Source organism: Vanellus vanellus (assembly GCF_965231255.1).
Source record: "Vanellus vanellus genome assembly, chromosome: 3".
Lineage (NCBI taxonomy): Eukaryota > Metazoa > Chordata > Aves > Charadriiformes > Charadriidae > Vanellus > Vanellus vanellus.
In genome coordinates this window covers 60,033,877-60,105,965 of record NC_138907.1, presented here as the reverse complement: position 1 = coordinate 60,105,965, position 72,089 = coordinate 60,033,877, and positions in this window count along the sequence as shown.

Genomic DNA, 72,089 nt, shown 5'->3' with positions numbered 1-72,089 from the left:
TTTCTGTGGGTGGCGATGAGTCTGTGCAGGTGAAGGAGTGAGCTGAGCTGCAGCGTGTGCATGAAGTGAGCCACGGAGGAGCAGGAGTGGGGGTCAGGAAGGATGGGGAAAAGATTTAACTTAGAGTGGAAAGAGAAGGGGTAGGGAATGAGCCAGGTCTCCAACGTTGCATCTTCTGCTTTTTTTCTTTCCGTCTCGGTTACTATTTTCCACTGCTCTCCCTGCCTGTCTTGGTCCTTTACCACCCCATGCCTTCTCACCTCCTGTTTCCAGCCCTTTTTTAGCTTCTCAGCCTTTCCCTCTGGATCAGGTGCTTTGAGCTGGGAAATCAAGTTGGTGTGCCATGGAGTAAACTGATTACTTATGCTTCCTCACTGTGAGCACACGTGCCATTGTGTGTCTTGAAGACCCAGTTGTATGTGATCAGCTCTAATTTTCATAGGGGTTTTGATTTTTTCAGTTTTAAGTCTTTGTGTTGAAAAAAGTGTTTATTTTTTGAATTACTCTGCTAGACAGGATTCACTGGCCTATCCTGCAGGGTGGACTGTATGAGAAACATAATTTCTCCTGACTTCAGAGTGGAGTGAAAGGGGCACTTGTTGGACGCAAATAATTTGTCCCATTTGCCATCAATGGCAGGAAGAGAGGAAGGATTTCCTTAAAGAAAACATTTCTCTGCATTATCTGTGAAGGAGCCCAGGGTGGCTGGCTTAGCTGCAAGCGTGGGCCGTGTGGGTGTCCACCTGTGCCCAGAGCAGCTCCACACTCTCTCTGCTTGGCCTGGCCAGTGGCAGTCAGACTAGCAACAGTGGGTCCAGAAATAAGCAGATTTAATAAAAAAAGCTTCATGGCATAGCGTTTGCGCCCGTGCTGTGTGACTAATTAACTTGCTAACCCTGTGGAAGCGCTTCCAAATATGAACTCCTGTCCTCCACTGCCGCGCTTCCCGCATGTGGCTTCCTGTGCTGCTCTGGCTTCTGTCCCCTTCCCCGGGAGGACAGCACGGCAACATCATGCATGCCCCGCTGTGCGTACAGGAGGGACATGTCACGACTTGTGCCTTTCCTGGCCTGTCACCGTGACCTTCTGTGACAGAGGATCATCAGCTCCCCCTCACTGAAATGGGTCAGCTCTTTGCTGTAAGGAGACTGCTCCTTTCTTTGGGCTTCCCTGTTACATACAGTAATCATCCACCAATAACTGCATGTGGGTGCTTGTTAGAGCTGTGCTTCCTTTTCTTCATGGCAAGCAGAGAGTTACCCACCTGCACATCAATGACCAAAGGCGTAGATGTCCTTCTCTTTTATGCTATGAGATTTATCAGCTATGTGTGCAAAACACGGATTTCCCTTTTTCCATTCTTTCTGTTTTTTCAATTCTCAGAAATATCTTGATTTTCATAGTGTGGCTTGAAACGCCTGGCTCTGGCTTTTTGTACCTGCTTTGTAACAACTCGACTTGAGAGGTGAAAAAGAAGGCTCTAAAGCCCAATTCCTAGATTACGACCTGCACATTATTTTAATTTAAACCCACCTCCTGTTACAACAGAGAATCAAGGTGTAAGTGTGTAAAGTGCTTTGGGAGCCCTGTGATAAAAGGCCCTATAAAAATATAAATGTAAGCAGATGGCAGTCCCAACCTGGCTGGTAGAAGCATCACACAAGCTCACAGAAAAGGGTGTAAACTCAACCCCTTCCTGGGGTTATCTCAGGCAACAATAAATGCAATCTTTGCCAGAGCTTGCTTGTTTCTAATGTAGACCCTTCTATTTCTCACCGAGTTGCCTCAGCCTCAGAAACAAGCTAAATCATCTGGGTTGCAGCTCCAAGCACGTTCAGACTTTGTGTGCCTGTTTGAAAAGAGGTCCATGACTGTGGCACGACACCACCAGCAAAGCCATGGCCATTGCTGTATCTCAACCACTTTGACGTTAATATCTTCAAGCCAGGAAAAGCACAAAATGGCAAGTCCTTGGATATATTATCAGCAGTTTGTAGTTAAGATCAGTCTGGGGCACAATGCACAGGAATGGAAAGAAGTGAAATCTAATGAGTAAGACATGCAGTGACATGTGTTTGCTGAGGAAAAGGGAGAGCTGATCTTTTTCTACTCTTGCCTGTTCTTCTAAACACCATTTTTTCCAAAGGCTGGATTTTCTCTTTATCTAACTTGGCTTTTTTCCCTGCTGTGAAATGTTTTGGGTCAGATGATATTTTGCTGGGCTTTAGAAAACTGCTAAGAATTAATTAATCTGTAATTAAATTGATGGGGAAAAGACGTACAGAACTGTTAATAGAATTACATCCTCAAAAGGAACAAAAATAAGACAGTTTCCTTTCATTTCTCTTTTTTACAGTTTGCAGTCTGACAGATTTCTGACCAAGTTCGAGTTTAGACAAAGTGCATGTGGCAAAAGTTGGAAGTGTTGTAATGCTGCCTACTGTGATTTGTATAAACATTTAGGATCCCCTGGAGAGGAATGTAATCCAGGGTTCCCTGCTTACACAGAAACGCTCAGAACAATATAATATTTGAAAGAAAAGAAACATTTTTAATTGGATTTGCGCTGACTATTTTTGAAATACAAAGAAGACACTTTATCCAGTAAGCTACAGATTTTGTTTGCAGTCACAGGGAATTGGCAGGCCTCAAATTAGCTGCAGAACAGGCCTTGCTGTTGTTCCGTGAGCCCAACAAAATGCGGAGGTTTGAAGGAAAAATACTAATGATAAGAAAAGGCTATAAAATTCAAGCCGCACGCTTTTCTAACTTTACGCGAGTTAGGCTACACAGATCATGTGATTTCCTCATGCATTCTTCAAAGGAGAAAAAACCGAAGGGGAAAATCATCAAGTTTCTTTTCCTTCTGGCTGGAGATTTGCTCCGGGATGGGGCAGTTACTGACATGTGCTCTGCATTGCTGACCTGGGGAGGTGCTGCCAGAGGCTGACCGTGGCTTGCTCCCCAAGATCTGCCCCCTCACTCTGAACCCCTCTGACCTTCCCTGCTCTTAGCACCCATCCCCCTGTAACTAGCGGGAGAGGGGCAGCTCGAGGCACCGTTTGCGTTTTCATGCCGGGCTGTGCCCCTTTCCTGTTTGTGTTGAAGGCCAAGAGAAGAGAGTGCTGTGGTTCGACTACTTTTAAGCAGAATCAGCAGCAACAAAGAGAAGAAAATTGCACTCCAGAGAGTATATCCAGATCTGCAACATCCCTTGGCTTTTGTAGAAATAGAAGGATGATATTACAGGCTTTTAGTAAAGGTATAAAGCCTGGCTTTATTTCCCTTCTCCTTCCCGTTGTTACAATTTTTCCTTCTTTGCATTCATGATTGGTGAGGTTCATCAGTAATGCCAACAGGCCTAATTTTGTCAGATGGTGCACTGCCCTTAACATCAATAGCAGCTGAGGAATCACCAAACTTAAGGTGAGAATAGGCTTCAGAGGAGATATATTGGCCTAAAGCAACTAAAAATTCTGTGCCTCTGTGGTTGTTTGTATTTATTATTTCTAAATATTAAAAAAATGCTAAGATGTGTTCCTGTAAAAGGAAAAAATAAAAGCTCGGGATCATCCTGCCTATCTTTTGGCACTTAATGGGTAACCCAAAATAACATTGCCACTCAGACCTCCTTTTATGTAGCTAGTGAGAGAAATGGGTATCTTCACAGGGCAATTAAAACTGTGCAAGACCTGAGAGGCCCTCTGAAGGGGACTGTTTCTTCATTGACTCGAGTGACTACACACCTAACATAGGTGTCTCAGCCAAGTGTTATTGGTTATGAGGGATGAGTCTAGCCCATATTCACCATCAAGAGCGAAACCTGGGACAGGTCAATTTGTACATGATAAGATCCTGTAACTGTTGTTTGAGGAAGGTACACACTTGGATGGGTCCAGTAACTGTTTGGCAGAGCTGTGAACTCATTTAGTCAGGATTAATGTGGCCAACTGGGTAGGGATGATTTTTTGGAGGGACTTGAATAAGGAGGGCTCTTAGAGAATGGGATTTAAGGTGGGACAAGAAAAAACAGGATGGCAAAGAGAACTAGGAGTAAGGGCTTGGAAGTAGGGACAAGAGAGTTAAGCTGAATAAATCTAAGTAACAGGTAAATGTTTATGCTCATAACACCCCTTCATTAAGGACCCCGAAGAAAAGTTCTTAAAAAGGAAGGCAATAGCCTCTCTTGTCTGTGGGTGTGGTCCTCTCGTTTCCAGGAGGCTGACAGTGAGAACAAGGAGAAGCTAAGATGGGGGGTAATGCAAGGGGAGACGATTCTACAGGACAGCTTTGGCGGGTGACCCTCAGCTCACTTAACATTAGACATCTACAGATGTAGATGTCGTGGCTGAGCTAGTTGTCCTGGGCTTCCTTTTTAGCCAAAGGAGAGCAACTGTTGCTTTTAGGGTGCAGTCCAGCTGAGTTATTTTAGATGTCTGCTTAAAAGTGCCATGGATCCTACCTTGCCTTTTTCTTTCTATTGATGAAAAAAGAGTTGAGGGAAGTTAACTCAGATGGGGAGCCTACAGTTTATCAGATATTATCAAGTTATCTGTAAAGTCGCATTCACCTCCAAAAAGCTAACAAAACTGTCAAATATTTGCCCTTTCAGGACAAATCTTACTGTTGCGTAATTCGAGTAGGACTTTTAGGTGGTGGAGGAGACTTACAAGGCTGATATATTTAAGAAAAGGCTAAATGAGATATTTTTGGTAAATTGCATTTCCTTATTAGTCATCGCTTCCCTATTCATTCTGAGAAACTGCCCTCTTCAGACGTGTTCTTTTTATTTGGCAGAAGTGCAGATAACTCCAGATGTTGCTGATTCTTTTTTAGTTCATTGCCTTAGGAAATTGCAGTTGCACCTGAGAGAAAATAGAAGCCAACCTGGAAGAAAAAGAAAAGAGATATATAATAGCCTTGCTAGAGGGAAAGGAAAATCAGATTAATTTGTATGCTATGGATGATCTCTAATTGTTTCCTTAAAGATGAATTAAAAGCCTTTTTATTCACAAGGAGCTGAGTTCAGGGCCTTGTACATCTCCTATTAAAGTTGAAAACATCACTGATGATAGAGTTGCATTTTCTAGCTTCTAGCTTAAGGGTCTACTATTGCAATGGAAAACAGAGCACTAAATGTAGCAATTGGCAGGTAAGTAGAAGTGATAATAAGCTTTGATACTGAGGAGCAATATCCTTGGCTGTTATAAGTAGGTGTCATCTGACTTTAGCAGAGCTGTGCCTTTTTACCCCAGCTGAAGACGTGGCACCTCAATTCTTAGCTATGGACTGCTGTCATTTTAAATCTGGAAATATAATGTGTTACGTACCATGGATTTCACACTTTTGAAGCTTGGTGGAGAATATTCTTGCTGTTCTAATCTACTAAGGATAAAGCCTGAGAAAATGCTGAGCATTGAGTTTTTTCGTTCTCAGATACGTTTCTTTGCTTACATTCTCTGTTGTGTCAACAGAAGGTGAGGAGGTTGATGACATACAGAGCTTTTCCCCTCCAGAGCAGCAGTTCATGTCTAGTTCATGCTGCTAGCTACTGAAAGTCATTTCCCCTAATAAAAAAAAAAAAAAAGATCTCATCCAGTTCATGGCAAATAAGAATTCAGAAACCTACGACCACTGAGGTGGAGCTTTCCCCCTCATTAAGTGGAGTGAGCAGGCATGGAGGCTGACTAACGTGCCAAAGCCCTCCCCCATGACACTTCTGCAAAGCTCGGCAGACTTTTCTGTCCAGGGCTGGAAGACACCAAGATTTCCAGGCTATTACCTTTCACCAAAATAACATTCAGTCAAGATAACCCAAAGATAACTTGCACCTTCTGGTGAAAGTACTTCCAAATAAATAAGTGAAGGAGTGGTGTTCGTTGGAAACCAGTCCATATCACTTCTGACAGATAACAGTGATTGTGATGAACAGTAAACACTTCAGTCACAGGGTGATGCAGAGCACACTGATGCACACTGGAAGCAAAACCACAGAACCGCAGCTGAAGGCTGAATCACTGCTGTATCTAATTAGGCACATCAGTTAAGATATGCAAACCTCCAACTGTCTGAGAAGGGCTGAGATTGCTAATACCAATCTGTTATTGTCCTCACTGCTCAGAAGAGGTGATGGTTGATAAGATTAAAGAAATAGCATTTTGTGTTAGAGGGGTTAGTAGTTTTCTGTTTGCTTGTGGAGGGGAAGGTGGGGCAGGCAGTTAAGTGATGTTACATCATTTTCTGATTTGGCCCTCTGAATAATGTCAAGGTAAAGAAATAAATTGCTCCTATTTAAAGTGTTGGTGAATAACAGCAGCCCCTTGGTTTTCTAATGTGGTGTCATTTGAATTGTATATGTTATTGAATCAGACAAAATATGTATTTATGCATTAGGTTTCTTCAAAATTCCTAGTACGTTTTTTAACAAGATGCAGGAAAAATAAACTGAAATGCCGATCTTTTATTCCTAGGTTGTTTGTGACAGAGAGTCAGCAATGCCCTGTGCTGAACATGATTCATGTAAGGCACAGACAGCGGATACTGAGTTTGAAAGGGGCCTAATCAACAATCTTACGAATAAAGAAGTATCTTAACTCAAAAATGTTGATGCACAAATGAATGTAATTCTCTGTGTGCTGAGTTACTGTTTAGGGGACACTTGTACTGTAGCAACCACATTGAATTGGTTCAGTGCCATTCACAAGCAAATTAAGTTGTAAAATCTCACTGTATGTGTATGTGTGTGTCTAAATATCTCTAGATTATTTATTTATTTATTTTCTACGTTGCTTAATTTTTTCCTCTTTCAGTGTACTCGGCTCATCCCTGGAGTCACACCCTTGAAGTTAACAGTGGGGTGTCAAGGAGGTATTTTGCTCTTTTTACTAAATTTTCAGGATAAAACTTTCTGGGACAAGACCACACACAGCTGACAGGAGAGCCCTCTGATCCAGGCAGGGTTCATGGAGGGTGAAGGAAGGTCGTCTTCTCTGGCCTGGGGGACAGCACAAATCCAAGCTGGGTGGTGTGTGATAGAGCAAGACAGCAATACAGAAATGCTAAAGAAAGTGCATGTCCTGGTCCCTAGACTTTTAGGGATGACCTGAAGGAGGATGGTGGGAGATGCCCAGGGATGGTATTCCTTGTAAAAGTGATGAAGAGCAGTGGGAAGACAGGAATGGTGCAGGGGAGGTCTGAGCTCGTCTCATTGATGGCCAATTCGACAAGGAGACTTTGTGCACCACCTCTCAGGCATTTTGTGCTTGAAGATGAGAAATAAGGGAACACTGAAGAAAAAGGCCAATGAAATTAGGGCAACTAAGATGATTAAGGGATTGGAGCATCTCCCTTATGAGGAAAGGCTGAGAGAGCTGGGACTCTTTAGCCTGGAGAAGAGAAGGCTGAGGGGAGACCTTATTATGGCGTACAAGTATCTAAAGGGTGGGTTGAAGGAGGATGGAGCCAGGCTCTTTTCATTGGTTCCAAGTAACAGGACGAGGGGCAATGGGCACAAGTTAGAACACAGGAAGTTCCGTTCAAATACACGGAAAAACTTCTTTACAGTGAGGGTGACAGAGCACTGGCACAGGCTGCCCAGGGAGGTTGTGGAGTCCCCTTCTCTGGAGATTTTCAAGACCCGCCTGGATGCAGTCCTGAGTGATGTGCTCTGGGCAATCCTGCTTTAGCAGGAGAGTTGGACTAGATGATCTCTAGAGGTCCCTTCCAACTCTGAAAATTCTGTGATTCTGTGATTCTGTGAAATTACTCTCACTGTGAAGGCAGCACTGTGGCTGTTGTAATCTAGGCACTGTTGAGTATTGCAGGTTGCCTCTTTGTTGTGTAAATGAACACAAAAATGCGGTGTCCTCTTGAGAATTAGGGTGCGGCTCCATGTTACTAATCCTTCATCTCAGTGGATCCAAAATACCCTCTCCCACCCCTCTCTACCCCCACACGAGGGGCTGCTGCTGTGCCTGTTCCACTGCTGGTGTCTCCAGGACTGGTGAAAACTAGATGGCTAAGAAAAAAAAAATAATAGCAAGAAGTCCATAGAAAAATAGATGGATAATAGGAAAAAAAATGCTTCTTTAGAACCAGATCATCTTTTAGCTCTGTATTAGCTGCGTTGGTGCAAAGGAGAGGGGTAACAAACCCTTCTTGGGGAGCAGAGGTGGCAGGGATGAGTGGGGATGGTTGGGGCAGGGGTGAAAACTTCTTATCCGACGCTGCTGCCAAAGGATTGGAAACATCATAATCCACTCAAATGATAGGGATGGGATTCATTGAACATTGCTAAAAAACAGGTGTGCATATGGACAGTGGTCATGTCTGGAGAGCGAGAGCCCTATCCCCTCCAGTAAATCAGCTCTTTACTGCTGAGCTGCTCTTTCTGTCCTCTGTGAGGGAGTTGAGATGCCCAGCCAAGCCAAGTGCCTAACTCTTAGATGGCTAACGTGAGCTCAGATGAGTGCTACCCTTACCTTTTAAATAGTTCATGTATTGTCCAAGTTTACAAGGAAATCCATTAACTAGCTTGATTATAAACAGATTCTGTAAGCACCTAACCTTGGACCTATTTTAATGACGGAAAAAACCTCTTGTCTGTAGGTTACATTGTTAAAGAAATATGATCATCTTCCATTTTGTGTCATTATTTGCCAAATATAGTTTCTTGCCAACACTGAAAAATCATGTTCTGCTGGAGGAAATTCCTTAAAGACTTGCCATCTCTCAACATCACTTCCCTCCTCTATTGTTTCTAGAAGGAATAAAACTGCAGAGTGCTTTAAGCAAAAACGACCACTGCTTTTCTTTGTCATTTGAACATGGCTTAACCTCTTCTCTAAGGACAGCTTGCCTTCACTCTCCAGTGGGGGATAAACTGAAGACACGATACCGGAAAGCTGGAAGACCTTGCCCAAAGAGTCATTTTATCTAATCTGGCACCATAATTGCTACTGTGACTTTGTCATAATTTTATGTTTACTGGCTATAATAACTACATGCAATGAATGTACTACATGTTATACTGCATACAGTAAAACCAAGGCAGAATTAAGGTTATTTAGGTACCCATTTGAATGTCATTTGAAACAATTTCTTGGGTTTAGAATACTTGGTTTGGAGATAATTAAACAACCATGTAAAAGACACTGTAAAAGATAAATATGTATTTAGTCATAAGGCTATGTTGCTAGAGTTTTTGTCTGGCAATTGTTACAGCACTGTAATACTGTAACTCAGCATTATGGTATGTAATATATTATTATTACCTGGCCATTGATCAGATGAACTGTTGGCTGCTTCTCCAAGCCAGCTGAAGCTGGTCTTGGTTTCCAAGCGAAATCAATGCAGTAAGTCCCCAACTGACCAGAATAGCTGTTTGATTTATTATAATTACAATAAGGTTGTCTTTTTATAACTAGGGGATTGCTTCTACTTTTCTTTATATCCTGTTTATAAACTAGGTTCATTTCATCACCGTTTTCTTACCTGGAACAACTACAGATGCCTTTATTGAACACTTAGTTGTTGCCTAACTCTTTTAATAACCCAGCTGCAGAGTTTGTGATCTCCTGCAGGTGGGGAACAGAGGTATGTATTTAAAATAAGTCTGTATCATTTGTGTGCCACCATGTGAGACATTTTGGAAGGACTTGGTGTCTGGAAAATGCAGATCACCTGCCTTTTGATGAGCAGGCTTGTCAAAGTGTCCCAAGGTGAATGTTTACCTCTCGTATGTTACCTTTGAAAAGACGAATCAATCTTTTTCCTTACATTGTACAGAATAAAAGGAGAATCTAACCAGTTTCCATGTGCCCTTTTTGTAGCTCGAAACTTCTGGGTTTTGTTCCTTTCCCACCCTAGCATCAGCATAAGCTGCAGTATGCAGGTTTCCCCCCTCTTTCTTTCCCATTAGTCGCTCTATTAAATATGTTAATTGTAGTGTCCCAGATTACTGGGAGCTCCTTAAATCAAAGCCATGAGACTTGGTAGCAAGGCGCTTAGCTATGAGCTTTGCCGATGATAACTGCATCATATGAGTATTCATACAGAACTGATTGTGCCCCTGAGGCCGGATGCTAGAGCTGTTTTTTGCTGCTCTGGCACCATAAAGCAAACTTGAACAGAGTTTACAGGTCTGCTTGAAGCCTATTTCCAAGTGAGGAAATCCTGCCATAGTGGCTTTGATATTAGTCTATCTTTTGCGAAACCCAACCCTCACTGGAAGGAGAGAAACCAAGCTGAAAGATGTAGCCCAAATGATCTGGCCAGGAGGGTCAATCCCACTCATCGTGCACTGAGCTGAGGGGAGTTTGGATGGTTTCAGGTGTCACTATTGTTTTTAAAGTTAAAGACTTGGAGAGGCCTATGAGGTGCTTTCATAATATAACAACAACAACAATAATTAAAAAAATACAAATAATCATAATAAATAATTATATTAATAATGGCGACAACAACAACAACAATAATAATATTTACAAAGTCAGAATCAACATTTCATGGTGCTTAGTACTGTATAAACATATTACGTCTGAAGAAACTTGCACTGACAGCTTTAAAACTTCCCTCTCTCTGCATCTCTGATCCTGTTTTCAGCTTTTCCCAGGGTCTATTTGCTGAGCTGGGATGGTACGTGCTATGTCTTAAAGCAGGTACAAAAGAGCTTTATTTGTACTGTCTGTCATTTCAAGCTGGAAGAATTCAGTATCTATCTCACTGCCTTTGCTGTATGTAGTTGGGTTTTCTCCTTCCCCTCTGTAATTCTTCTGGGGATGCTGCATAATAAAAGTCTCAACTTAATCAAGAAAAATTCAACATGTGGCACGGCAAGAGAGAGCATCGGGATATGAAAGCAGAAAGCAAACAAACAAGCAGACCCTTGTGATGCCCGACTAATAACACATTTGCTGCTCTGCTCTCCGGCTTTCTGGTGTGTATACTGTTTCTCCTGTACAACATTGTTCTGGGCTTTGTTTCCTTCGGCTGCTCAGCCCGAGAGGGTTCGCTACTGCCAGGGGGGCTACTGGGACACCAGGAGGTGTCTGAATAATTGGAATCAAAATTCTTTTAGAAAGAAGCAGTTCATGGAAAAGAAAACCCTGTTCTTAGATTAGAAAAGTAAAAAAAAAAATAAAAAAAAATTCCAGAACCATTAGCAATATCAAATCTTCTTCTTTCTTACTTAGAGACAAAATTAAGATACACATGAAGGAGCAATTGTTCCAGATTGGAGCAGGCTCAGCATAACACATGATGTGGAGAGCCCCGTCCTGTGAGCCTATGGGAAGCAGAAGCTGTTCGTGGTGTAGGGACCAATAGTCGACTCCTGGGCTGGCACCACAAAACAACACTGTGATTTGTCACACCTGGCAGCACTGCCACGTGGAAAGCCAGTGTGGGTCTGGTGGCCATCTCTGCCCCCATTCCAGGCACAGTCGTAACATTTTTTAAACCCCCATTTCCCACACCCTTTCAAGAGCAAAGATTGACTGCTACAGCAGAAACTGGCTGCTTAGGCACAGATGGATATGGGTGTCTTCTGCTGCTTGGGCACCCAGTAGCGCCAAGTAGTCCAAAAGGACGTTGGTGCTGGGGGCCAACGTAGCCACTGGGGCGAGATGCCCTGGCTGGTGGGGATCCCTCTCTCCCTGCAGAGGCGGCCAGCATCTCCGACACCTTCTCCCTTTGGTCCAGGCTGCCTCACTTTGCTGCAACTGCTGTGCTTGGCTTTGCTGCTGGGATACGTCTGGCCAAGCAGATGGAGAGGAACTCTTTCCACTTGGCATAAAATGGATGTGGAGCTGGATGTGGGGTGGTGGATGTGGGGGGTGTCTGTGCCCCAGGTTGTCTCGCCTGCTTCCTTGAAGGCTTTGGGAAGGGCCAGAAGAGAGGGCTGAGCTCGCAGATGTGGATGTGGGCTGTAACAGCTGAGAAGCGGCTGCTTGTAGGCACTTTTGGTGCTGGGCCTGGAGGAAAGACCTGGGTCATTTTAAGGCACCCCTGTGAATTAGGTAGCAGGTCAGGCAGGAGTGTGGAGCTGTCTGGTGGGACACCCACTGCTGGAAATGGATGCTTATGCATCAGCCCTGAGAAAGAGCAGCCTGTCCCCTGCAGCAGCAAGCAGGGTAGAAGTGTGGTGAGAGGGCACAAACCTGGTCTGGGAGGTGTCTTGGAACTGGTGGTGGGAGTGGGCTATAGTGTTAGCACCTCAGGTACCTCGCAGAGGAATAAGGACTGCACCCAACATGTATGCTAGGTTCCTTGGGTGCTGGCTCTCTCCAATTTAACCCCAGGGACAAATTCATTCTCTCTTGAATGTGATTTCTCCTTCAAGGCCATCTCAGGGTTCTGCACAGTGTGTAAAATACCAAGAGTCTCACCCCCATAAAAAGCATGGTAGCAGGATAAGCAATGGTTAAAATAAAATCCCCGTGGAAGGATAGCAAGAGGGCTGGATCCTTGCATTTGCTACGGGATGGGGAGAAAAGGGCTTAGTTGCTGAATGTGTAAGACCCCCATAGGTTCTCAGATCATTTTGGCATTCAGCATGTTTATGAATAATGAAATAAACTGGTGTGACATGAGGGAATAAGCTGTAAAGTGTCACAAAGCACCAGAAACAAAATCCGTCCAAAATGCTTCTTTTCTTCTTGAGGAAAACCTAAAACAACTTTTCTGATTACCTGACAGTCCATTTAATCCCCAGGAAACATTCCTTTGTTACAGTTTCAAGGAGAATTACTTGAAATAATCCTTTGTACAATGCACTTCGTTCTATTTTAGTTTTAAATCATGTCCCTTTTCTTTTTTGATTTTTTTTTTTAAAGGGGAAAGAAAAAAGAAACCTAATCAATGCCTATGGAAGAGCTGAGGGCAAATCTGAGGCTTCCGGTACAGGGATTACCTTTGTGAGGAGAACCTTGCTAAAGAGACCAAAACTGCAGGGGCTGAACAAGAAATAATAATAAAAAAAACCCTGAAGCCCAAATTGTTGTAAATATGCAGTGCAGACTCGGCCGTTGCTGTGTCCCTGGGATGAGGAATGGTCCTTGGTGGGTCTGTGTCACACGCGGGTGCCTTCAGCAGGGCTTTGTGCGGCCAGTGACCCAGATTCAGGAGGAGACCTGGGGTCTCCAGCACAGAGATCTTCAAGGCTTTTGAGTGACACATGGTCAAGGAGGAGAACTGGGCTTGTCTGTGGCTGCTGCCATCTGCCTGCCCTCCAGCAAAGGTCACTTTCCAGGAAAGAGCTACCTCGTCCCTTGGAAAAATGTAGTGGTCTGGTAAAGGGAGAAAAGTAAAAAGGCAAAAAATCTCACAAATAGCACTCATTTTGTTCTTTGCATTCTGGGTGCCATGAGTTAGTAATTTTAACAACAGGAAAATTATATAATCTGGAGGATATTGGGGTCTGTGAGTTTGGCATTTGAATGCTCTCTCATCTTGTATTTCCCATTGACTTCTGGGATTCATTTTCTCTTCTGTGATATTGACATAAATTTTATTCACCTCATTCATAGAAATTTGTCAAAAATTACTATATACCTATTCCCAGACATCTGAGGGCATTTTACATATACAGCCTAAAGGATGCTTTCAGGTAGGGTGTCTTGGTGAAGGCCAAGGAATATGGTTTGGGGAAGAGGGATAAGACCCTTCCTCCAGGGTGGGCTCAGAAGGTGGTGGCGTTTTTCCCTCACCAGATCTCTTGCCTGAGTGGTCACACTGTTGGACATGGAGAGAAACTGTGGTCTGTTTTTCCTCATGTCATCCGTGACTCTGTGCTTGGTTGAGCCATGAAACTCACTGCCACAAGGTAGTGCAGAAAGCAAGTGTTTAGTAATACTTCAGGAAAAGGCAGGCCTGCTTCCTGGATGAGAGCTTTCAGAATCACATTGTATAGGACAAAAAAAAAATATATATATATCCCCCAAATTGATGAACGCCTTCATCCTCTAAGGAAGGGGATCAGCACCAGCTGAGCTGGATCGGGAACTTGAGCTTAGCCTGAAGTGTTTGTGCAGTGATCTCCTGCGGGGTTTCTCGCACCTGGCTCTGCAGTACCAGGTCCCAGGCACATCTGAGAGAAGGTACTGGAGTGCCTGTTAGAGGTTGGGGAAGGCTGCTGAAAAAAAAATTCACTCCCACTCTGGTTCAGCGCAGATCGCATTGGAGGGAATAATTAATAACTACTGCCTAGGCCACAGGTTATTCCCTCTTTTTTTATTCTCATTTTTTTTCACCTTTGCTTTCAGAAAATTCATTGCTTTTTTTTTCCTCCTGGAGAAAGAAGCTCCTTTTGATCTATAAATAGCTCCACAAGTCAAAGCGATGGGGCAACCTTAAAAATATATTACGGAGATGTCAGTAGTGACTCTGTTGCTAAGGTTGTGTGGAGGTTTTAACTTAAAGCAGGACTAATGTTCCTTCTTTCACACTCCAGAGATTAGATACAGTGGCCAGATTTGGCACAGGAAGTCTTCAGACTTTGCTGTGTTTTACTTTAGGGAAACCTTGAACCTGCACCCTTCTTCTGCGATCTGCTTACGTACCGCCATGTATGTGTTGGGTACTGTTTGCTCGCTTTCAGACACACAGCGTGGCCTGTATGAGAGATTTGCCTTCCACGTAATGACAACCGAGGAACCTCTCGGCCATGTCGGCTGCTTCCCCCCACCAACACTACAGGGCATTCCCCATCACCAGCTGTGCTGGCCGGGACTGGGGCCCAGCAGAGGAGAGAGGGAGGGTGGCAGCAGGTTGAGGCAGGACAAGGGGATGGCGGGGGCTGCAGGGTGGAGTGGGGGACTCAGGGCACGTCTCTGGAGCAGAACGTCCAAAGAAAGAGGGGGGGAGAAGGAGAAAGCAGGAAACTTTGTGGGGAGCTGGTAAGACACACTTCCCTCCCAGTGCGGGGAGATGGAGGAAGCGTGGGTATAGGATGATGTAGGGGATGCAGGACTCGGCAAAAATCCAGAGTGATCTCGTGAGCCTCAAACTTTCTGGGAGAGGGAAGAGCAGTAAGTACAATGTTATTCTTTAAACAAATATCTTTAAAAATAATATCATATTTGGTTCAAACAGAGCAGGAAAAGAACAACTGAAAAAGCAGTTAACGTGGAATGCACTAAATGCTTGTGTGAAGTTGCTGGCACATTATCCTTGTATCTTTAACCAGGGAGGACTTCACTTGCAGAAATGGCTCTTGACAAAGTTAAGTGGCCCTATATATTGTTTGGGAAATTGCCCTTATTTTGTGCGCTTCTTGTTCCAGTAATGGAACCCATGAGCAGAGGATAATTGCAGCAGTCTCATCTGTCAAATAATATTAGAAGTCAACAGCTATAATCTCAGCCACTTGCTTTACACAGCTTTTCTCTGTATTTTCTGTTCAAATTGTCAGTTGTTACATGTAAGTGTCCCCATTCCCTGTGGCTGATAAAAGTAAAAAGATTTAAGTAAATCAGGAGGAGTGCAGAGACAGGGCTTGGGCAATGGCTCTCAGTGCTAGCACAGTAAATCATATGACAACAGCACACTGGATATGAAAAATTACAGTCTGAGTTACTTGTTACTATTATTGGCTGAGCAGTGCAGCACTGAATGGTTTGGCTTTGCAGGGATTCGGGGAAGCTACTGATTGGTTTTAGCTTGTGTGGGTTTGTGCTTTATGAGCTTGGATTTTAGTTTTGGGAGATGAATGGGTCCCTGAAAACAGAACTCAGCTGAAACCACCTTCTCATCTGCGGGTCAAATCAAAACCATTAGAAAATGAATTTGTTGGGGTGGTCATTCAGCTGTGACGCTGCAACTCAGGGAACAGTTTTCCCAAAGCTGTCTTCACCCCGTCATCCTTATTCTCCTTTTCTTTCCCCAGTGCTAGGGAAAGAAATATAGTTATGGCTACGATGATACAGACTCCCCACACCACCACCTCCTGGCGAGGCTAAACCTTTACTCCTGCCTCATAGGAAGGAGGAGGAACGTGTCTCCCTCTCGGCGTCTCTGCTGCTCACAAAAGGGTGTTTTTGTGAGCATTTTACAGCTCTGTTAGGAGCTGGATTGAGACTGCCAATGTATTTTTTATGGCCGTTGAATAATTATCAATTGGTTGAAGCTGGATCGTGAAGAGACGGAGACGAATTCATCCTCCTGGCTGGAGGGAAGGGGCTCTGTTTGTCATTACCAGCCCTCTGCACAGCAAACAGGGCGACTGCTTCCCCAAAGAGCCCGAGCTGTGTTTGGCAGCCTCTCTTGCGTGCCGAAGGCAACTCCTCCCGGTTTTACTTAGTGGCATAGGTTACACACTCTGCTACTGAAATACTGTAAGAAATATTTTCAAAGGTAGATTTGAGGGCTACTACGATAGAGATGTTAAATTCCAGCTCTTCATATAGAAACATCTTCCACCCTCAGACTGCCTTCTGTGAGTTTACTTTACTCCGTGTGCATCTATCTGCTTCCAAAACCGCCAGAGCCATTGTACTCTGAATTCACACCCTCCCGTGTTTCACAATAGCTTCCCTGTGTTGACAAGCCCTTAGTGGTCAGAGCTTTCTCTTATGTTGCTTTCTTATTGATTGCATCCCGAGGCTATCAGAAATCCTTGATGTAAAGCCATATGATAAGTCCCATGTAAAGCTCTGGGTACAAAGCTGAGGTGTATTGTTGCCTGCACTGTGGGACTGAGTCATTGTTGCTCAGGTGCTCCGACAGTGTCAGCTCCCTCCTGCTGAATTTTATCCCTCAGAGCTAGTGATAGGGTGATCCCATCACCCGCCTCAGATCTTCCTCCGGTGCTTATTTCAGTGTGTCTGTAGCAGGCTTTTTGGCTTTCTTCGGTGCAATATTTGTATGTACGTGGCAACACAGGTCATGATTAATGGGCTCCCCAGTCTCCTTTTTTTAATGTCAGAATAATAAAATATCTGGCTCGTCGGATTGTTTGCCCTGATTGTTCAGCTAAATGCATTTAGCACCAGAGGTAGAGCTAGCGTATACGTATATGAATACCGTTCTGGCAATTATTGTCAGAAGTGACAGGTGATTGCAGGTATTGGAATGATGCAACTTGTTCAAACTTAATGTTATCTATTATGAACTCTACTTCATGATGATAATAGCTGGAAGGCATTGATTTTGTCTTCTGTTACTTATCTCAAGCCCATACATTTTGCTTGCATTATTGACTTTTCTGATCATTTCATGCATCATCTCTTCAGAAGATGTGTAAATCAATGTTGACTGTGCAATGTATGTTGTTTATTAAGCTGCCGCATAGGTTTACACCTCGAAGAGAATCATCAAATGCGGTCCACATCACATGTCTTGAATAATTGTTGAGCGGGCCTGGCAAGAGAGGGCAGCCTTGGAGCATGCTGGCGCTGGTGTGGAAGAGTTCAGTTAATTATTTATCTGGGCCACAGTATTTGCATGCCTATATGAATTTTTTATGAAGTTAATTAGCTTTTCAAGATGTTGAATCGGTTCAGCGCTGCAATGATTGCAGCCCGACACACCGGGTGAGTGGCTCGGAGAGAGACGCTTGAGTCACAGACAGGAAAACAGGCGGCGGGGGCTGCAAATGGATGGGGCGCCTTTGAACGCTTTCAACAGGTGGCCCTTAACACCGCGAAACCTATTGTGTTTGCGGTCAGCAATTTGAACACGTAATACAGGAAGGGGCTCAGATTGCACCTATGTCTCAGGCAACAGATTTAGACATTTAGCCTGAAATAAAACTCCACCCACATAAGACCCAAGAGGGTGGAATGAAGAGGGAGTGGGGAAATTAAAACCCATCCCGTGAGATGGCCCAGGCTGTACAGCTGCTGCACAGGCTGTTCACTCAGAGCTGCTCATTCAGACCGTGGATGGAAAAAACCAGTCATCGCCTCTCTGCACCAGCTGGGGCCACTGCAAAGTCCTAAAAACAGGCTGTGTGTGTCAGGACTCAGGGCTGGGAATTCAGCTCTACAGCTGCACTGGGAAGTCAATCCCAGTCAGACATCAGGAGACAAACCCAGGGCCACGAACCAGCAAAGACCGAGACTGCAGAGGCTGGTGGTATTGTGCGGCATCTGATGGCTGTTTCTTTTACTGCTCAGAGCAAGGATGGGTGGGCTGGTGGGAACTAGGGCCTTCCCTGGGTTTGTTAGAGCTGCAGGTCTTTTGCTGCTTCTTTTGGGGCCAGAGGCCACATCGAGGTAGAGTATAATCCTTACTCTGTGGATCTTCTTGTCTGCTACCATTGCAAGTCTTTGTGCCAGACTTTAATCAGGAATGCGGGCACCTAAAGCAGCCTGTTCCTCCATGTACCTCGCAAACGGGGCCTGGCTGATAAGGAGCTTCCTATGCAGCACCTCTTCCAAGAGGTAAGCTCCCTCCCAAAGACTTCGATCTGCTCACTCTTCTCCACTATTCCCATTCCTGAGTGTTTGGTGGTGGATGTACAAAATTTGGAAATCTTTGCCTTCTTTTCCTAGAGGTCTCTTTGCTTTGAAACATTGCAGTGTCATCCATAGCAATGAAATGAACACTGTGACAAAAAAATAATAATATAACGCAAGACTGATAGCAGTGTAAACGAACAGTTACTATATAAAAGATGTACCCATGTCTGATCTTTGCACACATATGGTGATTTATTCAGAGAACAAATATTTTAGCATTTGGAAAGAGCCTCAGCTTTGAATAATATCTCAAATCCAACTAAAGAGAAAAGAATGTCAAATAGGCCATATAAATTCCATTGAACTAATGTTTTCATAATCTATATTGAAAAAATCTGAAAATAGAAGGGTTTTTTTAAAGTGGCTGAGGGTTAGTTATTGAGCTCATTTGGAGAAATGAAATTTTCACAGGTCTAGAAATGACAAGATATAATTGATATCCATGAAGATTAAATGAGATTTGGAGCCAAGTATTGTTCATATTTAAAAGTTAAATAATAATTTAGCCTCTACATCATTAACAATAAGTTTCATCTCCATCTGATTTTATTGTTGGCTACATAGGTCATTCTCTATTGAACAAAATGGGGAAGAAAGAGCCTCATTGGAAACTGGGGGAATAGACCAGAAGGAGACAGGCAGATTAACAAGAGAGATTGTGTTGTTTTGGATGTATTCGTGAGCATAATTTCTCCCTGAAATCCTCATGGAAGTGATTTTGGGCCAAGAACTCAATCAGGAGTACTGGGTCCATCTAAGCTGCCCAACCCCCTCTACTTGCTCACATTCAGTACTTCATCTGTGCTTTTGAAAATACAGGTGTTCTTTGTGTACTCTATTTTGAGCATCATTGTTCCCCATTTTTCCCTTTGAATGAACTCCTTGGAAATCTTAATGAAAACTGAACAAAAGCCCCCACCAGGTGCCTCATGGAGTAGCTCCACTCCTGCCAACTGATGAGGGCCTCCACGCAGTATCTGCTTCTAACACATAGTTTCCTGCCTCTCACACTTCCAAATCTAGAGATAAAGCTTTATTTAGACACAGGGGTTCTTAGATAGAGAAAAATCTTTGATGGAAAGTTTTCCTTACTGGTTGTCCATTCTTTCTCGTGCGGTAGACTTAGGCGCATGCTGGACTCCGGTCAGATGCTGGAATTGCTGCTTAACAAAACATCCTGCTCAAAATACTTGCTGGACTGAGTATTATTTAAACCAGTATGTAAATATATATATATGCATACACAGAATAATTTGGCAGTTCTTGGGAGGTGCTGGACACCCAAGACCCTTGGTCTCATGTAACCTCCTCTCCCCTGCAGAGTTTCCAGGGGATCAGTAGGTGGTGATGGTAAGGTTTGATCCTTTGACTGCAATTTCTGTCCGTAGGTGCTCAGGATCCTTGCTGAAGGACTCAGGAAAAATTATGTAAATGACCTTTAATTTTACTCTTAAAGGGAAAAAGGATCACAGAAATGACTACTAGTCAACTAAATGAGGGAACTCCTCAAGCATGCTGTGTTCATTTAAAGCTCTTTTGGTGAAATTCTGACCAGGAGTCAGTAAGAGTTGTTACTGAAGTCGGTACAGACAGGATCTAACCTCTAATATTGTCCTTATTTCCCAGTCTCATAGGTTGTGTGTCATATCTGCCAGGTCTGTGTGGCTGTCTCAGATGGATGTCTGAGCAGCATATAAATCCTAGTGAAGGTCTGTATCTCTTTTCTGTCCTGCAACAATGTAAAAATCGCTAGGCAAAAGTAATTATTAATTATAGCTGATTACTAGAGATGAAGGACAATGTCCTTAATATCTTTAAAATAAGTAGGACGTAAGTTAAACTAGTTATTTTTCTGTAAGTTCATATATTCGTGTTCTCTCAGTTAAATAGATATATTTTAAGAAATGGCAACCTGCTTACAAAATCCTATCTCCCAAAAGGTAGAAGACCTCAAACTTTCTCCCACCTTCTCTATTTCTTCCTTGAATGCAATCCCAAATGGGAAAGAGGACTCTTAGCTTACCTGTTCTCATATCTGGCTGATATTTTTGCCAAACACACACCTTAAAGCAAAGGGGCTTTCATTCTTCATTATTCCTACTGTGAATGTTTTAATGTTGCTCTCACCAAATGTACAGTAGGCAGCAGGATAATGCTAAGGCGCTCAGACAGGCAGGTGTGTTAGGGACTCAGGCTGAGAGGTAACTACTCTCCTTACAGTCTGGAGTTCGAAGTGGCCTGAGATCCTCTGGATACCTGAGACCTCCACAGAGAGCTGCCGCCATATCACCTATAGGAGATCTTTGCTCTTCTGGACTCCCAGCTGGAGCCATCATGCTGCCAGGCATCCCAAATGGCACCCAGTGCCTATCCTTGATTAACCCAGTTGAGCACATAGCATGCGTGTAGCACCATTCATGTAAACACTGAAATGTAGGTGCCTTACTCGTGAGCTATCAGATAAAAAGGCAACTAAAGAATGACATCCAGGTATCTATGTGGTTGCAGACACCGTGTTCCTCCCCACACTCACACTCGTGATCCATGACCTGGGTTTCCTGTTATTTTAATTCCTCCCCTGTTTTCCAGGCAGCTAGTGAGCACGGTCCTCAGGTGGTGTGAATTGGATTAGCTCCAATATTTTAAGCCACCATTAATTTGCAAATGAATATTTAACTGGCTACTGACCGCTCAGTGGGACATGGGAAGCTTCGTATGGATGGTATGTAGGGCTAACTCCTTGAAGGCAGAGGCTAGGACAGCACACTGGGACCTGCCCGACCTGTGAGCTGAGCTATCAGGTTATTTGCCAGTATTCATTTATTTATATTTATGTTTATTTGCATTTTAGAACCTTGTTATCAGTAAGGCAAGTTGAAGAAACTTTGCATTTTACTAGCTTGGATGAAGTCTGCTCTGAAAGCTACAAAAATACTGAGCTACCCATATCCATGTCAAAATTGGACTGGGTAGTTGTGAATCACCATGTTTCTATTTCCACGTGGGAGCAAATCTTCTGGTCTGGGAGGCAAAGTCGTATTATACACAGATCATTGCAAAGTAATAGAGATTTTAACATCGCTCCCTATCGGGATGCATGCTCAGTACTTATCAGAAAACAGCAGGTATTTGATATTTGGCAGGTCAGAAAAATGTGTGACAATCCACGAGGAAAATAATTTCCCTTGATTACGTCTTTTCTGACTGCTGAGTCTGTGAGATTATTCTGTTTATCTATATCCAGGTATAGATTTGAGGAATTCTGTATTTTCCTACACATTTTTTTTTCTGTCATGTGATCTATACTGATATTGCATAGTGTAGCTCTGGCTCATTTGTTAGATGACCTGTCATGAATAGGCAATGCTTTTACACTTAGAAGCAGCAAAACATTTCGACCTTCTGTACACCCTTAGTGACATACATGCGTATGTGACTGATGTCGTGGGGACGTGAAGGGCATCGGGCGAGCATGCGCATCAGAGCAATCTCACTCGCTCCAGAGGAGAAGACGTCCTGGACTCTTCCTGCCCTGGGAGAAGGAGACAGACCAAGCCAAAGCAGCTAGGACCGAGAACTGGAGGGAAATAAATCAGGCAAAGAAGCAGCCCAGGGAAGAAGGGATTTTCATTTCCTAGTGTTTACTTTCTGGCTGGTACTAAACCTATTTTGACTTCCTGTCATAGCATCTTCTGATCTGCAGCTAGATCTTTTTTTGAGGGAAAGAATGCTGACATTTCTACTGGGTGATCACATTCATTTGAAGTGGAAGTAGGCAGGACACTGGCGGCGTTGTTTTACCAGGCAGTGCATGTGGGTGGGGGCGGGGGGAATTATGTTCCAGTCTACTTGCCATCTGCCAGGCACAGCTTTCTGCCATGCAGCTCCACACAGGGATGTTTATTCCACAGGATGCAATACGTACGAAATCTTCTGGTGCACGTGTGCCATCGTTATAGACTCTTTTTAACACATTTAATCTCCAGTTCACAAACACATCAGCATGTGCATGGGTCTGCTCATATAAATTGCATTACTACAGAAGAAAGTGTTTTTTTTTCTGACTCTAAACATGTTTGTTAAAAATAGTTTATCTAACTATTACTTTTATCAAAAATGAAAATCTAGAGAGATTGTGTTAGATAACTGACTGGTTATTTTTTTCCCCAAGCATTTGGATTTGTATATTTTAATGGTTATTTATTATTCCAAGATATCTTTTCAAAGTTATTACCACTTAAAAATGTGATGAGAGAGACCCAGCTGCAAAATATTTAAACCATTTCTCTGCTAATAGCTGAAGGATGAGTGCAAGCATTATATATACTTCTCGGCACTCCGAGAGACAGTGTTCCTGTTGTTATCTCATTTTCTGTTGCTGGAGAAGCTCCTTTGCGGAGCATCGCTCGCTCATTAGTGTGACTCCATGGGTGATGCCAGTCACGGTTTGAGGTTACATGGCAGCGCCCTGGGAGCTGCGTGTTGCGCTGCTGACAGCACTCTCCCTCCATGTGCAGCCCAGCCAGCGCCATATCATCGCATGGCTTATTTCTCAGGACATGGGGCTTGCTGCATCTAGCCCTGACCATCAGCGTCAGAGGTGTTCTGGTAATGCGAATGGCCCAGTGTGCTGGGGACATGGCGGTGGCTGCGTCCTGCTACACTACCCGATTATAGCAGACACGGGTGCTGTGGGAAACTCAGGGGTCACAATCACTTCTCTGCATAATGAAGCTCAGATTTTACTTTGGGATTTGCTGTGTATCAGAGTGGCGATGTCAAATTGTGCCTATTATAGGAAGCAGTCACTGGCATGTAGAAAGGCCCATCAAAATATTTTTATGGAGCTATCAAAATCATATTGGTTTTTTTGAAACATCCAAAGGAGGGTTTTAATTTTTTAATGAAATATGGAAAAATGCCTATCAGTCATCTTGATACCCCCTTCCCCTGAGGCCATCCTGATGAAGGCACACTTGCCATCCGCTGTGCAGCCCATCCCAGTGTCTTCCCATGCATACAACAAGCTCAATAACCACATGTGCTTCTGCTGAAGTTACCAGCAATGGTATACCTAACAGCGAAGACATAAATTACTATTGATGGGTTTATTTACTTAAATAGCTCACATTTCCATTATGAGGATTTTCTATGGACTTAGATCTCACAACACTGGCCACGCTACATCCACAGTCTGAAGTCCTGAGAGATTTTTCTCCTCAAAGATGTCCCAGATTTGGATTCGCAAAGTGGATAATAGTCTTTTCACCTGCTTCATGTTTTCAGGTTGGTGTTTTTAACTGGAAAGGATAAATTCCTAAAAGCAAAATTACTTCCCAAGGAAGTGCAAAAGCTTGTTTCCACATGTAGTCTTGCAGGAGATTTTGGTCATCTACACATTTCCTAGCAAATTATTCTGATCAGCAGCAAAAGTTGACCAGAGAATTTACCCCTTGTTAGGAGCTATTGGCCGGGAAAATGACCTTTCTTTCCTGCAATCTATAAATTACCTTTTAATGTCATTTGCAATAACCATTAAAGACCAGAAGCAGTTACGGGAGAGATGTATAGGAAGGAAGGTAGCTTGGAAGACGAGCCATCAGTGGACACAGTGCATTCTAAATCCTTTTTGTGTCAGTGGGAAATGAAATCTTTCGGCATAGGAAATAAAAGGAAAGGTAAGTTATGATTAAAAAATTAAAGATCTGTTTAATTAGCTTTACTCATCTTTAGTGATCACCGGAAATGGAAAGGTGGTGAGAGCAGGGGAGATGAAAACTGCTAATTCTTCAAATGCAAGCGAGGAGCTGTGATAAAACCCAACTTTGTGGTAAGCATCTAAAAGGCCCTTTAATTAGTTTTTCTGGAAAGTTCACTGATGATATGCTGGAATAATGATCCCATATGTTCGAAAATGTCTAGTCATTAGCCAGCATGGTGGCTGAACATACTAATGCATTTGCCTTTTAGACATTTCAAGAGCGGCTGGTGCTGCTGCTGCCACTGCTGGGGAGGTCAGCCCTTTGTTTCACTAAATCACATGGCGGCTTTCAGGACTGAATCATTTTCTTAGTCACACTGTGAACATCAATTCCCAGCAAAGAGAGGAACACGATCGCATTCAGAGTGGAAAGGGCAAAGGGTTCAAGAGGGATGGGTTTTGTTTTGTTCTTTTTTGTTTTCTGTCCTGGCCCTGGTCCACCAAAACGTGCAAGGATCTGGAGCAAATTAGCAGAACAAGCGTGAGACTGGCAGCCAACTGTCAATAAATTATCAATAGCATGAAAAATGTTTTTATTAACACTCAGGCACTAAAGCACCTTAGATTTTCAGACCGCTTCTCAGATGTATTCTAAAAGACATGCCCTCAACCCATCTTTTTGTAATGGTGATAAACCAGTATCCTGTCTAACAAAGATGGAGACTGGGACCTTGAGACTATGACTTGCTGAGGACAAGAAATCTCTTGGCTGAAGTCTCAGCTGTGAAGTTACAGACTTTCAGTCATTAAGTACATGTGCTAGAAGACTTGAATAATATTCCTTGAAGGTTTTGTTGTGAATTTATCTATCATCTGGTCCAGCTCAGGTCAAAATAAATACTTATCATTGGCTTCATTAGGATTGTATTAAGCTCAAGTTAAAAATAAGAAACAGGGGGAGACCTAAGCTAAGAAAAATTGACAGGTGAGGCATTTCTGCAGACGGGATTTCAGAGAGGTAGGTTTGAAGGCAGAGAAACATATGAAGGCTGACCCAGTTGATGTGACTAGGAAAAAGACCTTGTGTCAGCAGTGATGAGACCACATTAAAATAAGAATAACTGAGTTTTGCACCAATAGAAGACAAGGAGGGAGGAATAGCACAATTTCCCCATTTTCAAAACAACTTAGAGATCTTCAGCAGACCTGATTTTCAGGAGGCAAGAAAAAAATTGAAAAGAAGATATATTAAAAAGACTCTCAAGTTTAATATCCCAGAAATAAGCATCTCAAATCAGATTTAAGTTATGTCCACTGGGGTGTTGTGTTTTTTTCTTCTTACAATTTCCCTTTTAAAGTCTAGAGGACAGAAAAAATACAGAATCAATAAACATACAACGGTGTCTTTTTATTGGTGTCCGTTGCAGTGTTTGATGGCAGTACAGGAAAAAAGGAAAAGTGTTTCTTAGGATAAAGTCTAACACATTCTTCTTTTTAATCATATTTCCAAGATAAGGCAGTGTGATTAGCTATTTCCTTTGTCCCATGGCTCCCTGGAATGAAGAGGGACTTCCAAGGGACGTTTTCCTCCACTTATGGTAGAAGAACCCACACCAAGTTTGTTTTTATGATTACCATAGTCATGTGTGGATTGTGACAGTGTGGGAGCTGGAGTTAATTTTAACTGAATTGTGGCCTAGAAAATATAGTTTCTTAATAAGCCTGAAGTATACATCAGATCAGAATTTCCATTTCCAAAATTTGGAATGAGTTACTCATCTGTGAAGCTGACAACAGCTTCCATGTTTAAGTGCTAAACAGCTTTTATTGAGCCAACTTTTAGAAGGTGCTAATATCTAGATCCACATGTCTTCTATGTTTGCAATGGCGGATACTCAAAAAGAAGCATAATTTGGCTCAAAATGAGTTGATATAACAAAAAAGTTCACATTCTTCCTATGTCGCTGCTGCCTGAAACAGATATAGAGGCAATTTATTCAGAATAAATTATTGCCAGCCTTAGCTAAAATAACTTGCTCTGTGAAGCTTCCTCATATACGTAACCAAAGGGAGCTGTCTGGTTACATCTGTTTTTGCACATCTTTCAGATATATCACACACAAAATCCAGCATTTGGGGATATTGTGTCATCAGTGACACTCTCTAGGGAGCTCTGGGTTCATAAACTGATGAACAGATTACATCCATCCATATATGTAGTTTTTTCGTTGGTGACAGATGCAATATTGATAATATTCTTCATTGTAATATTTAATGACAATCTTCATTTAATAATTGATGGCAGTATAATTTAATGCAAAAAGTTACTTATACACGGGAGGTTGGAAAATGTTCTTCATTTTGCTTAACTGTTTAAGCACACCTTGAGAAGGAAGAAACAAGTGAAGCTGCCTGTGAAAAAAATGAAGAAGATGGATTGGTCAGTTGAATTGTAATGTGGCCTTAAGCATATCTGGACATGTGAGGTAGGGGCAGACGCAGGAAATCTGACGTATAGAGTCATAGAATCATAGAATGGTTTAGGTTGGAAAGGACCTTGAAGATCATTGAGTTCCAACCCCCCTGCCATAGTCAGGGACACCTCCCACTAGACCAGGTTGCCAAGGCCACGTATCTGGATAGAACTTCCTTTGCTTTTAGCTCATTTATCAGGCCACCTAACCCATCAAGTCTTTGCTCTCTTGGAAACGCCAGGCTTTTCAGATGTGGCCTTCTGCTGAGCCCACATATGTTAGAGTCAGGGAATGCAACCGAGGTGTTCCTAGTGCATGCTGATGCAAATACCTGGTGAATGGGATCTGGGGATTTTCAAGGCTTATTTGCGGGACAGACCGCAGTGGAGCAGTTTCCAGCAGGCAAGGTGTAGACTTTCAGAGTCTTAGGTCGCAGAGTCCAAAAATGACACCTTGTGTTTCTGTACTGTGCTTTGCTAAATGAAAGTTGATCTCAGATTCATCCTCAGCAGATGTACGCTGTGCCAGTGCTGGCTTTTGTAAGGAGGTTGTTACTCAATGAATTTCCTACGTTTCATCAGAGCAGAGCTGTGGGAAAAATCACATGAAAGTAATACAGCATATAAAAGATATTAAAAAGGTGAAAAATATACCTGTGGGAGTTGTCTCATAATTTTATTATCCAAACCTCAAGAATTTGCCAAACTGGGCTGGAATTCTCAGAAGACTGGCTAGCTCACAAAATTTCCACTGCTTTGCAAAGGAGAAAATAGGGCAAGCGCACATTTTAATTCTGAGCACTTTGTTGCTTCTGTTTCTAGTCTGTAACTGAGCAAAGGAAGTTCAGAGGTATATGAAAATGAAACCGCAGAAGAAAAAGATCTGCTTTTCTAACTGTCTTGGCACTTGGCCAGGTCTTTTAGGTGATATAAATTGGGAAAGCTGTGTGGCAGGCTAAGGAGCTGCTTTAGTTTACACCACGTAAGAATCTGGCACGTAGCATTTGACAGGTTTTTGAAATTTAGATTTTCAGGAGAGACAATGTAAGGCTTCCATTTAAGTACTCGGGTGCAAATACAACCTCAGCTCTTCTTAGTTGTCTGAAACTATCTAGCTCGTTACAAGCAGGCTCAGAGAATTAATGCACAAACTAGCCGGAGGCCCTCCCGTATCAACATTATAGCATCACTTTTGCGTAGTCACGCCTATCGTAGTTGTTTGATAACTGCCCCCATAGCCCCCTTTTTAAGCTAAATTCAGCTATAACTGACTAATTAAGCAACTTTGAGATGTATTTCAGAACCTATTGACTAAAAAGTTATATTCTTTCAAAGCTGAAAGTGTTGCCTTAGGGGAATTAAGCCAGCCCTTTAAATTTTTTAGTAGCATAGCTTTCTGCTCAATAGGTTTTGAAATACATCTCAAACGCACTTAATTAGTTATAGTGTATTTTAACACTGGGAAGTGGTTGGTTTTCTCCAGGCATGGACGCTAACTAGTAAGGCTTGCTGCAGGCATGCCACTTGCACACCAAGCTGAGTATGCCAGTGCTGCCTCAGGTGCGGTGAGGCAGAGGATGGTGGGGTGCAGGAAGTTAATGGGGAGTGGGTGTAGGTGTGGGAGACTGAGCTGCTGGTTGAGGCACCTTGTGCAAGGGTTTACGTGCGTGCTAGGTGTCTCAGGTCCCCTCCCTAGCTCTCTTGGAGGTCTTGACTAGCTTGCCACCAGCAATAACGGAAGTCAAGGCAGTGCTGATGAGATCCCGCTGCTGCAAGTGGGTGTTTAAGGTAATTTTAGGCTTTGTGGGATATTCTGCGTCAGAAATACACAGGACCTCTGCAGGTCCTGTACCGTCTGTGACAACCCTGTAGAGATGTCTCAAATACTCTAGGACAGCTCACATACAAAGACACCTACGTTTAGGCAACTTAATTTTTTGTCTGGCGTGTCTGTACATGCCTAAATTTAGTTTGTTTTAATCTGGAGCTGAATCTTACGTGGGAAGGCTGCACCGTGGTGTGCCTAAGCACGCTGAGCTCCTTGAGCCCTACTGCTTCTGGGGTTGTAAATCTGCCCTCCTTCCAAGCAGAAGCAAAGGTGTTCTGCTGGACTCCTGGTCTCTTCTCTCTGTGCTCGCTGGCCTAAACCCACAGTGGTGTTCTCCTTCGTCTTCGAGGAGGAGAGCATTTGGACTAGTATTAATGAGCTGCGTGCTTAATTACCTGTAGATGCTACTTGAAATTTACTGTTTTTACACTAGAAAGGTGAATTCATATAATTCAGCAGCATACTCTGCCACAGAAAATAGTCAGAACAAGTGTCCATAGATATCCCATTGCCCTTCGAAATCAGGTATCACTCCCTCTGCTTTTATCAGTGCAGATAATTTGTTAATACATTAGGCAGTTCTCTCACTGGGGACTATTATTAGTCAATAACATACTCATTTTCTACTATAGTAAATACAAACTTAACCTGACGACTAGATTTGTGGGTACTATTTTTTTCTGAGTCTTGCCTACTGCCTTTTTTTTCTTCAGAGCTGTTTTTTCTTTTGAAAAACCATGCAGAGACATATTTTGAGAGAGACTTTGACTAACACCTGTTTGACCTGCAGGTTGGAAATCTTTTCTACTGGTTCTACGCTGCCAGACTGAAGCAGTACAAAAATACACATGGACTTGGATTACTTCTGAGTATTGATGTTAAGGTTTTTTGAGCAGAATTTTAAATTCACCTTCTGAACCTAGGGCTAAAGCAGGGACATAATTGATCTGAGAACTTGCCAGAAATTATTGTCTTTTCTGTCACTGTTTCTGTTCTTTATTTTTTTCCTCAAAGTTCTTTATTATGTTTTTGAGTGCTTTTGAAGCAAATCCGTGTTTGAGATCGTCCAGGTCCTGTGCAACTACTGTGATACAAGGAATAATTCAAGTAAAACAAAAATTATTTAAAATTTCTAAAATTATTAAATTCTTCAAATTTAAACAAAGCCTTCTGTAAATAATTGCAGATAATTTCAATACTCAGTCATTATTGAGCTCTTTAAAATTTGTCCAAAGTCATAGCAAGAGAGGAAGGCAACTCCTCCTTCCCCCATTAATAAAATGACCTTAAAGAAAGATAAATTTCACAAAGTTATTGCAGTTACCCAAAACTAAACAAATACCAGTCTAATAGGTATAAATGGAACAAAGCCAACATTAACAAAAATGATATAATACTCTAAGACCCTTAGTCAATATTGAAAGCCGTAATTGGTCATGAGGATTGTTGTGGTTTAGGCCAAAATCCACTACTGGGGACCTGAGGGACCCCAGATGGGACTGACAGATGCTCCCCTCTACCCCTCTTCAAAGAGAGAGGCAGAGGAGGAAAAAGAGACTTATGAGTTTAGAAGGAACTAAACTACTTTAATGAAATATTAATAATAAAATAAAAAGAAATAACGAAATATATACAAAACCATATCAAGCTCCCGAGATGACAATCACGTCACCGGCTGGCACTGGGGCAATCCCAGGCTGGACTCAGTGACGGATGGGAACTGGATTCCAGATCTGGATTCAGGATCGGGATCACAGGCAGACGAACACAGTTCTCCTCAGATGTTGGCCATTGAAGGAAGAGAGAGTGACCCTTTGATCCCTCAGCTTTTATACTGAGCATGAGCAGATGGGATGGAATACCCTGTTGGTCAGTTTTGGGTCACCTGTCCTGTCTGCTCCTCCCCGCAGGTGGGACCCCACTATGATTTTTGACTTCCGACCCTCCAACGTGGCAAATAACGAAGTCGGTTGGCCTTGGCTGTTATAGCAATAAGTGTAAGCAGGAGCCTCTCTGCATGCCATGCCTGGGCATCAGCTATAAACATTGGTCTTATCCCTCTGAGAGAGTGAACACTGTCTGCACAATATGCAGTTAATTTCAGTAGTTAGAGAGGCCCAGCTAAGAAGCGAAGTTACTGAACAAAATTGGTTCTGTTTTACCTCAAACCAGGACAAGGATGAAGTCAGAAAAACCCTCCCATTCCTTCTTTTATGAAGACTTGATAAAGGAGTAGATAGGAAGTTACTGATGAGCAAGGCAGTGACTGTGCACGACCCAATGACACTGAGTGGACCGGTGTGCCTGTGGTAGGTAGGACGTATTTAAATCCGAGCATGCCTGGAGTGTGCAAAGGCGTAGGCAGCCTCTGATTGCCATGAGTGCTAACTGGGATACCTACATGTGCTACAACATTGTTCTCAACAAATCTGACCCCTGAGCTGAGCTGCCTGAATTACATGCCAGGACTGGTTTTGTTTGATGAACTTAATTATTTTTTTTTGCTTACAGCTTATCCACAAATGGCTTAGAGGTTTTTTTAGATTTGTTAATATTTTTGTGGGCATAAATAAACTGTTAATTAAATAATTAGTTGTTATCATGAGTAGATGGCATATATTTATGTCACAGGAATAGTCTCTGAACTCTGAACAGTGATACTGTTCCTGCTCCATAACTGGGCATTCTGCCATTTATAGGCAGTGATCTCTGCCCTGTTCAGGACATCTGGAAATGTTTCTGACCCTCAAGGCAGAATGGTGGGCACTTGTTTCAGAGCAAAGGCTGCAGCTCCAGCTGGGAGGTCTGCACCATCCACCCAAGCCATGGATGATGCCTCTACCCAGAAGGAGGTGCTGAAGGGAGAGGCTGCAGTGCAGACCTCAAGCTACAGGAGGGTGCCTAGACCTTTCTCCTGGGGCTGGGACAGGTGGCAGACCTGCCTGCAAAAGATGTGCCCAGGTGAAGAACCTCCTGCAGCAGGTGAGTGAGCTGCAGGAGGCCGTGAGGAGCCTGTGTAGCATCAAGGAAGCTGAGGAGGATTTAGCTGGTCCCAACTGCAGTCTGCAGTGGACTCACAGCCCACGGCCAAACAACTGAAACCTCCCCCACTGGCACACACAGAAGGGAGGGGGGACAATAATGCAGAAGAATGGAAGTTTGCAACGGTAAGGACCAGCAGGAGGAAGAGACGTCCTCTGAAGCCTGAGGTGCCCTTGCAGAACTGCTTCACCTCTCTGCAGACTGAAGAGGAAAGACCAGTGCCATCAGGACAGATGCTGGAACTGGGTAACCCAGTCCAATCTGCTCCCTGTAACACAACGAGCGCAATCAAGAAAAAGTGACGGGTGATAGCAGTAGGCGATTCTCTCCTGAAAGATAAGGAGACACCCATTTGCTGTTCTGATGCACTCTCTAGGGTGGTGTGCTGCTTACCAGGGGCTCATATCAGGGATGTCACTGACAGACTGCCAAGTCTCGTACAGTCCACTGACTATTATCCTTTACTGTTTTTTCATGTGGGCACCAGTGATACTATCAGGAGCAGCCTGAGGAGTACCAAGAAAGATTACAAAGCCCTGGGAGCGCTGGTAAAGGACTCTGGACTGCAGGTAGTTTTTTCATTAATCCTCCCAGTCAAATGGAAGGTGTTTGAAAGGGCCAGTTGAATCTGGAGAATCAATAAATGGTTACAGGACTGGTGCCACAGCCAGGGGTTTGACTGCTTAGACCAAGGGACCTGCTTTGAGAAACCAGCTCTGCTGGAGGCTGATGGGGTCCATCTGTCAGAGAAGAGGAAGAGCATCTTCAGTCATAGGTTTGCCATGCTCGTGAAGAGGGCTTTAAACTAAAGTTGCGAGGAGAGGGGAACGTCAATCCATCTCACTCCTACCAGTTTGATTCCAGTGCCAGCACTAGAAGCCCAGAGCTTGGAGAAGGATCACAGGTCAGCAGGAGAGCACCTGGAGAGTGGCACAAAGGAATTCAGCCACTCCAGCCAGTAAGTCATCTTCATTGGGGGCCCAACTTAAATGCCTCTTTGCAAACACACTTATCATTGGCAATAAACAAGAAGAGTTAGAGAAGTGTGCACGCCTGCAGGACTATGATCTTATTGGTATCACAGAGACGTGGTGGGGTGGCTCCTATGAGTGGAGCATTGAAATGGAAAGATACAAGCTCTGTAGGAAGACCAGGCAGGGAAGACGTGGAGGGAATGTCATTCTCTATGTCAATGACCAGCTGGAGTGCACGGAGTTCCACCTGGGGATGGGTGAGGAGCTGACCGAGAATTTATGGATTGGGATTAAAGGGAGAGCAGGGACAGATGACATTACAGTGGGCATCTGCTACAGGCCATCAGACCAGGAAGACCAAGCAGATGAGGCCCTCTATAGACAGACAGAAGCAACCTCACATTCACAAGCCCCGGTCCTTATGGGGGACTTCAAGCACCCCAATATCTGTTGGAGGGACAACACAGCAGGGCATAAGCAATCCAGGAAATTCCTGGAATGCACTGATCATAAAACTTCCTTCTCCAAGTGATAGAGGAGCCAAAAAGGGAAGGTGCTATACTGGACCTTGTTCTTACCAACAAGGAGGGGCTGGTGGGGAATGTGATAACAGCATTGGCGGATAAGGGAAGAGCAACTAGCATCATCTGCCTGGACCTGTGTGAAGCACTTGACACTGTCCCACATGACATCCTTGTCTCTAAATTAGGGAGAGATGGGTTTGACGGATGGATCACTCAGTGGATAAGGAATTGGTTGGATGGTCACACTCAAAGAGTTGTGGTCAATGGATCAATGTCCAAGTAGAGACTAGTTATGTTCATCAGAGGTCAGTACTGGGAGAGGTGCTGTTTAACATCTTTGTCAGCAACGTGGATGTTGGGATTAAATGCACCCTCAGCAACTTTGCCAACAACACCAAGCTGTGTGCTGGAGGGAAGGGATGCCATCTACAGGGACCTGGACAGACTTGAGAGGTGGACCCGTGCAAACCTCACGAAGTTCAACGAGGCCAAGTGCAAGGTCCTGTACGTGGGTCAGGGCAATCCCAAGCACAAATATAGGCTGGGCAGAGAATGGATTCAAAGCAGCCCCGAGGAGAAGGACTTGGGGGTGTTGGTTGATGAGACGCTCAACATGACCTGGCAATGTGTGCTTGCAGCCCAGAAATCCAACTGTACCCTGGGCTGCATCAAAAGAAGCGTGGCCAGCGGGTTGAGGGAGGTGATTCTGCCCCTCTACTCTGCTCTGGTGAGACCCCACCTGGAGTACTGCATCCAGCTCTGGGGCCTGCAACATAAGAAGGACATGGACCTGTTGGAGTGAGTCCAGAGGAGGGCCGTGAAGACGATCAGAGGGCTGGAGCACCTCTTCTCTGAAGACAGGCTGAGAGAGTTGCAGTTGTTCAGTCTGGAGAAGAGAAGGCTCCAGGGAGACCTTATAGCAACATCCCAATACTTAAAGGGGGCCTACAAGAGAGATGGGAAGGGACTCTTTATCAGGGAGTGTAGTGATAGGACAAGGGGTAATGGTTTTAAACTGAAAGAGGGTAGATTTAAATATTAGGAAGAAATTCTTTATTGTCAGGGTGCTGAGACACTGGAACAGGTTGCCCAGAGCCGTTGTGGAGGCCTCACCCCTGGAGGCATTCAAGGCCAGGTTAGATGGAGCTTTGAGTAACCCAGTCTAGTGGAAGGTGTCCCTTGGAACTAGGTGATCTGTAAGGTCCCTTACAACCCAAACCATTCTATGATATGAGTCTGTGAGTCTATTATTTGTTATTGCTTGGGAACGAAGTAATTATTTACAGTGCTAATACTGTTACAGATGTTTGTTCTAACCAATATTTATTTTTTTGCATTTCCATTTTGCTTTCCATTACTGATTCCACAGCTCTTGAAGTTGCGCCAGACTGCGGGGACACCAGTGAAACAAGCCACTGGGCTTTATTTGGAAAAAAAGATTACATTTTTAAAAGTTGCTTGTGATTTCTCTACTTCATGTGAGATCAGACCAAACTGCTTATGAGAAGATACTAGTCACCAAAGAAACACCAACAGTAAAGATAGGGTTGGGTGTTCCCTATAGCTCTAGGAAGAAGTAGTATTTATGGGTTGAAACCTTTACTATTTTAAAACATCTGTAATGTGCACAGGCCTAGTAGGTTTTTGTCGTCTTTGGCCAGAGGCTGGCAGTCACAGACTATTATGAAGCACTGAATGAACTATTCCAAGTTAAAATGTAGTGAACATTGACCTTTTGCTATTTTTTTCCCCCAGAAAGCCTGTTTTCATCAGGAAAGGAGTCTCTTTTTTTTTTTTTTATTTTCAGAAAACACAGATTGATAATATTTCATTTTACCAGATCCCCTCCTCCCCCCCTTTTCTTTCAGGTTTGCTTAGGAAAAAATATTTCCGTAAATTTTTAATTCATTTCGTAATTTTCCCTGAGCAAACAACGATACCCTTTTCTTACTTATGCTGATAAGTGGAACTCAGGTGTAATGAGGAAAAACAATATTTGTGTTGCAGCAGAGCACAATTTTAATCTTTTAAAATGATCTAGAAAGTCCACTAAAATCAAATGGGCTTCCCTTTATTAATGAGTGCTTTCACATGAGCAGATCAGTTACCACGTGCAAATAGTTCTGTTGGGCTGTTTTGACTTATGATTTCTTCTTCACGGTCTATGCAGTATATTAACATATTTCTTTATCTTTTGGTTGCTGGAATAATGTTCAAGAAGATGAGCTGGATTTTGTAAACAAGACTGGGAGGCTTTTTTAAATTTTATCAAATAGTGTTCTGGGCACAAAAATGTGTTCAGACTGGCTAGATCTTGCCTCACTTCCTTGGAAGCAGCACAGCGGTAAGCCAGGCTATCATTGCAATCTTTCCCCTCTACCTCTTTCTTTCCAGGAACGGTAGTGAGTGGGATTACAACTACCCCACCACAAACAAACCGCTTGCCCTGAGTCAAGGCATATGCACCCAGTATCCGGCTTCAACATAACTCAAGGGTATCTCTTGCTCTTGCTTTATCTTGTTGAGATATTGTGGATTTTTGGGGGCAAGTCATTTAGTTATCTAAACCACCGTGGCAAAATACAAACTTGGGAAACCTTATGTCACCTTGTTGTGGGATCTCCAGTCTGTTCTTTCCAGTTCACCAAATACTCCTGCACTCTGCCCCTTTTGCACTCATCGAGCAGCCCACCCGCTCATCCAGCACTCCCGGGAGGAGCGGCACCAGGTTGTTCACAGCTTCCAGCAGGTGGAAAATCACTTCACTCCGTCTGCAGCACTGGCTGAGCCCTGCTGAGGGGGTGGCTGGTAGGGGCTTCATGGCTCTGGCAGGGCGGCTCCAGGGAGAAAGGCCTCTGCTGCAGGTGGCCCCGGGGAGGTTGGCCATCACGGTTTGCCCCTTGTGGTTGCTGGGGAGCCACCAGTGCTGGGGCAGGGCTGCCCCCAGCCCTGGGACTCTGCCAGGGCACCAGGCGCACCCCTGGTCTCAGAGTTTTTCCCCACCACATCTCCAGGTCTAGATCATAAACAGTGTGAGAGTTCAACTAATTATGCTCTTAATGACGTTGTTTTTAACCTACCTCAAGTCCTATATAAATAAACTTAATTAGTTGTCTTTTACCTTTGTACGTCTGAATTATGTGTCAGGTTTTCCTTTTGCTTTTCTTTTCCAGAAAAAGGGAAAAGTGCATACAAATTTTGTGAGTTAGTACTACATGGCTAAAGTAGATGTAATTAGGAGCTGGGAACCTTTCTGGACTAATTATAAGACACAGTATTTCAATTCCTTCTAACCTGTTCAAATCCAGCCCGGATCAGTAGTAACAAAGAGCTTGGGATGGCGACCTGCCAATGCTACGCAGTGTAAAATTAGCAGGCTCTGCCTTGTTCCTATTCCTCCTAATTGACAGATGTTCATACAAACACTGTCACCATCCTCACAGGCACCTGCTGGCACCCTTGGCCAAGGCACCACCAGCCAGGAGGGATGGTGACTCCCCTGGTCTCCCCTTTCCCTCCCAGGCTGATCTCTCCCCTGTAGCCCTGTGGCCAAGTTGCAGGTTAGGAGAAGCTTTTCCCACGTGGGCTGCAGCCCCAGAAGTGACTTTGCAGAGAGTCAAAATGTGCCACACTAGGATGTTAAATGCACTGAATAAAGTCCCCAGTCAGCACAATGCCTAAGGGTATGCCTGGTTTTAAATAAAGCTGTCCAGCAAACATCAAGTTAAGATCGCTCTTTGGTACTGTGCTGCTTTCAGGCTGGAAGAAGCAGTTTTAAGGGGTAGACGTCTCAGTTATGTGGAGGTTTTTGTTTTGTTTTGTTTTGTTTTTTTTTTTATTGTTCTTGTGTGGGTTGTTTTCCCCTTTTGTAAAAGGACTAAGTAAATATCCTATTTGTTTGGGAAGATAATACTCTGGTTAGGTAATCCGTTGTTTTGAAGGATCTTGCTTTTATTAGGGAAAACAGTATCTGTATCTATCCAGCTTAGCTATTTGCAGGACACTTATCTCTGCAGTGTCTGAGAGCCAAGCATGATCATTAAGACTTGTGTGGAATGCTAACATTTTTAAATCCTAAATGAGAAACGCATTATGGGGTAAGTTCAATTTCATGTCATAGTGGGAAAACTAGAGCCTTGCTGAAGATGAGCTGAGTATAGAATCAAAGCCCTATTAACTTCGTGTGCTGGGATATTTTTTTTCCCCCTTTTAACGTTCTGTTTATTAGAGACTTTAGACCTTGATAGGTTATAAAGCTTGAGGAGGGGGAAAAATGATATAATGAAACCAAGCGGCATCAATAGAGTGGAGAGCAAGAACCACCTGCCACTCCATGAGCTGCAGCTGATGAAGGGTACAAAAAGAAATGATTGACACCGGCATACAAACACACGCCCTGACTAGACACAGCGATATAGCTCAATAGCAAAGTTATAGCCTGTGACGAGATGAAAGAATACAGGCTTTAAAAGTAAAACACTTTGTGAACATAAACTCCCTATATATTGCAGCGAGTCCCCGAGGAGCAACAGTGCGCTCCCTGCCCCTCCTTCGCTCCCGCTCTCTACAGATCCCACTCTGCAGGCGGCAGGCAGGTTCAAACAAGGTCAGAGTGTCTGGCTTCTTGGCAGGAGCTATCCTTTCTGCAAACTTAATAAATTGAATCCAGGTGCAGAAGATATTCTTTGCAAATACGTCCTCCATCGTGCCTGCAATGTTTTCCGTTGCCTGGGCTGTAGCTCCCAGGTTGTGTTAGTCCCCTGCTGATCAGACAGGGGTTTGACAATGACCAGTTGCCAAGACAAGGAACTTAATCAAATTAGAATGCATAAAAATTAACACATTTCCCCCAAACATACCGAGAATCTAGAACTGCACGCAGCTGCCTAGAGCAGAGGTCTTGAACACCGTGCCCATAGGCTGGAGTTTTACTTCTCTGTGGGCCATATGGCACACGAAGCTTGAAAACATGCTTATTTTAGAAAAAAAAAAATGCTGTTCACCCACCTGGCTACAAAGCTAACCTTTAAAAGCAAGATAAGCATAAAGAATTCTCTTCCTTATGTGAAATGAGAGCTCTGGGAAAAATGGATTCCTCCCCACTTTTTCCTCCTTTGCATTGCACTGCACTGCACTGGGGTGTTCACACTGAAGCCTAATGATGATACGACTCTCTGTCAAAATGACTAGTTTTTGTCAAATGAACTAGGGAAGAAGAAAGAAATATAAGACTGGAAAAGATCTTCTAAATCAACAAATGCAGTTCTCAACTGTTACTGGTAATAACCTTACGATAATATGACTGGTCAAGACTAGTTTGATAATCAGTTGAGAAAGATATGAAGCTGCTGAAGGAAAAAGTGTGATTTGCTGTTGGGAAGGAAATTCAGAAGCGAGAAAGTTAGGGCTGGAAGAAAATAAGCAAGGGAAAAGTAAAGAGGAAGGAAAAAAGTAAAAAAAATAGAGAACCAGGGAGAAAAAGTAAGAAAATACCAAAAAATGGGGAAAAATGGCCAAAATACTTGAGGCATACTTTCTTGCTGGTGGTAATCAATATGACTTAAATGACTGGTGATGACAGCTATGAGCCTTGTTATTGCGTATGAGACATATGCCAGTTCTGGTTGTAGTATAACTTCCTCCCTAACGTCACTGCTGTTGTATAACAGATACCACTTCTATCATATACTTAAGGTAGCACAGGGTCATAAATTTCTGCTTCAGAGTTGAATTAATCTCTCTATCAATACAAGTATTCATCATCATATTACATAGGAATTTTCATTTGATGATGTTTGCTTCCTGGGAACACGTGAGTTTTACTTGGGGAATTACAAAGAAGTGGTGTTTTATCTTGAGTTTTACTGAAAGCATTTTTTAACTGTACGTTCGGAGACACAAACAGTGTCTTTGCACAATTAGTCACACGCAGGTTATGTCTAGTTATGGACCACGAGTCCGTACGTGGCGTTATTTCTATTCCTGACTGTATGAATCATGCAGCTACTCAACGTGGGTCAAATTCTGAATTGTAACCACACTGTGTTACTTCATCTCTGTGTTGTCCAGTCAAAGACCCAAAGACCCACCATGGGATTTAGATGACTAGTCCATTCTATATTCAATTGAGAGATTTGCAAGATACAATTTAATTGGATTTTCATACCATTTGCAGGTTAAAGTCAAACTTTATTATTGGCTCACTCAAATGGCAAATACATGGAAAGTTGTGAGCAATTTTGGATGAGATAAAGGAACCCAATAAATTAGTTGTTCAGCTGTGTTATCGAAAGAGTTTTTTCCTGGAATGTTTGCTTTCAACTTGCCAAGCAATGCTCCAACTTTCTATGGTTATGGGGCAATTTTGAGCAGAGTCTGGCAACAATACCTGACTCACTGGTGGCTTTGTCCTGTGCAGAGTGGCTGGGAGGCTGGTCCCAGCAAGCTGACTTTCCTTTGCAAATTGCTCAGGACTTGAAACTGTCTCCTGTCACTGCCCCTCATTTCACATTAACCTTAACTGATGCCCAGAAGGACCTAGCTGCAGGGCACTGGAAACAAATGTACCAGAAATCCATCCTTCCACAGTTTTACCACCAGGCATTAGATATATCAGAGATCATTCTATTTAATTTATGAGGTGTGAGAATCAAATAACCTATATAAAAATTTATGTTGTGTCTCAAGATGTCCAATCGAGATTGAAATATGTCTGGTTAACTTCCAAATAAATTGACTCCTCCAGAGTTTTCTCTGAATTTTTCTCCCAGGCTAGAGTATGATTGAGTTTTATAGGTTTAACATTGTGAAGTAGCACCTTAGAGAGAGCAGAGTTGAGACATTTGCTCATACCATAGGCGTATGCTATTGTTTCAGTACCAGTGAGGGGGACTCACTTTAGAGGGGCTTTATGACTCTGCTTTGTGTGTAATTACTGATTAAAGTGGTACCATAGCAATATTTAAAGACAATCAAGCCTGGTCTACCGAGGGATAGAGCCAGCGTTGCGGGAAGTATTTGTGGATGAACCCATGCTTTTCAGCCAGCAGAAATTCAGCCGTCATCTTCAGGTTAACTGGGATGGGAGAAAAGGAGACGTAATTACACTTTTGAGTCACGTGCTCCCAGAGAGGAGAATGTTGTGAATCTATCCAGCCAGAGACCCCTCTCCTCAAAAACATAAGCAAAACGTCTATGAAGGCAAACTGAGGCACTGAGCACCCTCCTCCAGTGTGCCCCTTGCAAAGGGAGCCCTGCAAGCTGCTGGGCCATGGGCCAAGGAAATGGTGGCTTGGTGGGATCCATGGGTCTTTCCTTGTGGCTGGGGCCAGTGCATCAGGCTGCCCTGGGGTTTCATTCCTCTCGCCCGCAGCACTAGTGGCAGAGCTGAACACGGGACAACTTTGTCCAGCCTGGAAACGCAGGTGTACAAAGTGGAAACCAACAGTCCTTGCAGGCATGGGTGTACCTTCCCCCTTTGGTGCTTCTTTTTTTTGTTGCTGATATATCACAATTCCTTGAAGTGTATATGGTAGCTCTATTTATGAGTAGAAAGCTGGATTTTTGCCTTGATGTGTGTATAGTGTAGTTGAGATGAGGACAATATGGAGGAAAGCAGATCCAACACGAGTGATGCCATGGTAGTGATGGGGGAGGAGCTGTGCCAGTAAGGGGACAGCTTCAGCAAAGGAATTGTTTGTGCACACCCTGGTCAGGAGACATTAAGCAGAAGTCCATTGCAAATTTTTCAGTAACGCTGAGCCTAAACCCGGTGTTTTTAACACTCTTCATCCACCTCTAGCAAACACTTGGGGCAAGCTTATTCGTACCTTATTAGCTGGCAAAGGAATTTGTGCGAAGACTGCACCATCTTCTCCATTGCTTTTTCTTCTGGAAATGGCAAAAGCAAGACTGGAGAATTGGCAGAACAACTGTGGTCTCATAACCCATTATTTTTTACCCCGAAATCTTTCCTTTACTCTTTGGTAAATCTGTGGCAGAAGTTGTGTTTTACACTTCTGGAAAGGGGAGCAGGGGAGCAGCTTTGCCTTACCTTTCACGTTGTGTACCATTTCAGGCTTTAGCTCAATCATTTTAATGAATTTTGTAGAGTGTGCAAAACAGCAAACCAGAAGCGTCTAAATCTCTGTTCTTCTTGTGAAAATTTACAACTGGCACAATGATTACGCTTTCTCAGGGCTGCTAAATCCTGTGGGTGCTCTTGAAAATTATAACAGATTTCATTGACTCTGTGTAGTAAATTTGATCTGTGATTCCACCTATGTTTTCCTTTAGTTTGTTTTAATTCCGGCCCCTCCACTTTGCTCCTTTCATCAGCTCTTGTTTAAGTTTGCCCTGCCCTCGATTTTTTGCTGGAATAACCTAGCTGTCTTGGGCTCGGTCTTCATTAGAATGGAAAAAAGTTATCTAACACGTCTTACCTAACAGCCCTGTTATTTCCAGTAAAGGTGAGAAAGGTGGCTTTCTTTTCAGGCCTGCCAATTCTTGTCCTTTCTTCTGAGATTGCTCACCAGCGTGGAGATGGCTTTGTGTCGCAAATTCCTCTTTCACAGTTCTGCTCAGAAGTGGGTTACGACCACCTTGTTGTACCCAGGTCGCTGCGCAGCTGTCAATTCAGAAAGACTTCCAGTGACAACCAGCAATGTTTTTTGCTTTGAAGTGTTGAAAACAGCAATTGTTTGGTTCTTCCTGTCCTGGGTGAGTTTACATAAATGACTGTGTATGTGTATGAGATAGCAAAAGGGGAAGAAAACAGATGGAAGAGAAGCATAGTAGTACTGGGGAGTGGATGAGTACACAGCACATGGGTAAGGGAAATGCTGGGAGAAATAATTAGTGCTGTAATCTGATTTGCTAATAATCCATTTATAAAACAGTTATGATATATACTTGTAGGAATGTGACTGATCATAACGACAAATGATATTACTTCCTCCCCTCCCACTCTGTATTAAGGAGCCTTAATTACTTGATGGCTCAAGACTTTGTGGGTGACTCATGCTACAAAGAGTCAGATGCTCACAGCACATAATGGAGCTCTTGAAAAGCTTTCATAACGATGGCGGGCTTATGCTACCTCCCTCCCATACATCCCTCTCTGCCAAAGAGTTATTAGGTAATTTAAAATAATTAAAAAGGAAATAATTAAAAGATTTTACACACACAGAAATAGCACTTGCAGCTAATTATGTAAGTCTATCACTTCTAACACTGGAACACTATTACCATTATCAGAGAATTGCGTTTGAATTGTGACGGGTAATCCTCTAGTCCCATGTTACGCTCTTGCAAGTGGGAGCTGGTTGTATAGGTTTTTACAGAAGGAAAGAGGTGTGTGGAGCACATGCTTTAGCCATGGCTATGCTGTAAAAGGTTTCTGGTCAGCTTTGTTCCATACAGATTTTTACCTAATTAAAACATAGTGGGGAATGAAAACTTCTTCATCTAATCTTAATGTGTTTGCACAGGGTGTTTTGCTAAACACCCAGGAGTTCCTGCATGTTTGCAGCTCCTTGTAGGCTTGGGATGTTAGAGTAACTTCCTGAGGGGGGGGATGGTAGGCATGGGTTATGTTAAATGTAGTAAATGAAAAAAATTATCCTATGGTCTTGCTATCAGTAGCATGGACATCGCCTTCATAAATATGGTGATGGGGGTATGAGGAAATAATTTATTTCATCGATCAGCAACATAGAGCTACCTTTCATGTGGATAATGGCAGCTGTTTAACGGTGCAAAAAAATTACATTGTAGTTTTATGGCAAGAAACTAATATCTTACCCAAATAAAGCCTTTGACACTTTAGGCATTGAGAATGTAATTATTCAGAGTGAAATTTGGTCAAAAAAAGTAAGGCAGACCTCCTTCCACCTTTGAAAAATACCTGTAATACATCACTGCTGCTAATCAGAATGCCCCTAACACTGGACAGTCAACAATAGCTTAATGCTAATCCAAAGGATGTGGCCAAACTGTGAAATAGCAGCAGAAAGTCACAGTGGTCCAGTGGTCGTTGGATTTTTGGATCTCTTTACTTCTTTTTTTTTTTTTTTTGAACTGGAAAGCTGTTGAAAATATTATCTTACTATTTGTTTCATGTTATGTGAAGAAGATACCAAATAGATATTGACCACCAGAGGATACTTCTGATTCAAATAAATGCATATTTCCATGTATTTTTTTTAACCGGTCTGGGACAGTGTACCCAAAACTGTGAGAGAAACACAGTGCTCAGGAGAAGAACTTTTAGTCTGTGACTGTCAAAAACGGGCTTCTTATTTTGGCTGTCTTCAGCTCTGATTGATTGCCCCCCATAACGCCCTTTTGGAAGCAGTCAGCCCAGTTGAACTTTGGTGGGAGCTGCGGGCACGCAGTACATCAGAAAACATTGAGCGCTCAGAATAAAAGATTGTTTGAAATAGTAGGATTTGTTCACAGATTAGCAAACCACCTTCAGCTCCAGGGGCACAGGCAGGATGGGACTGCACAGCTATTTTCATGCCCCAGCCAGGCACTTGCAGTTTGTAGAATCATAGAATCATTTAGGTTGGAAAAGACCTTTAAGATCATCAAGTCCAACCGTTAACCTAGCACTGCCAAGTCCATCACTAAACCATGTCCCTAAGCACCACTTCTACAAGACTTTTAAATACCTCCAGGGATGGTGACTCCTCCACTTCCCTGGGCAGCCTGTTACAAGGCTTGACAACACTTTTGGTAGAGAAATTTTTCCTAATATCCAATCTAAACCTCCCCTGGTGCAACTATTCCCTAGGCAAAAAAAGAGACATTCAGGTAAGAAGCTAATATGGGTGTGTGGGACAGAAACCCAGCAACTGTGATCAACACACAGTCTTTTTGACTTGTTTTTGATCTCTCCTCCTCAGTTTCCAGTGACAGGGACTGGAGTCAAAGCTAGCTTTCTGTTTCTGCAAAGTCGTGGTCCTGATGGGTGTGCAGGAGCACCTGCCTGGGAAGGTTGGGTGGCACTGGCTTTGGCGCCTTTTTCCTCCTACCTGCCCATTCTTCATCCACGCTGTGTCATACATAAATCCACTGTGCTGTGGGGCAGATACTGTCTGAGAGATTGGTTCACTGCAGAGGCTTAACAGGAGGTTGTGTGGAAGAAGGAGACTGGAAGGGCTCAGCAGTCTGGAGTACCTCTGGACTAGATGATATCAGCCTTTGGACATGTGGGCGGTGATGGGGGTTTCTCTGACACCCCCCCCCATTGAGTAGATCACAAAACCATCAGCTTCTGCCAGTGCTGTGGCCAATGGGCCACTGGGCCACTGGTGGTCCAGGAAGCCACAGACAGTGCTCTGTGAAGACATATTGAACAGGGTTTTTCACATCACCATTATATGGCTTTTTATTGAAAACTAGGAAGTAAAAGCTGCAGTTTTTCTTCTGGGAAAAATACTGAGGGTTTACTCAAAACTTAACTGGGGAATTAATTCCTTCTTGTCGATACAGAAGTTTCCCAACAGAGAAAATTGCCAATGTGCCAAGCAGGGATGGAGACCTGCAGAATGTCCCACTTGGCAAAGGGTGGACCGAGCTTGGTTCAGTTCCCAGCTCTACTTTTTCAAGGTTGCTTCCTCAGGGGTATTTGCAGAATCTTCCTGACTCCCTGTAGAGGGGTTGGGGTCCCCTAAAGGGCTGTTCAGAGTAGGAAGCTCACTTAGTCACTCCAAAATGGGCTCTAGAGTTTGTATCTCTCTGTCCCTTGACTGCAGATGAAACACAGGGAAAGGAAACCAGCTTTTGTGAGCACCTGCACCATTTGTGTCTCTGGTTGTAATATGAGGTAACAGCATTTTCCTGACATATGGAATGCTTTTTGAATTATGGATAGATTGTGCTTTCTAAAAGCTAAGCATTATTATGATCATGCAGTACTTTAGGAGTAGTGTAAGGAGAGGTTGTATTAAATACCATCATTAATGATCTAAAAGAAAAAAGTGAGAAGAGCATGATTACAAAATTCAGAGGATATTGAATTAGGAAGACTAGAGAGAAAATGAGATAATAAAAAGAGACCTAAAGAGATTATAAAGGTAGGCAGGGGTTTTTATAGAAACTGAGATTCATCCCAGAAAACTGCAGGATAATAAATCTGAGGGAAAATAATCTGAAACACATATCTCCAAGAGGAAGAAGAAACCTGGGAAGCAGTAATTCTGAAAGAAGTAAGATGATAATGGATAGCCAACCAAGCCTGAATTTGCAATATCATAAAGCTGCAAAATGTCCAATGTAATTTTAAGTTGCAAATGCCAAACTATCCTGCCACAAGACCGATAATCTTTTTTCACAAACAGTTTATTATGACTGAATGCAGAATGACTCAAGCAGTTTTCAACTCTAAGCGAGTTTTGATCTATTTAGTCACTGTGCAGGGTCCTCACTACAACCAATATCCACTTTATGTATTTCAAGATATTTGCCTAAAACCAGTGAGACGCTATTTTGTTCATGCTACTGTGTGTGTCACATCATGGTCTTCAATTGCTGTCCACTCAGTTGTGTAAAGCAATGTTGATAGCAACCCTCAGACACTTTTTTTTTTGCTTTTCCTCTTGAAGGATTGGTTTTTATGTGTGGGTGGAGGCTCAAGGGGAAAGAAGGGGAAGATCCTTGCATAATGTTTTACTGAAATGTGCAAAGAGCTGTTACTGGCAATGGATAGGTTGAAAATCTGCCCTTCGCTTGGAATGGGCAGTGGGAAACAAGTGGTGCAATTCGTGGCAGTTTAAATCAAAAAGTTTCAGTCTGCAATTGAGATGGGCTCAAAACACACAGGCAGGCTATCACTACACCTTGTCTGAGGAGTGAAAACTCATAAATTTGCAGTAGTTGATGATTTTTGCATTGCCTTCATCATACCCTCAGTTCCTCAGCCCTGGACCGGCAGCTCTCCATGCTATTTCCATTGAGCCACAGCAGAGCAGAAGACAGCAAAACTTGTTGATGAAAAGTAACGTGATCCCTTACATATCCTGTGCTGAGACTACTGGGCATTTTGCAGATGAATGATGACATAACGAACCTGCTGCAATAGGCAGTGAGAAGCCAGCACAGTAAGCAGAGGACAGTTTTGATATGTTCCCAGTAATGAATATTGCCAAGGAGGAACTCAGTGGATCAGCTGTGGAACTGTGTTGCTGCATTTGGTTCCCGCTGTATTTTTTTAACCACTGAAGTTTTCAGACCCAGGTAGATTATATTTACAATCTCCCTATTAAATCATCATAAACTTTTAATGCTGGGAATATGACCTGTTCACAAAACCAAATGTAAATAGCAAAGGTTTGGACCGGTATTGAAATTGCTGTCAGTGTGAATCATGCCGTCTAACCCAAGAAATAAGCTGCTGGATTTAATAAGGCAGAAGTTGTGAAAATGAATATCTCCTCCAAATAAAGCAAAACTAACATTTTACCATCTTCTGATGGTTGAAATTTATGGTGGCAGCTAAGATATGAATGAAAGTTAAATAGTCCTATTAATTTGATTACTTGTTTCCAGAGCCATCAGACATGTGGAAAGTAATATCATGTGGGAAGTGGTGTAAGATTTACACTCGCCTGAGAGAAATCACTGCTCCGTCTATCAGATTTGATAGGTGTCAGAGGGCCTTTTGAAAATGAATAATAAGAGGACTGAATAATAAGAAAGACGCTTAGCTGTTTAAAACTTTTAAACATTTGGATGAATTTTTAAACTAATTAAAACAAAAGTTTAAGTGGAAGTTTTGACATATATCTGGAATATGGTAGAACTGCTCAGCTGAATGTGTGAATTATCTCACACTCACTGGTATTTGTGATGAGGATTTTTAAGGTGCAATAGATTTTAGGGCCATTCGAATCAGAGGAAATTTGATTTGTGTTTGTGCCTGTATCCTTTTATGCTTTCACAGTACAAGAAAACTCAACCAGGTCAGGACCCTGCTGTCCAAGCCTTTGTACAGACCCAAGCCATTTTGCATATGCAACAACCCTCATAAATGATGTCCCTTCAATTTATTTTATGTTAAAATTTGCAAAGCAACTAAATGTAATCATTTTGGCCAGGGCATTGCAGTGAACCCCAGCTGCTGTAGTGGTGGTCACAAAACCATGCGGATGAAGGGCCCATTTCTTGCCTTGCTAATGCTGATGGCAGAACTCCTCGTTGACTTCAGTGAGAGTGGTGTTAAACCATAAAGGAGGCTTAAAAAGATATAACTGTCCTGAACTGGTGAACAGGCACTTGGCACGTTTCATCTTTGTGCCTTCTTTTGTTGGGGGGAATCTTTCCCTGACCAGCCCGTGGAAGTTGCATCTCGCAACGAGGAGCTCCGGGGCACTGTGGTGCGAGAGCTGCCTGGGAAGCGGAGCGATGTAAAACAAAGCCCCGTTCAGAGTCCGTGTTTCCCACGAAACAGCAGCGCTTGCTGTTCAACCTGGTACAGAACGGGGCTGGATTAATCTCTTCTTCTTCTTCACTTGAAAGGCTCTGTATTAAAAGACTAAGGTTTAGGATTTTACATCCATTTAACACCTGGCTAAGAATTGGGGGTATGTATTCAGATATTAATGTGACTAAAAAGATATATGCTCGGGTTAAGGTTATTTCAAAAAAAGAAGCTCCGTCATTAATAATTTTTGGTCAGGAGCTCTGCCCGTCATCAGGAGATAAATCAGCTTGCAGCAGCTATGACAGCTCTTTAAGTCTGAGGCCTGAACAGCTTAATTGGGGAAATGATCAATTCTAAGATGCATAGTCAAGATGACATCCTTGGTGCAGTAAATTCTTTCAGGAATGAACATGAATAAAATTAATATATTTATGGAACAGTGATGTAATTCAGAATCTCGGCTGTTAGGGAGCCTATGCATCTTCATTCCTTCTCTGCCCTGTAGCAATTTTCCAAAGCTTCAACCTCAGATAACTGTGAATGGTCTGAAAACTGTCCTAGGTGAATGTGGATTTTATAAGAATGAAGAGTCTTTCCAATACTATGAATGAATAAAAAGTCTGCATTTTCCAGTGAGTATTATGAGTTGACTGTACTTATTTTTTCTACATGTAGGGTAAACATAAGTCCTCAAAAACTCTTGAATTAACGATTTATTCAGCCGAGGTCACTTTGAAAAAGAAATACTGGTTCACCTTTTTGGACAAATGTACTTGCTTCAGGGCCCTACCAGCTGGCTCTCCCTCTTTGCTTGTCTTCCCACCATGGAGAGCATCCCATGGTATGTGCTACTGCCGCCTGTAAGTACCTTGCACAGCAAGGTAAATTCGTGGAGACAGTCATGTCTAAGCAGAACTGTGTGAATAACGGAAACAATTCCATCACCTGATTTATTTAAAGGGTGCGTGGAATTCCTCACCGGAAAATTTGGATGAGCATCTTAGGGTTCCTCGGGGATGAGGCACCAGGACTGCTCTCTGATTAGGAGCCTCCCCCCAGTGGTCGGGGGACTGGGGAGGGTGGTGGGTGCAATGCGAGAGGGACAGTCCAGAGGTGGGCAACGGATGCAGGAGAAAGACCCTGCCTGAGCAGAAATGGCATGACAAAGACACTCACGTGGTGCTGGGGATGCTGAAAAATATTTGCATGGAGTGCTGGGCTGACCCCTCCGTCCTGCCGTCCCGGGGGCCTCGCTGGGATTTCTGCAGTTCGTAACGTGCCCTGCTATGGCACCCAGGGAGTTTCAAAGCGGTGTGATTTGTTACACGGAACAACTAATGATCTGGCAAGGTTTCCTCTGGACACTGTCATTACGTTATTCAGACACTGGTAGCACTGGCTGCTGGCTGGAATTTACTTTGCAAGGGAGGATGGCTCCCATCTGCTTATGTATATTGCTGTAATTTCAAATCCTGCCTGCACCGAGTGGTTTTTTTCCCCTGACGAGAGTTATCAGGCATGAGACACACCAGCAGCTCTGGAGGGGTGCCGCGGCTGTGCCTCACTGCCTGATCTCAGAGCCAGGGCTCACGCGAGGAGGGAACGGGAGCAGGGGCAGGACACGGGGGGAACTGCTGCCGCCCAGGGAGGCTGTGGGTGGGCCGGAGGTGGTTGTTTGCAGTTTCGGTTCAGCTGCTGGTGCTGTAGAAGACCAGGCGCTTTGCAAGCTGTCGGTGTTGCTTTTGGCGGGGGAGAGTGCTGGTTACCCACGACAGAAACGAGCTCTGGAGCCTGCTAGGTGTGTATCAAGAATTTTGGTTTTAAATTAGCTTATTTTAGTTCTTATGATGTGCCATGGGCCTGCACATATTCCCAGGGATGACAAAACGCTACAGGAGCCATCCCTAAGTTATCACTGGTGACTTTATGCAGAAGAAATGGCTTGAGGTTATGTGAAGAGCATCCATTCATACACAGGTTCTTGATGAACCCTGCAGGTTCCCACTGAGTTGTTATAGTGAATAAAGCAAGAGGCCACGTGAAAAGTGCTTTCATATTGACATAAAGTAGAGCAGCCCAAGTGCTCTTAACGTGTATTTTGTCAAAATAATTTTCATGCTGAAGTTTAAGCCACAGCTAGCAGGCAGCGTTCATGAAGCACATACTGGAGTGCGTGACTCAGGCCATCAAAAGAAAAACTTTAAGCATGAACTGTGTGAACTCTAAGGAACAACCTCCGGTTGAGCTAATATAATGTATTGGAAGTGACTTGGATACCTTCCCATCTGTGGTGCACTTTAATGAAATCTGTCCTCTCCCACTCTGAATGTATGTGTGTGTGTGTGAGTGTGTACTTAATAGATATAGTGCAGCGAACTCCCCAGGATTAGCTAATGAAAATAGCACTGTAAAATGAATTGAGCAAATCGATACAGCTGGAATTTTGAGCACTGTGACAAATGCACCAACCTGAAACTCCCCACTTCCACTGCAGCCAATATTTTATGTGCAAGTATGTGTTGCAAACTTCTAAAATGAGACTGCTCTTTGTAAATTAAAATTGACTGGGGCCAGATGCATGTGCTTAGGGAAGTAAAGGAGAAGGAGGAGTGCTTCAAGTAGTGAAAGATGGCACTGCCCTTGGGAGCTTGGGGTCAATCTTGCTCAAAGAGACCCTCCTGAGTGATGCTGTTGTGAGGAATAAGCTTCAAATGTGTGAAGTAACACAGGGGCTGAGGGAGCTGGGAATTTTTCCGGGGTCCTCATTGCCTTTTGCATCCCTCTGAGGCTTCCAGCCCAGTTGTGAGAGCACTGGGGCATATGGGAAAGTTACGTGCAAAAAGAAAAGGCTATGGATGGGCCAAAACCCCTCAGCCTGGGTGCTTTATCTAGTCTCACCTTCTGGGGCTTCATAAACACGTCCATCCCCCTGTTCCCTCCAATGCTGCAGGAGCCCTCACTTTGGGGAATGCAGAGGAAGTCTAGACTTGCTCTATTTCAGGAGGAATTTTTCATCTTTCACACGGGATAAGCGAAACGTAATTTGAAATGTGAATGTCATAATTAAGTCTAATTATTTTACCATACTTTTGCCTTCATTAGACATTGTGTTTGTAATAATTGCTGTAATCAACCATATGGGTAGCATTAACTCCTTAACTACATGAGGTGACATGATCCCTGCAGGAGGAATAGATGACTTCCAGGTCTGGAGGTGTCACGCTGAGTCCTGTCACCCCAGAGAGCAGTGGGGGTTTAGCTTTCCTTCACCTCTCACAAATGAGCAGGTTTCAGACGCCTTGCATAGCTGAGTGGGTTGAGAGAACATGTAAACCCCAAACCCGCGCTTTGGTCATATCTGGCTGTTACCTGTGCAGTGCCACTAAACACGTCCGTATGGCTGCTCCTCATTTGCAGGGAGCAAGGCTGGGAAGGGGAGCTGGCTGACTCGGGGCAGCCTCACTGGGGAGCTCCCTCTGGCCCAAAGCTGGGTACTTTTTGGTAGGCAGACTGTCATGGTTTAGCAGAAGTACGACGTGAGCCTGTAGAAAAACTTCTCCTTTGCGCATTAGTACTTATGTTTTTCCACGTGACCAGCTTCAACCTTGTGCCGTCAGCTGTTATTTCAGGGAGCCACTACTAGCATCTGAGTGTGTAATGATGGGGTCTACCAAATGATTCTTTTTTCCCTGGCTTGCTAATAATCCTGTCATCTTGTTGCTAATGATTCCATTCTCAAATTATTTTTTTACAGTTATATTATATAAAAAAAAAAATCCAGATTAAGTACACTGTAATTGCTGAGGATTGTAGGATATATGTTAATTTTTCTTTTGTAGTGTGCCAGGCTGCCAGAATCAGTTAATCAAGTGTTTTATCTTTCTGTGTAACATTTGCAATGTAAAATATTTACCGAGTAACATCTCACCTGACCCAGTATTAGGTGCCTTGTATTTTCACTGATCTCACCATAAGTGGACGTTGGTCAGCTGTAGGGCAAAATATATTCTTACAGCTGTTTTCCACCCAAATGTTTAGCTGATATGTTGGTTTTTTTTTTTTTTTTCATTCAGTTTCCTTTCTTCTGTTTCCAAGAAAGCAAAGCAAGAAATGTATTCACTCATGGAGCCAACAGTGATGACTATCAGAGGTAATTCATGGCCTCTTCAAAAGCTTCTTTAAGTGGAGATGCAGCAGGTTTGTTCAAAAGCTTTTGCAGCTTCATGGTGGAATTGGTTGGTCAAAGCCAGAAAGAGAGAGGGTGCAAAATGATCCCAGTCCCGACTCACCTTAGCTGCAGCGTGGTCAGGTCCAGCTTGAGCGCCCGAACAGCCGGGCACAGCTCTCACTGGTAACGGGGCGACAAGGATGAGGTCTTTGTGCCAATGAACACCTAACTGTCATACACAGTTGGCTGACGCTGATAAGGAATGATGTTAAGCTTTTCACGTTGAGCCTGGACTTCAGACATATACCAGAGGTGGGTTGATTGGCCCTTTGTTATAAGGGGGGAATTTTTGTCTCCTTTGTGATTTGTTTCTTTCCCTTATACAACAGCATCCTTCTGATGCAGGCAGGGGAAGGTTTCAAAATCCCGGGAATTGAAAACTGCCTCCTGCTTGCCTCTTGTCCCTGTGGCCCAATCTGAGACTGCCCTGAGCTGCAGGAGTTGACAACACATGATCCTGTCAAAAGATGCTCCTTTTGTGCCAATGGAAAGGGCTTTTTGGGGGGATTTATCTTATCACTAAGATGAATTGGGATGTTAACTTTACAATAGGTTAATAATTTGCTCCCTTGGTGGTCCTATTATTTTCCAAGCTTGGGGAGGCATGGGGGACAGCACAGAGAGGGATACCTATCTGAATGGTGTCTGCACGCATCCTGTCTTTTAGTTAATGACAGTGACACCAGCATTTGGGGAAGAGGGATTAATTTTTTAAATAAGCTGTGACAGAGCACCCACAGAATTAAAATTGGTGACTTCCAAGATTTTTTTTTTTTGCCCCAGACATATGGTAATGTTTCCTTTTGGATAACGCCTTGAGAAAACAGAGGGTGAAGAGGGTTGCTGTAAATAGGCTGCTTCCAAAATCCCTTCTTTGTGATTTATTATGATTTGTATGGAAAGTAAGTGGGACCCGTATCCACTGTGGGAAGGAAAATGGAGAAATTTGTTCTGTAGTGAATATGATATAGAGGATATAATACTACTAATAATTGCAACGGTAGTTAGTGGAATGGGGACACCTTTTCATGGGGACATAAGTGGGGAAGGCATGCTTTTTCAAGTGTATCGAGATAAAGTCTCAAATACAGACAGCCTGAAAGGCAGCAGAAAATCTGAGGCTGAATGCTCAGTGCAGCCTTTGGAAGCAGGTTTCTATCTAACAAAACATACAAAACCCTACCAAGCATGGAATAACCACTTCATCATTTTAAATGAGGGTTATAAAAAATTACAGTCAGCACATAATAGGTGTTTTGCACCCATGATAAGTACTGCCAAGAAAATAGTTACCCAAGTAAATCAATAAAGTATCATTCCTTTCCAAGGTCTTCCTGTCCCAGTCCCTGAACCTCTCATTTTGGAGGAGTACTGAAACCTGTTCAAGATTTATTTTGATGAAAGTAAGTATCTCTGCATTATCAGGCAGTAAAGAAGTTGTTTACTACTACTCCAGGAGTGTTGAAAAATCCCTCTGAATACATACTTGCAGTGTAGCTATCATAAAAATGTCTACTGGCTATTGGAGCCCCCAGATTGAATTTTTTTTCTTTCCAGAAAACAAAGAGTTCAGCCCGAGACCTAGAAATTGCTTCATAAGGAAACCATCTGTGTTGAGAGAGATGGACGGAGGTATACTGTCACATACACGGTTCAAGTTTGGTATAAAACATTTCTATTCATATTCTGTTAGCAAATAAGCCTGGGCAGAGGTAGCAGCACCTGTTCTGGGTTCGTTTCCTATAAATCAGTCTGGATGTTTAATATGTTCCTCATTACCGGAGCGTTTGAAAACCAGCAATACACCTGAAAACCAATTTGCTGGCATAAATGTTCCAAGAAAGTGGTGAATTTTCAGCTCACACTGTCAATTATTGGCAGGAAGCAAATTTTGACTTGGCCCTTGTCAAGGTTAATACAATTCACGGTCATACTGCTCCAATCGAGCTATGAAAATGCAGTGTGCAGGATACGCCATTGCAAGAGCTGGAATTCCAAATTTTTAACACATGCAACTAAATCTTTGCACTGGAACTGCATATTCAAAATGATTTTGTGAAAAATTTCAAATAGCAAAGACATTGAAGAAAATCTTCATCTGTTTGCAAAATGTGTGAACGCAAGAAAAGCTGACTCAGCTCCTGGCTGTGAAAGGCTTGCCCTGCTCCGAGTGATACTGTGCCAAGTAGTTGGCAGCGCAATGCCGCAAAGCGGGAAAAGCCTTGCACTTTGGGGGTTTGCCCCAGACACAAACCAGAGTGATATCCCATGCTCTGCTCTTGAACCCAAGACAGTTTGGGGGAGTCAGAAGTCAAGGAGGAGGACTGCTGACCTGCTTGCCATTAGGGGAGTGGCAGACATGTTTCTCACGCCTGTGTCACCTCCTGGCAGCCATGAGCTTCTGAGGGGACATGCCAAGTGACCAGGCTTTGTGGACCAGCACCTTACTAGATCTCCAGGGGCTGCAGATGTCTTCCTGTTGAGGGACTGGGAATTTAGGATGAGATTCAGCTTTGTTTTAGTCATCTAAAAGTTACATGCCTGTTTGAAGCTACTCATTTAGGCTTCCTGCAGACTTCTTAAGCCTTGATTTGAGGCCTTGACTTTATCTGGATGAGTTTTCTCAAGGAGAGTGATTTTGTGGGGATGTGGAGAAGACCAGGCTTCTGCAAGTCTGAAATCATTAAAGTTTTAGCTTTCAGGGACACCCTTCGGGCAAGGAGGTTAACTTGCAGCACTTGGCGCTAAGATGAATGAAGGAGTGGTAAAGTCCTGTTCATCATCGCAAGGAGACAAACACTGTTTCTGTGTGCCTTGTGCTTGTGAGTAGGATGGGTCAGGTTTTAGCATCAGGTGCTGCAAGCAGCAGGTAATGGGGGCAGTTCAAAAGATCCAGGGAAGCTCTTGTGTCTGCGTCTGGGAGGTCCCACTACCAGAGTGAGTAAAGGGGAGGTGTAAGAGCCAGGAAAGAATAGATTTGCCATAGGAATTGAGTGTGGCTCATATACTGCCTTTCACTCATATAGCTGGTGATTCTCTTTTCCAGACCTGGCACAACACTGACCCTTCTCCGTTATCCTTCTCCCAGATGGAAAACATAAGAAGTGAGACACTGGAACAGAGAAGCTGAGGATGCCCCATCGCTGGAAGTGTTCAGGGCCAGGTTGGATGGGGCTTTGAGCAACCTGGTCTAGTGGAAGGTGTCTCTGTCCATGGCAGGGGCATTGGAGCTAGATGATCTTTGAGGTCCCTTCCAACTCTAACCATTCTATGATTCTATTCTTGCATTGCCTGAGCATGGTCTTTTTTTTAGTAAACTGAAATACTGGGTTCAGAGCAAATGTTAGTGGTGCTTTATATGTTCTATGTCTCTTGCTTAACTCCAAATTCCTTCTTTTTTGCTAAACTGACAAATAAACCCAGTATTCTTGGTTAAGTTCTTCATTTTTACATCTTGAATAAGCCTCTCTTATTGATGTCTACCTTTATATTTCTATGTACAAATCTATCAAGACCATCAAGAAATAGTTTCCCAAACAGAATTTATTGCAAAGCTGATTATGTATTAATATATACAAATGACAAATCTAAAACACAATGTCAAAAAGCAAGAAAATGCAATCAAGAATTTATTATTCTCCCATTACTATTCAGCTGGGAAAATAGCTGCTCTACTTTACCAGAATAACTTCCCCCTCCCAAACCTCACACTCAACCCAGGTTTTCTAAGTAAGTGCCACAGAATTATTTGTAATAAAATACTTTAATGTATAATAATATCAGAAGTTCACCATAATTTATCCACCTGTTTTTCTCACTTCTATATTCCAGGTAGGCTTATTATAAAAATTTATTATCACACATATACATTGTGTACGTGCACGTGTGCCTCTAAACTTACTGGTCCATTTTACAGATGGAATAAGCTTCTTCAGCATTTCATAACCTTGCACCTTGCCCTCTTTTATACCTGTTTTTCCAACATTGTATATAAGGTTTCTTCTAGAAGATATTTGCAAAAGTGTTCCTCCCCAGGAATTGCTCTATCTCAAGCCTCAATTTAACTTTTTTTTTGGTAATTAAAACCCAGTAATTTAAATAAAATGCATTTGAAAAAAAATTTTGATGCTTTGCTTTTCCCCTTGGAAGGTGACATTGTGACAATGTCTTATCTACCATACAGTCCCATTTTGTACCTCAGGGAATAACTGTTCATCAGGCCTTTTTCAACTGAAGGACTCGTGCTGACCGTGTTGCTATCCCTCATGTTGTGAGACATCAGGAGGTATGGGAAAAGAACTGTATGTTGCAATGTCTTTGGTTAGCAACATCTCTGCACATTATATATGGGCACCATTATATTTGCTTGCCAGATACGGCTAATTTTGGATATATTTTGGATCTGGCAACTCCTAGATGCCCACATAACAAGTGATGAAACGTCTCTCATTTGCAGTGGAAAAGTCTTTACTTTTGGGAAGTCCATGGCAGCCATAGGCCTACTTTTGTCACCAGAAGCTTGATCACTGTCATATTGTCTGGGGGATATGGTGGTTCAGGACAAGAGGAACAATAGGAGCAAAATGGTTGATATACACATGCACACAGGTGCACATATGTGCACACAAACGCGCACACACACACATACATATCGTACAGTATATGTCATATACTATACATGTACATGCATATAGGACTATCTACTAGTAACATATGTGTGTGCATGTGAGAGTGTATTTGTGCATATACATGCATACACTTACGACTGAACTCTGTGAAGCATTCTGGGCACAATATAGAAATGATATCCCCGTGTTTCACACAGAGGCAATCACTCTACAAGCACATACAAGAAGTCATTATAATAGTTATTCTATTTATGGAGAAATGTGTAGCTAAAATGTAGGAAAATTATTGTTCTCCATATTCTCACTTTTTTATTGAAGAAACAAATCACACAGTAAATTACATCTGATTTGCATGAAATGTTGCATGCACCTAGAGCTCAGCACGAACCTGGGAAAAGACATTGTTTTAATTCCATAGCCTTTATAGTCATTTGTTTGTTTCCCTTTTTTTAAATATAAATTTCTGAGCTATAATTCTTATTTGGCTTGTCTTGTATTTGATAGACCCTCCTGTGTATAATTTAACATTTGCAAATTGCCATGATGGGTGAGGAAAGAGTAATGCCCATTGCCCAAGAGGAGGTGGAGGAGAAGCGGGGGGCAGCATGTTCCTGCCCCATGGTAATGATGGATGCTGTCCCTGCTGGCAGCTGCTGCCACTTGCTGTGGAGAAGTTCAGAGGGAAAGGTGGCTCCTGGGGGGTGTGTCTTTAAACAACTTGGTTGTGTCAGCTGTTTGGCCCAGGACAACCCAGCATGCTGAAGGTTTTGGCCTCTCCTTTTCCTCTAGTTTTTCCCCCTTCATCTCTCTGGATGTCACCAGTGAGGAGAAGAGCATTTATTTCTCCATCGCAAGTCCTCCTAGTGTGTCACAGTATCACAGTATGCTAGGGATTGGAAGGGACCTCAAAAGATCATCTAGTCCAATCCCCCTGTCAGAGCAGGAACACCTAGATGAGGTTGCACAGGAAGGCGTCCAGGTGAGTTTTGAATGTCTCCAGAGAAGGAGACTCCACAACCTCCCTGGGCAGCCTGTTCCAGTGCTCTGTCACCCTCACTGAGAAGAAGTTTCTTCTCAAATTTAAGTGGAACCTCCTGTGTTCCAGCTTGAATCCATTACCCCTTGTCCTATCATTGGTTGCTACTGAGAAGAGCCTGGCTCCATCCTCATGACATTCCCCCTTTATATATTTATAAACGCTAATAAGATCACCCCTCAGTCTCCTCTTCTCCAAACTAAAGAGACCCAGCTCCCTCAGTCTTTCCTCATAAGGGAGATGCTCCACTCCCTTAATCATCTTAGTTGCCCTCCGCTGGACTCTCTCCAGCAGCTCTCTGTCCTTCTTGAACTGAGGGGCCCAGAACTGGACACAATATTCCAGATGCGGTCTCACCAGGGCAGAGTAGAGGGGAAGGAGGACCTCTCTCGATCTACTAACCACCCCCCTTCTAATACAGCCCAGGATGCCATTGGCCTTCTTGGCCACAAGGGCACAGTGCTGGCTCATGGTCATCCTGCTGTCCACCAGGACCCCCAGGTCCCTTTCCTCTGGGAAGGGTCTGGAAGCTGCAGAGCAGCCCCTGCATACACATTGGCTGGAGGACAAACCTGGACGAGGTCCAGAAGGGTGATGTGGTCTGTGTGATGGTGCACTGACACTCTGACTCCACAGGGTAAACGGAGTCCTTGCGTATACAACCTGAAGAAATCAGTCCAAAGCCTAGTCCAAGAGCCATCAACAAGACCTGAGTAGGTCGGACTGAAAATTTGCCATTCAATGCAAAATTGGATTTTTGATGAAGTACCCCTATATTTTTTTTGAATGAGTGTGTACTTTCCATGGAAATTCCAGTGTTTCCTCTAAGAACTGTATGCTTGAATATAAAAACATTTTCGGTGGGGATATTCCACCAGATGGTAGGAGAAGGTCAGGAGAGGGCAAAGGCAGAAGCCAGTAGGGCAGTAAAAACTCTTTAGCCTCTATTACCAATTTTGTCTCCTTCTTCCCCCTTAAGTCTACATCTGACAGTGCTTCCTGGGAGGTAGAGATCCGATGATTTTTATTTTCTCCTGTCAGCTAAACTGTTTCCTGGCGCAGCCTAAGGTTCCTGTGATTCACCATTCATTCTCTTGAAAAAAAGCCCAGTACCTCAGGAATCTCCCACTATGTGAGGCACAATCTGACGAGAGAGCTCAAGTCATAGAAGGGGAGCGTGCGGTATTAGGCCTGTGCTCCACATTAAAGTAGTTTGGTTTTGAGTCATGGTTCTCCCATAGTTAATTGTTGCTACAAGGTCCCAGTTTGCTAGATGACGGGTTCTTCAGAAAAAAATGTTTGAAGGAGTGCAGCAAAAAACCAAAAGTGGAAAAAAGTATTTCAGCTAAGCTGGTTAAATAAGCAGTGCTATGAAGGGCAAACTGGGAGAATGTAAACACAAGAGAAGGAGGATTTTGTTTTCTAATTCAGAGGAGTACTTAAATGAAAGTCTTAAATGATATCCTGGATAAGAGTCTTGGTAAGGTGTATAAGGCATACAGTTGTAGGATAAAACTGAATAAATAAATAGCTTCTCAAAGAGTCTTTCTCTTGGGGTTTTCAGAAAAGGACTGCTTATATCGTAACCCTTACAAAAACACAAAAGCAGCTTGTACGAGTTAATAATGATGCTTCGGCTCTCTCTTTTTTCCTGGGGGGATCTGTGGAGCGTGCAGGTTACCTTGGCTTAGCAGGCGAGCGCTTGCTTTCTGATGTGACCTCTGGCTGACAGCAGGGTCTGCCCCTTGTGCAACTGTCAGCAAAGTGTGGGTGCTTCTGCCCTCCTGACGGTGACGGGCCACTGCAGCGCCGGTGCTGTGGCTGTTTCTCTGAGTGCCACTCTGTCAGGGGGCCAAATCTGTCCCACAGCTGGTCTTGGTGATGAAATGGAGGTACAGTGGGCAATGCCTCAGAGTCAGCAATGTTTTAAACAAATCACACCTTTTTCTTTCATTTTATCAGATTTTATCTGAGGGAACTTGTACACTTGGTTTGCATGTGAAAGTGTTAAGCTCATTTTTAAGAGAGAGAGAGAGGGAGGGAGGGAGGGAGGGAAAGAGAGAATACCTCCCCATCTAACCTTAAAATTTTTTCACCAGGTATTCTATACTTCTTAATGTTGCTGAAAGCATAGTGTATCGTGCTAGAAAAACTGTTTAGTATGCTTAAGGACTCAGAAACTAATCTCAAAGTCTAGCCTTGAAGGGTGTGATCTATTGCAATTAGAAATGTATTGCTTTGCAATTACTATTACCACTTGCTTTTACCTGCAGGCATAGAAATAAATACCTGTTGCCTGTGGATATTTATACCCTCTAAATTCCTGCAAAGAAGCCAGTCCTAATTTCAGCAGCTCTACTGGGGTGAAGCTGATGCCTCTAACTATCCCTTGCATCTGCTGAAAAGTACCGCAAGCAGCCACATCTGGGTTGTAACTATGCTCGTGCAATTAATGTCACCTGTCTGTGGCAAAAAGTTAGAAAATAAGCCTATTTAGAACACCAATCTGATCTGAAAAGTCTAGGGATTGCTGCAATAACCTGGTTTTGGACATATTATGTGATTTCTTCACTTGGAGAATATTAATGCCCAAGCATCTTTTTCATTATTCACTCCAGCATTTCTGAAGAATGTCAGAGTTACTCTGTATGTATCATCCCTTGCTCTTGTGTATGATAACCAGTTGTCATCAGTACTGTATTTGTGGATATATCAGAAATTAATAAATATCGGTTCATTAAACAGATAAGTATGAAGACGTCAGTGTTCAGGTGTTGCTGGCTCAGGAGTGGTGGGTCACTCAGATCTCTCCTGTCTTGGACACTGTTTGAGTGGCATGTCCAGAGAACGGTTTCACAAGGCTGCTACAGCAGCTTCTTCACCGTACGTCTGTCCTGATCCAGCAGAGAGAAAGGCTGCAGGAACACGGTGTGGTTGCTCTGCCCAACTTAGCAGCTTGGTGGGAAGGAGCCCAAGGAGGTGACTAAAGCCAGGTCTATGCAGGACTCTTGGGAGAATGAAGGCGAATTATTAGTATGACGCTCATATAGAGCATTTGTGTGTCTTTGCTCTTCTGTTATTGGTTTCTCCGGGGGCTGAAGGAGTTTTAAGTCTATAGGCTGAAACAGAGGGACAAAACTGGTCTATGTTAAAAATATTCCCTGTTCTGCCTTGTTCCTTGCGTTTCTTGCAAGCTTGGGTAAGGTCATCATCCCAGGTCACCATGTGCTCCCTCACACTGTCCGTGCAATTTAGTGTATGAGGGTCTGTGTGTGTGGACAGAAGTGCAGAAGGAGCTTTGGTCCCCGAGCCCTCCTGAAGGAAACCACCATGGATCAGACTTTTCCCTCTCCCAGTCGTGTAAGTCTAGAGCAAGTCTACCATGGTTGACAAAAGCTGGCCTAGCAGAAAGCTGAAATTATCCTGTGTCAGAAGCTGCAGGATTTGACAGGACTTTTCAGACCCAATGCAGGGGTTGTTTAACCACCTAAAAGCAGATGGTGGCATTTGCTGAGAGCTGTGTGTAAGTGAGACGACTCTCTCAGCCCCTGTCTGGACTGACTGCTGCCAGAAGAGACTGGACACAGCACAACTGCACTGGTTGGGATTCGTTTGTGGGAACAAAACCTGGCATTTTTCAGCACATGTGGGGGATACATGCTGGGGATCAAAGTGTCTTGTGAGCAGTTAGTTTGTGCGGAGATGAAGGAGTTCGCATTTAAAACAAGATACAAAGTGGGGAGAATTTACTTTGATACTTATAGTGAGTTAAGGGGGATGGCATTTTCTGACTATTGCTTGCTAACCAGAAACCACAAGGAAACGAAATTGAGCAATAAGGGACTGCTGTGTGCACCATATACTTGTCAGGTTAGTGTGCGATGCCAGATTGAGGAGCGGCTGGATACAGATGCTCACCACAGAAACATTTTGAAGAAATGACTTGATGAATTTCAGTGCTTTGTTTAGTCGTTATCTCTTGCTCTCAAACAAAACCTTTGAACTACAGCTAAGAGTGGCAACATATTTTTCATAAAAAAAGAAATTAATAGGATTTTTGAAGTTAAATTTGGCATCGTGTCTTTTGCAAACTTATTCCTTGAGTGGGTCGTAGGCCTTGCTGGAACCCTGTTCAACTTTTACTTTCTATGTGTTTAGGATGCTCACTGGTGACAAGGCATGGAAACAGGTGCTTCTCTGATTGTGTCTTTTAAATCCCACAGATATAACAATATCTATCTGTTCCTATCAGACTTCACAAACATACATATGCCTCCACCACAGCGTTGCTTAGATCCTACATAGCAATGTAGTTTTGGAGAGTTTATGTCATTGTTAGAGGAAGGAACATAGTGCTGTAAGTCGTACACACCACAAAGCAGACTGAAATTTCTCTTGTACAGTAGCAAGACAGATTTCCTGCTGGTGGGTGAACGTAGAAGATACGAACACAAAAGCAAGGCTAATGCTGGTGATACACACACCTTCACCCTTCTCTCTCAGTTAGTGACATCCTGCTGGCTTTTCCAAGGGGGTTGAAGCTTTCCACGGGCCATCCCTTGAAGTGGTGTGCTGTACTGTGGGCTGCCAGGGCCCCCCACAAATGGGGAGAGGGGGAAAATCCCTGCTTGAATTGAGAGGTGGGAGCACCAGGGAAAGGTAAATTCCATCTTCTTCTTGCTCTGCTCTTCATTCTCTCCCATTTTGCTCCTCTTTTCTGAATGACACAAAATTACCTCCTGCCCCATGAAAGGAGGGGATTACTGCACATTGCTGCAACCACCCATCACTCCTGGCAGTCCCGTTTACTTGACACTTAGACACACACGATAGCTGTAGGGATTGCAGCTTTGCTTGGCTTGCAGCATTGCTCGTCAGCAAAGAGAAAAACCTGCCACATCTCCTACAATGCTGAAAACTGCTCCTCGGTTTTGTATAAACAATTCTCACATTATTGCATGCTCTCACACAGGATTGTCTGAAGGACTTAAGTAATATGAAATTATCATCAATATAGCTGTCACAGGTGAAAAAAGCCTACAGCGTGTTTATGATGCAGTTCAAGCTAGTCATTGATTTCTGGACCTACTGTGGCCCTTCAGGGCATATCTCAAAGCCAAGAGATGTCCTTGAGAGCTGGCTTTTGTATCTGGATTTCTGAATGAGGTGGAAGAAGTGCTTTAAAACCTTTTCATGACCTGACTCACAAATCTGACTTCTCCCATTGAGGGTGATGTGTATGTTCCCTGCAAACAGGTGATTATGATATACTGTGAGTTTGGGTATCTGAAGACCATATAAATAGGCTGGATATCAGGTACTGCCTTAGATACTAGGATCTGAAGAACTGGGCATGGTCTACCCTCCCTCAGTTTGCCAGAACACCTATTTCTCTGAAGTTATTTGCTTCTAGGCAGAGGAGCTCTCTAGAGTTGCAGAGCCACCCCTTTTGAAAAAATGGTAGTGTATTGGCATCACTGCTTGTTCTTGGACTTGCAGACACTTAATTTAGTCTGCCAGGTGGTACTCATAATACCTGGGTCTCCTGCCGGGCTCAATCTGGGGAAATCGCAAAGTATTTCTCACTAACAGGAGAATTATTATTGTCTGCAGCTTTGTGGTGTGGAGTTGGAGCTGTGAGATGTGAATTGGCGTGCCAAAGTCACCCAGCCGCACCCTGGAAAATAATTTTGGATCACAGGCCCGTCAGTTCTCTAGCTCTTGGGCAGAACTGCATCTCTTCTTATTTGGAGATCTGAATACAGCACTAAGGTCTTGGTAGATAAACACTGAGATATATACTCATACACTCCAAATACCAGAAAAATGCTACCAAGAATGGAACAATGTTGGATTTGTTGACTATTCTTGTTCTGGCTGAAAATCCCAATCATACGTCTGTTCCTTCCAACTTGGAAAAGCTTCTTCCAGTGGAATCAGTTTCCAGGAGTCATAACTTCTTTTCGTACCTGGCCTAGTAGGGAAAATGCCAAAGGATGCTTCTTTCACCCACCCCTGAACGCCCTGTCTGTGGATGAGGTTTTATGGACAGAAATAATGGCAGAAATTAAGAAATATGGATAGTATTCCTTGCTCTGTCACGGACTCCAGGGCACTGCTTTTTTTTTCTGTGCTTCAACAGCTTCATTTGTAGAAGGGGACCAAATTATTCTGATCTGCTTCTGTAAAGTATTTTGTGATCTTTAACTGAGTTTTATGTGTTTTATTATTTTTCCACTGTTCCTAATCCTCTGACACTAAATTATGAAAGGGAAATGAAACAAGCAAATAATGTATGGATTTATTTTCCTTGACTATGCAAACATACATACATTTTCAGTGGAAATATCCTTTTGTTCAGAATGGAGAAAAACAATTCTCTCAATGGGATTGCTAGGAAACATACAGCTCACACTCTGTCCTCAGTTACAGGCTTTGTGGTGAAAGTCTGGTTTAATACTTTTCTAGTCTGGAGAACACATACTATGACCAGACCTGCCAAAAAAGAGGTAATGCGTATAGCATAAATATTAAGAAAAAGTCAGCTTCTTAAAATTATGTACAAAGAAAATTAAAACTGGTTTGTTTCAGCTTTTGGGTGTTCATTAGTTAATTTTCTCACCACCTTTTAAGCATTTTTAAATGTTAGTTTTATCTGCCTGTTTTTTTTTGCTCCTATGGATCAAAAGTGGAGAGGGAAAAGGAATACAGAAGCCCAAAAACTGGAAAAGTGAAAAATTGTTTTACTTGACAAACCCAAAAAATTATAAAATGAAAAATGTACAAGAAATAATTTATTTCTGGGTACAGAGTAATTTTTCATGTTAAAAAGTTTCAGATAAAACTTTGGCTTGCTCTAACGATGTCTAAAGCACTGAAAACCATCCCCCCAAGTCACAGGACAGGCATACATAGAGCCCTGCAGTACCATTTCTGCAGGATAATTAGCCTTCTGCATAACAGAAGCCAGCGCGGTGAGGTCAGGTTTCAAAGTGGGAAGCAAGGGTAGGCCCCCAAAATTGTGTATATGGGTTAGCTGTAACCAGCCCAGCAAGCTATAAGGTTCTGTTATTCCTTTAACCCTTTACTGATGAACATATTTAGCTCGTTGCAGAAGTAAAGGGATCATTTCTGAACAGAATGTAGCACTCATCTACCTTTCCCATTTCCACTGGTTTCAAAAGAGATGCTGTGTTGGCTCTGCTGCTAGTGGTCAACTAGACATAAATGAAGAGTACCGTACTCCGTGTAGGTATGTGTATCTGTAGATTTCTGTATTTATTTTAAGATGCTGTGGGGTTTTCCCCTCTTTTAACTCTTAAGAAATACATATCTTTTTAGATGGGCTTGCTTTTGCTGCAAAGCAAGGGTTTCTTCCCAGTGTCTCTCTGCTGCCGTAATATTCTCATGCTCCTCCCTTGAAGAAGTTTTGTGGAAGTTGGTATCACCTTTAGAAAAGAAGGACGTTTTAATATGTTAATTTGCTCTTCTGGCAAGAGATACTCTATTTCTCATTCCACCACAGTATTTGTGTATGACCATGAGTAAACAATTTGGTCCAGACTCACACAAGTCTAGTGAAGCAGCTAACACCTGCAAAGGTCTGTCTTTCTCTCTCAGTTCCTCTTAGGCTAAGCAGTATGTAGGCAGATAAAGGATTTTTATTAAAATGCATGTGTTACGGGCAGCAAGGTGTCGTATCATGCTGTGTTGGGAAGTCAGAGAAGGTGAAATTTGTCTTCCTGAGCTCTGATGTCAGGATGCAGGTTTGTGTGAACATTATCATCTTTCACAGTGCTTCCAGGTGGTGAAACGGTGTGGAGTAGAGTTGGGAAAAGGGGTTAGTTTCCTGATGTCATGTTTGTTATGCATTCTCCTGGCCACTTCCTAGCCCGTCAGCCGTTCTGGTTTGGACAGCAAAAGCTTGTAGTTAGTAGAGAAATTCTGCTGATAATCATCATGCTTTCAAGAGATATATTCCTAGAAGAAGCAATGACAGGGGAGGGGGTGTGGGGTAAGTTACAAATGAACATCAGTGGCTCCATTAGAGTTGCACAAAATTAACAGAAATTAGATTTCTAGTTACTGAAGAGAGTCTTCTATACTGAGATAGCTATTAAAATAGAACAATCAGAGATTATGGTACATGAGAGCCTTTTTAATTGTTAATTTGCCCACTTCAAAATGACCATACAGTGAAATCTCTGTCTTTTTAAATAACATTGTTTTCCTTAAAATTGGTTTGCCTTTTCAGCGTTATCTTTCTGAGAGCACTGTGGTGATACTGTTGGGAATTATCTATCCCACACTGAGGGGAGCCTATCTGAAGCTAACACAGTCCTTGCAAAGTGCAAGGTAATTAACCATTCTCCTCCCCCTATTTATCTTGATTTTTGCTTCCATCTAGTTGTTTTTCACGCTTGTAAAGGATAATTTGCATAGAGTTTTAGCACTTTCTTCCTACACAGCCCCTCGCTCTCCGTTCTCTCCCTCTATAACATTGCAGTGATCTGAGTGTGAATTATCTCAGAGTAAGGGTGGGTGAACTGTTCTGCCTAAGCACAGCGACACTGAAGACAATGGAGCACAGCATCAGCGATTGACACAATTCTTTCTTATAAAGACGTTCTGTATGCTAATGAATCTCCGATGGCAAGACCAGGCTTTTTTGCTTCTAATTCTGGCAATATCTATCTCTAATTTCCACCCACAAGGATCTTCAGAGTAAAAGAGTGAGCAAAGAATGATGCTGAGCATTGATGTGACTCTCCTCTTGGCTTCGCTTCTATGTTTTGCCTACAGCCAGGAAAATAGAGCCTCTAGACCAAAGCACTTGGCACCTGGTATTTCCTTTCAAGTGCTTCTACAAGCCAGGCTCCTTTCACCACTGGATTCCTCTCAGGAACTTCTCTTTAAAGCAGTCACTTCTTCCTTTGTAATTAACCCACAAGGCACATTACCGTAGCCAGGAAACATTGACCTAATAGGACTAAGCGGTGATGGTCAAGACCAAGCAGCTACCATGAAATGGTAATGTTCAAGACCAGTGAGAAGGAGCTTTGTTGCATTTTTTGTGCTTTACGCAATGTAAAATGAAGGAAACACAGAGGTACAGTGAGATTCAGATAACTGTATTTATACACTCAGTATCACATGCAAAGCATGACTTTGCTGAGTAGCTTTGCAGAAGGTCGAACACTCAGAGCAATTGTTCCCAGCCTGCTCTTAGCTTGAAATCTGTGGCTTTCATTTCAGACCCAAAGAAGGGCATATGAGAGCCCTAGTTTGTCCGTTTTTCCCAACTAGGTCAGCTGGTTTAATTAGAGAGGCTGTGTCTCCCTCCACGGCTTACTTCCCTAGGCTACTCAACTGTTTGAATAGATAATCCCAATTCCTAATAATTACAGCTGCAATATTATATATTTTACCAAGATAATTCTTTCAACTGAAAATTTAGAGGATCTTCAGCTGCCAGTTACATCCTTTTGTATTAGTCCCCTGTTGCGAGACATAGTCTGGCTTGGCTTTTCTTCCCTTCCTGTGTGCCTTGCACAGCTTTTCCTAGCAAAGCCAAAGTGTTGGTCTGCAGAGGTGTGATTCTACACCAAACCAGCCGGGCTGGTGGGACCACTGTGGGGATTCATGTATTTTTGTTTAAAAACAGGTTATGGCAGTTTGACTGGTGTGTCTACATTTGCAGGTGCAAGTTAATCTGATATTAGCCAAGTTTCAACTGATTTAATAATGTTCACACCCAAAGCTGGTTTAATTAACTTGGATTTAGACCAGGGCATAAGAGGGGACATGTCGGTTTGGTTATTAATCAAAGGAGTAGGAGCCAGCAGCTCTATCTCTCCTCCATTTCAAGCTCTCCAACAGATTAGTGATGTGACCTTGGGCAGATCTCCTGGCATGTTTTTGCCTTGCTCTCCTTGGCCTGGACATAATCAATTTCTCAGAATAGATGCAATCCTGAACTCACAGCCGTCTGTGAAACTTAATTCCCTGCATGCGGAAAGGGTTTTGGCAGCTGCGAGGAAGCGCAGCTCCGTGGGGAAGGGGCAGGGCTTGACTGCTGCCTTATTCAGCTCCTCGCAGAGCAATCACTGCCAGGAATCATAGGTGCTGCCATCCATCGCAGCAATGGAACCTTGCACTAATCATAAACTGGAAAGTGCACTGGAAAGTGCAAAGCATTTGACACTGTCCCACACGATATCCTGGTCTATAAATTGAAGAGACATGGATTTGTCAAATGGACCACTTGGTGGATAAAGAACTGGCTGGACAGTCGCACTCAAAGAGTTGCGGTCAACGGCTCGATGTCCAAGTGGAGAGCAGTGACAAGTGACATTCCTCAGGGTTGGTACTGGGACTTGTACTCTTCAACATCTTTGTCAGTGACATGGACAGTGGGGTCGAGTGCACCCTCAGCAAGTTTGCCGATGATACCAAGCTGTTCGGCGAGGTAGACATGCTGGAGGGGAGGGATGCATGCAGAGGGACCTGGACAGGCTGGAGAGGGGGGCCCAAGCCAACCTCATGCAGTTCAACAAGGCCAAGTGCAAGGTCTTACATTTGGGTCGGGGCAATCCCAAGACCAAATACAGGCTCGGTGGGGAACGGCTGGAGAGCAGCCCTGAGGAGAAGGACCTGGGGGTGCTGATTGACGAGAAGCTCAACATGAGCCAGCAATGTGCGATTGCAGCCCAGGAGGCCAACCGTATCCTGGGCTGCATCAGAAGAGGTGTGGCCAGCAGGTTAAAGGAGGTGATTCTGCCCCTCTACTCTACTCTCGTGAGACCCCACCTGGAGTACTGCATCCAGCTCTGGAGTCCCCAACATAAGAAGGACATGGACCTGCTGGAGTGTGTCCAGAGGAGAGCCACGAGGACGATCCGAGGGCTGGAACACCTCTCCTATGAGGAGAGGCTGAAAGAGTTGGGGCTGTTCAGCCTGGAGAAGAGAAGGCTCCAGGGAGATCTTACTGCAGCCTTCCAGTACCTAAAGGGGGCCTACAGGAGAGCTGGGGATGGACTTTTTACTAGAGCATGTAGTGATAGGACAAGGGGGAATGGCTTTAAACTGGAAGAGGGCAGGTTCAGATTAAATATTAGGAAGAAATTTTTCATTTTGAGGGTGGTGAGGCACTGGAACATGTTGCCCAGAGAGGTTGTTAAGGAGCCATCCTTGGAGGTTTTCAAGGCCAGGCTGGATGTGGCCTTGTGCAACCTGGTCTAGTGGGAGGTTTCTCTGCCTATGGCAGGGGGTTTGGAACTCGATGATCTTCAAGGTCCTTTCCAACCTAAGCCACTCTATGATTCTATGATGATTCTATGAAGTGCATTTGAGATGGGTGGGACGGTCCTAGCCAGGGGTTTCCTCTGTATTTGCCAATATGGATGGGAAGTCCATGCAATGGATTACTCTTTTATTGGATGGTGGAAAAAGGTTCTCTTTGAGAAAACAACCTTTTTGCTGTTTTGCCTCTATGTGTGGGACAGCTGCAACAACATGGCTGGCACTTGCTGGGTGCAAAGGGCGGAAAAATCACTGCTCTGCTAAATTACAGCAAGTGCTGCTCTCAGGTAAGCACAGGTAGGGCTGCTCCTGTGCTCCTGCAGTGGGCATGGCTGTGCACAGCCGTCTGCCTCCCCGCTCGCCATGCCTCTGCTGGGAGAGTACCTCCTGCTGAAGGCCTCCTCCCACATACCACTCTACATGGGAGGAATAGTCTTGTTGACTTCTTGGCCAATACCGTATAGCCATCTGCTGCTGTTGTTGGCTGATCCAGCCTTGCTGCCTTCCCTTTTCCCAGTCAGTCCTTCATGGAGAGCATAAAAGTCCTCAGTAGCTCTCTGGTCATCTGTGTCCTGGTGTGGCTTTGCTGGGTTCTTCTACTTCACATTTCCATTTCTGCTTATTGTTATTCTGCTTTACGCGCTTTGGTTTGTTTCTTGTTTCTCAGACAAACTGTGGCTTTAAAAGTAAGGGAAGGGACCTACAGGCTCAGGGTAATTACCATGGTTTTGTTAGGGTCATATTTTGGTGCACACAAGTACTGTGTCATCAGTCTTGCTTTGAAACATCAGAAGGAATCTAGGGAGAAGAATTGCAGCGCCTTTCATTTTTTTTCCCCTCAGAACAGATAGTGAGAAGAGATTCACATTTCTTAATTGTCCTCACCGGTCCAGCATGAGCTTCTTGATCAGAACCCCTCGATAAGTCAGATACTCTAGTCTCATGCAGGGGTACTCCAAAAAAGGTGGGAAGTGAGAAAACTAAGATATGACTCTGTGCTCAGAGCCCGCTTATGGGTTTATTTAATAGATGGGAGTTTGCATACAATTAACTAATTATGAGCAAAAGTCAGTACTCAGGGTGAAGAGCAGGCCTTGGAAAATAAGTACTCAGCCTCATTTGAAGGGCAAACACTTGACACTCAATGTGAACTTAAGCAGGAACTGACTTTCAAAGGGAAAAATGTCTATCACATTTAAGCCTACACACATACTTTCTTCAATATTTGGGATTCTAAGCTCTTTGAAGGCAGTCTCTTCACTTCCCCACAAAGCACTTTTTTGTTCACCTTCGCAGTAATTTTCCCTCTTCCCTCTTCCCTCTCCTCCCTCACCCCCAGTCCCCGTAATGTTACAAAAGAATTTGCTTCTGGGATGAGATTTTGCTTGCTGAGTTTCAGCCCCAAATTATATTTTACAGATGACTTTGAAATTCCCTGTAAGTGTGCTCTCATTATTGGATGTCTTTGATACAACTTTAAATACAGCTGTGCAGACATTGCTGCTATTAGTACTAGGAAAATATAAAACCTACACAGAGAAAGCAATAGTCAGAGCCAAAAAACCCGTGATAGAGAAAATTCAGGGTATGTTTCAGATGTGGGACCCCAGCCTTGTAAACATTGTGAATTTCTCCAAATTAGTCACTTTACACAATATTCTTAGGGGAGTTTTAGTTAGAACGTGTTGTGCAGTGGCTCATCCTGAATGTATTTAGCTTGGGGATTGTTACCCTACTCTGGTGTGCCTTTTTTCCCCTTTTTTTCTTTTTTTTTTTTTTTTTTTTCCCTGACATTCCTCTCTCCTGGAGATCAGTACAGCAAAAGAAGAGAAGATACCAAGCAAGAGCAGGCCCATCGAGGCAGTATTGTGCTGAATAAGAGGCACGCTTAGAGCATGTTGACTGCAAGCTGTTGCAAACCACATACATTTTTCAGCAGACTGGAGGACCAGTTCGCAGTTAGGGGGAAATATTGGACATGCAAAGAGAATGTGGGTATTGCAACTGAGAGTAGAAACTCCTCGTTGATAATGCTTCTTCCAACAAGTCAAGGCCTTTTTGTGGTTTTCAGATGGCTCAAATGCCTCTTCCCAGGGGTCAAAGTGAACGGGCTAAACTCACTCAGAGGTGGAATCAACTGCTCCAACAGTTACACCATCATCATCCCTCACACTTACAGATAGCAGCCCTGTGTATTTGGAGATGCACACAGACAGAAGGGCACAGCAGGAACCACCTGTACCTCCATGTGCCCTGCCACAACTGGTGACAAACTCTGCTCTGCCCTGGACTGTGGGGCCTCTCCCGGGTGACGCTGCCGATGTGGTGGATGACCAGTCTCACAAGACCAGGACAGCACTACCAGGACTTTTGTTTGTCACCCCAGTTCTGCTTCAGAATGGAAATGGGAGGTTTGTTTTGTTTTGCCCTTTTTTGCATGCTATAAAACTTTCTTTGTGCAGTATGGGAATGTGTACCATATCCCTCACCATTTCAAAGCATCCTCATATAAGAAGTGCTTTGAGATCATGCCGCCAGCATGGAGAAGAAGAAAAGTAGCAAAATTTGAAAGGGGTTTCTTATAGGGTTTTATGAATAGGGATTTTTGAGTGGCAAATACTTCCAGTAGGCTGGAAGTTTCTGTGGTGTGCATGTGCAAAAGGACCTGTCAAAAATTCAGGGTTCCTTTACATGAAGCTCTTCTTGTCTGATTTACTCTATCAACAGGGTATGTTGTACTGATCCTCAAGGAGCAGGAGGAGCTAAGTGTTTCTGAAATCCTCCCGCTGTGCCATTTTGAAAAGTGGTATTCATGTAATGTGTACCCTGGATCTCTTATCGTCGAGCCATTGTTCTGAATATTTCTGAAATCCTCACGCTGTGATGTTTTGAGAAGAGGTATTCATGTACCATAGATCGCTTAGTGTTGAGCCATTGCTTTGCCATGTCAGAGATGGCAGAAAGAAGCAGACAATAAGGCTAGCACTGGTGGAGAAAATGCTATTAAAACTCATTGGAAACAGGATTGAGGGGCCCTTAGCGAGATATTAGTTGATCACTTGGGATGAATGTGGATTAACAGAGAGGTGATTCGGTCTTCAGAAGATGATAATATTTGTATTTTAAGGCAAGAGCGCAAAGAACTAGCAAGAGGAAGATGGAGATATAATTTGCGCAGGTTTCATGATGTTTTTGCAACAGCAACAAACACAAAAAGGCTAATATGTGGGGTCAGCAGTATGGCGCAGGGGGTGATGTGTTTGAGTGGATTAAGGGGCAGCCTCAATATAGACCACAGAGAGATCATACTGCTTTGGTGTGACCTAAATGGAGGAGCAAAAAATTACATGGATAAGAACTGGACTAGATTTGTTCCTCTTATTCATACTATGTGTCTGAGGCCTGAAGAAGACGAAAATACTATAAAGCAAAAATATTTGCAGATAACGCAGAAACAGGGAGCACTGCCAG